General features: G+C 36.4%; 4 protein-coding genes and 3 long non-coding RNA genes across 18 annotated transcripts in view; 4 read left to right on the plus strand and 3 right to left on the minus strand.

The window, feature by feature from the left end:
* LOC110934689 (replication protein A 70 kDa DNA-binding subunit C-like) overlaps positions 1-469 on the minus strand; it is a 4,636-nt gene extending 4,167 nt beyond the window's left edge. The window contains exon 1 of the mRNA XM_035989412.1: positions 215-469. Coding sequence (XP_035845305.1) covers positions 215-469 — 255 coding nt within the window. The remainder of the gene's footprint in view (positions 1-214) is intronic.
* A 3,497-nt stretch (positions 470-3,966) lies between these two features.
* Positions 3,967-8,276, plus strand: LOC110936511 (nuclear transport factor 2). 4 transcript variants are annotated; one of them, XM_022178917.1, is made up of 11 exons: positions 3,967-4,127; positions 4,243-4,295; positions 5,076-5,213; positions 5,301-5,589; positions 5,682-5,908; positions 6,254-6,428; positions 6,790-6,911; positions 6,985-7,044; positions 7,114-7,180; positions 7,291-7,597; positions 8,045-8,276. In XM_022178917.1, exons 2-10 carry the CDS (start codon positions 4,254-4,256, stop codon positions 7,554-7,556), a joined length of 1,386 nt encoding a protein of 461 aa, XP_022034609.1. In that variant the 5' UTR covers positions 3,967-4,127; positions 4,243-4,253; the 3' UTR covers positions 7,557-7,597; positions 8,045-8,276. The 4 variants fall into 4 exon arrangements, with proteins under 4 accessions (XP_022034609.1, XP_022034611.1, XP_022034610.1 ...); XM_022178919.2 differs by having other exon boundaries at positions 7,291-7,593; positions 8,045-8,226; XM_022178918.2 differs by having other exon boundaries at positions 3,969-4,127; positions 4,234-4,295; positions 8,045-8,226.
* A 1,484-nt stretch (positions 8,277-9,760) lies between these two features.
* LOC110934690 lies at positions 9,761-11,341 on the plus strand. The gene is made up of 2 exons (XR_002588553.2): positions 9,761-10,326; positions 10,422-11,341. It is a non-coding gene; the product is annotated as an uncharacterized LOC110934690 (long non-coding RNA).
* Positions 11,342-11,404: 63 nt separating this feature from the next.
* LOC110936513 (galacturonosyltransferase 8) lies at positions 11,405-13,661 on the minus strand. Its single transcript, XM_022178920.2, has 3 exons — positions 13,357-13,661; positions 12,015-13,268; positions 11,405-11,913 (listed from the first exon to the last, which is right to left on the minus strand). Exons 1-3 carry the CDS (start codon positions 13,546-13,548, stop codon positions 11,638-11,640), a joined length of 1,722 nt encoding a protein of 573 aa, XP_022034612.1. The 5' UTR covers positions 13,549-13,661; the 3' UTR covers positions 11,405-11,637.
* A 6,477-nt stretch (positions 13,662-20,138) lies between these two features.
* Positions 20,139-21,280, minus strand: LOC110936514. Of its 2 annotated transcripts, none has more exons than XR_002590086.2 (2): positions 21,197-21,280; positions 20,139-20,379 (listed from the first exon to the last, which is right to left on the minus strand). It is a non-coding gene; the product is annotated as an uncharacterized LOC110936514 (long non-coding RNA). The 2 variants fall into 2 exon arrangements; XR_002590084.2 differs by having other exon boundaries at positions 20,139-20,385; positions 21,197-21,253.
* A 25,649-nt stretch (positions 21,281-46,929) lies between these two features.
* Positions 46,930-51,276, plus strand: LOC110936515 (ethylene-responsive transcription factor-like protein At4g13040). 8 transcript variants are annotated; one of them, XM_022178922.2, is made up of 8 exons: positions 46,930-47,077; positions 48,118-48,178; positions 48,351-48,475; positions 49,020-49,101; positions 49,807-49,981; positions 50,393-50,514; positions 50,629-50,764; positions 50,982-51,245. In XM_022178922.2, the coding sequence occupies exons 2-8, from the start codon at positions 48,139-48,141 to the stop codon at positions 51,016-51,018; spliced, it is 717 nt and encodes a 238-aa protein (XP_022034614.1). In that variant the 5' UTR covers positions 46,930-47,077; positions 48,118-48,138; the 3' UTR covers positions 51,019-51,245. The 8 variants fall into 8 exon arrangements, with proteins under 8 accessions (XP_022034614.1, XP_022034613.1, XP_022034617.1 ...); XM_022178921.2 differs by having other exon boundaries at positions 46,982-47,077; positions 49,017-49,101; positions 50,982-51,276; XM_022178925.2 differs by having other exon boundaries at positions 46,982-47,077; positions 49,017-49,101; positions 50,629-50,663; positions 50,982-51,276.
* A 5,564-nt stretch (positions 51,277-56,840) lies between these two features.
* On the plus strand, positions 56,841-58,117 carry LOC110934694. Its single transcript, XR_002588554.1, has 3 exons — positions 56,841-57,021; positions 57,168-57,313; positions 58,069-58,117. It is a non-coding gene; the product is annotated as an uncharacterized LOC110934694 (long non-coding RNA).
* The last annotated feature ends 2,912 nt before the right edge of the window (positions 58,118-61,029 follow it).

Genomic DNA, 61,029 nt, shown 5'->3' on the forward strand with positions numbered 1-61,029 from the left:
TATGTCTGCAACTGAAGATGTGGTCTGAAGATCTGCAAGCTGAAAATATAAGACTGTTTGTTTTTATAAGTTGATACTGTCTGCATAAACTGAAAATATGTAAACTGTCAAACTTATTTCACTAGATAGAAGTCGTTTAACATACAAATTACATAAAAAAATATAATAATAAAACCAAGTTTAAAAACACAAATAGTGAAAAAACTCAAAGTACATTGTTTTGCATTAATTCTTGTGCTATCTGATCTCGAAGTTGACTCATGAATTCACGGTCCGCTGCACTTCCATGGTAAGCTACTTCTTCTTCACCACCATCTTGTGCATGTTCATCTCCATCTTGAAGGCGTACATTTGGGTGATCATATTCATCAAAAAAGTCATCACTTAAGCCCTCTTTCCGTATAAAATTGTGAAGCGCAAAACATGCAATCGTAACATTTCGTTGTGTAAGCAACGAGAAGGGGGCCATTTTTTAATATTGGAAAACGTGCCTTTAATACCCCATAAGAACGTTCAATAACATTTCTAAGTTTTGTATGTGCGTGGTTGAATTTTTCTTTGTCGGTCAATGCACGATTTCGGCGAAAATCTCCAAGCCAATACCTCACATTTCGATATGGTGCCATAAATCCACGAGTGTGTGCATACGCAGCATCACATAGATAATATTTATCTAAAATAGACAATACACACATCATCTTAAAACTATATATGTAATATAAATAATAAAGTTGAGATCGTAAATATATACCCGAGGAGGAAGTGGAAATGGTGCATTAGCATTTGTTAAAGATTCAGACAATATTCTAGAATCATGTGCTACTCCTTCCCATCCGGCCACGAGAAAAGTAAATACCATGTTGAAGTCACATATGGCCAAAACATTTTGATAACACTCGCCTTTTCCTCTTCCTCTATACAAATGTTGTTTCTGAACAGGGACAATAGCATGTATCAAAGTTCCATCAAGTGCACCAATCGCTCCCTATATAGAATTTAATTGTTAATAATATACATGGAAAGAAATCACAATAGATCAAAAACAGATCAAAAACAGCTTCAATTTGCCAAACTACCAATACAATACACATAACGGTGTCAACTTACATAATTGTTCAAAATACAAAGCAAATAACGGTTCACATAATACGAGTCACATAACATGAATCACACCAAAAAAACAAATACCGATATCTCTCCCTACTTGAACATCCCCAATGTTGTCCTGGTCATCTTAATCCACCCTTTCAACACCTCAGGGTCCGATGGCAATGTCATCCATGCCTGTCTCATTTGTATAGACTGACCAAAAATGTTAAATGCAGCCAAAAACAAGGGATCTATAGGCTCTAACCCAACTAATTTCAACTTCTCATAGCATTCGTCAGTTGATGGTCCTTCCATGCTTTTCACCATATGCTTGAGTGCTTGTTGCATATCTTTAGCCAAATCATCTAGGGTAGTGGTGGTCTTAGTGGTTTTAGCCTTTTTGTTGGGCCTAGTTTCATTATCATTAGATGTTTGAGCCTTGTTATTGGTAGGAACTTCATCACCATTTTGAAAACTTTGTTCATGGGAGTCTCCATCATCATTTTCTAGATTATGAAAGCTACCATCTTGTATTTGAAGTGTTTGGACATGTGGGGATGATGAAACTCCAGATGTTTGAGTAGATGTCCATTGATTACCACCTGTAGCACTAAGCCCTTCAAACACAGCTATGTGAAGGTCAAGATAAGGCAACGGGCGTGTTTTTAATGACATTGCCCTCGGGTGAGCCTGCGCCAAATTAATAGGGACTATAATAAATACTTTTCACTTTAACATGTGACATAATACTGGAAACCTAAACAAATACACACCTTCTTAACATCTTCCCATTCCTGAGGCGTTAAAGTGAACATATTTGTTTCTGGGTTGTATAGATTTCCAGTCTTGTTTCTCAAGTAGCACCATCCTACATATTTTGATTTCATAGTATCAAAAGCATTTCTAATTTGCTTTTGAGTCAAATCTATGTGAAATTGTTCCTTGTGTTTCTTCCCTACTATAACCCAAGACTCCCTGCACAAGCTTTGTCCATTTCTACCTATCCTCCCTATTTCTTCAAGACATGTTTCTAATAAGCATTTAACAGCCTCATCCGTCCATTGTTGTCGACCATCATTAGTTTCCATCTATAATTGAATCACACATAACATACAAGACAATCAAGAATCACAATATGTATATAACATGCTGTCAAAAACTGCATAAAAATTGCAGCAATTTGCTGTCAAAAACAGCTCAAAAACTGCACAAAAACAGCAGCAAAACAACTCTAAAAAACTGCACAATAACTACAGCAAAACAGCTCTAAAATACTGCACAAAAACTGCACAATAACTACAGCAAAACAGCCCTAAAATCAGCACAAAAACAGCTCAAAAAACTGCACAAAAACTGCATAAAAAAAGCACAAAAAACTGCACAAAAAAGCACAAAAACTGCACAATAACATCTACTTTGTGTTCAACATTCAAGAACCTTATGTTCAACAAGTCCAACATTAATGTAATTATCTTCTATGAAGTATAAACACCAATGAAGTATAAACATTCAAGAACTTTAACACCAATTTTTTGTATGTATCAAGAAGCAAAATTAGGTCTAAGAAATTAGGGCTAACAAACTAGAAGCAAAAAAGAAGCTTCAAGAAGCAAAAATTAGGTCTAAGAAATCAAGAAGCAAAAAAGAAGTACCTGGTCGAAGGAGAAGAGGGAGGTCACCGAAAAACTGGTCGGAGTCGGAGTCGGAGTCGGAGGAGGAGGAGGAGGAGCGGTGTCTGAGATGGGAGATGTGGGAGGGGCTGATGTCTGTGTGCGTATATGATATGAGGGAGGAGTAGGGTTTTTGTGAAGATGTTATAAGAATGAGATATGTGTCTTATTTTTTAAGATGAAAGAAGCTGACTTCAGATCTTTAAAAAAAAAAACAAACAGTCTTCAAGGGTAACGTCTGCGCGTCTGCAGACATTAGCTCCCTTGAAGATGTTTGAAGAAAAAACAAACACCCCCTTAGTGAGAGGTCTAGGGTTCAATCCCAAGCAAGGAGTAAATTAGGATTTATTTGGTGTAATTTAAGGATTATGTAAGCGTTGTCATTCAAAAAAAAATTATATTATATACTATCTTAAAGTATAAAGTCGGTGGGTTGCCACCGACCAACTTCTTCATTTGAGCTTCTTGAATCAAAGGCAGCCATTGTTGACTTATCATCTTGCTCTATTTTTATCAAACATAAATAACATTTTTATACAAGTAATTTAATTTTTACCTTTTAATTTTGTGGTAGTGTACTTTATACCCCCAACTTTGTTATAGTTTTCTTTTTACCCCTAACTTTGTCAAATCTTATTATTACCCCCTCCTAGTCCTTAAATATAGAAAATGTAATTTTTAACCCCGTAAATTTTTATGAACTTTGTAAAATGTCGCTTTCACCCTCTAGAGTTTTTGACTTGACGGTATAAATTCAAGTTAGTCGGGTCGCATATAATACGTTATGATTATATGGTATAAATTCAATTTGCGTTATGTTTTGATCCAATCGCAGGGCAGGTATATATTACATCGAATTCAACCGGATACGTCGAAACACGTGTTTCATAATGTTAACGCATCACACAACGCTTAGTCTAATCGGTTCGACGTTTGCAATGTACCCGCGCCGCTTATTACTAGTTTTTCTTATTTTAACCTTGTTTTTTTTTGTAATAAGGGCATGTTTGGGTAAGCTTTTTGAAACAACTTATTGACTTATTGGCTTTTTGAAAAGTCATAAGCTCTAAAATGATGTTTGGCAAAGAGGGTGTATGTGAGGGGGAAAAGCCAATAAGTCAATAAGTCACAAAATCCTGACTTTTCCAAAAAGCCAATAAGTCAATAAGTTGTTTCAATAAGCTTACCCAAACATGACCTAAACCCTATTATACCTTTTAACAAAGACAGTCGTTCCCAAAAGTTCTCGTTCACTGATCAGACAACAAACCCTAAACGAAGAAGGAAGAAGAGAGAGAAAGGAAGAACCCTAGATTCTCTCTTTCTCTCTCAACCTTGATCTCCACTCCACACAGATCCTTTTTTCTGGTACGGATTCTCTTCCCTTCGATTCTACGTTTATTATATTCTCAACAAAAAAGTTATTATTGTTACATTTATACTTTTCTTTTGGATGTTGTAATCACTTGTCAAGTTCAATTAGGGTTTTCACATATGGCGGATCCAGCACCACCGGCACCTGTTTCTGCTCAAGTTGTATGTATCAATTTTCTATATTACTTTTCTTTAGATTTTGTTTTTAGTTGTCTTGTGTTTGAGATTCTACATTATGTTTTCTCAGTTAGACTAGACTAATTATAGTGCATTTTTGGAAGGTATAATAATTGGATAATTTTGCCTAACACTTCTATTGTGTTAGGATTAAATGCATGCCCAACAATTAAGCAGAAAAGCAGTAAAAACACACAAGTGATTTTACTTGATTTATGAGGGGGTTTTCATCATAGTTGTTAATAGCGGCTAGCGACCGCTATAGCGCGCTATGTAGCCATGTGAACAAGTGTTGCTATATGGGTCTTAGCGATCAATAGCGACTTAGCGACAGTTAGGTTTTTTTTTTTTTGATGTTAATATCAATTAGATATAGCTATAAAATAGCTGGATTCATAGGTTTTTTTTTAAATATACATGTAAAATAGCATATATACAAGGGTATTTTGATGTAATATGCATATAAAAATTTTCAAAATTCTTTTTCTAGTGTAATCGCTATTTATAAAATAGCCGTCGCTATTCGCTACGTAGCCTATAGGTGCCTTGTCGCTATTTGCTATCGACAACTATGGTTTTCATCATCTGGCAGTATAAGTGATGAGAGCTAACTGTTCGATAGTGCTGCATTTGATATTGGAAAATGTTGTTTTTTGTAATTCTGATGGATGTTTGAACTTGCTTTACAATGTGCTATTGTCTGATTCGGTCGTTTATAGGTGAATGAATTTGATTTAATGTTGTTAAATTGTTGGCGACAAACAGGTTGGGAATGCTTTTATTCAGCAGTATTATCATATACTGCACCAGTCACCTGGGCTGGTTCATCGTTTTTATCAGGATATCAGCAAACTTGGTCGGCCCGAGGAAGATGGTTCTATGAGCATGACCACTACTATGGATGTACGGTCTCTGTTAAATCTTTTTAGTTGATAATACATGTGACAGTGGTATCTGTTTTTTATTTTTAAAGTTCGTACTGGCATGCAGGCAATCAATGCTAAAATCTTGTCACTTAACTATGGCGACTTCAAGGCTGAGATCAAATCCGTTGATGCTCAAGAATCCCTAAACGGTGGAGTCAGTGTTCTGGTAACTGGATTCATGACTGGAATCGATAATATTCAGCAGCAGTTCACACAATCTTTCTTCCTCGCACCTCAAGACAAAGGCTACTTTGTGTTGAATGACATGTTTCGCTACATGAACATTGACAACCATCATGACGAAGACCATCCTCCTACTGAGGATGTGGTGGCTTCCGCAACTCCCGAGCAAGGTGGCACATTTGATGAACTGATGTTTAGTCATTATATTGGAACTTGTGTTGGTTTATTCCGTATTAATTTTTTGAAATGAAATGAGTTTCAGTGCCCGAGGTTGTCCCGGTGCCGGAGAATAATATTCCCGAGCAAGCTGCTGTATTGACAGAGGAATCTGAAGCGGAACCGGCTGTTCTTGTGGAGAATGGAGAAGTTCCCGTTGTTGAGGAAGACCCGGTTCCCGAGGTTGTTGATGAAGTGCAGGATTCCTCACAGCTGGCAGTTGAATCTCACACTAAAGTTGAGGAAATGCCAAAGAAGTCGTATGCATCTATTGTAAGTTGCATGTTAGCAACATGTTCTATCTGATTTTCTTTTTCAGATAATGTTAGTTAACACTCATGTGGAGACATGTGACATGTTGTTTTATGGAATTGTGGAGAAAGATTAGAGGTGGCAAGATGGCGGGTTGTCTAACGGGTCAAATGGGATGGGTTGGTTTTGAAGGCTTGAAACACTTTCCTGTTCGTGTTGTCAGCTCTAATCTGTCTACAAAATTCTAGAAAAAAACACATGTTACATATGGTGTTTTGCTTGCATGTGCTACATCTGAACCAGGATCATAGACGAATAGGCTTTTGTAAAGTCATTTAATGACATGCTTTGTTGTTGTTGTTTAAGGTAATGGATATGAAACAGAATGGTGTGCCGTTTTCATCTCCAGCACCAGCACCCAGAAAACCACAACCAAGGAAACAAGAACAACATTTGAATATCGCTCTCCCAACTACTGTAGCTGCCGAGCCAGTGGCTTCCAATGCGGATGCTGTTGAAAACACTCTTCACGAGGAAGAAGGTATTCTTACATTAGCTGTTGAAGTTGGGCATTTTAGTAATTACTATATCATATTTGGAATCATTTTCGGAGTAAATGTCATTTTCGTCCAGTGGTTTGGCCAGTTTTGCGACTTCCGTCCAAAAAAGACAAGTTAACAAAAAAGACGGAAATACCCCTGACTTAACAGAGAAAAATAGACGAGTTAATGATCCGGATGAAAATGGCAAGCTTAGATTTCAAACCTTTGGACGAAAGTCGCAAAACTGGTCAAACCTCAGGGACGAAAATGGCATTTTACTCTAATTTTTATAAATGTTACTTTTTTTGAGATGTCTTACAATATTTATTATATGTTTGATTTGTATTTTTTATTGGACAGTTGAAGGTTACTCTGTGTATATCAAGGGTCTTCCAATGAATGCTACACATGCATTGTTAGAAGAGGAATTCAAGAAGTTTGGACCTATCAGGCCCAATGGTATTCAAATTCGAAACAACAGGGTATGTTTCGACGCATTTGTCATTTGTTTTTCATTATTTTTATACACCCCCGAAACTCATTTAGCAGCAACAGGGATTCTATTTTGGTTTCGTTGAATTTGAGGTGCCAGATGCGGTTCAAAAGGCGATCGAGGTATGTACAAGTTAACAACATGGTTTTGTTTATTTAGTTGAATGTGACATTGTATTGTTTAATGTTCAGGCTTCACCGATCACGATCAATGGAAAAAATGCTGTTGTTGAAGAGAAGCGATCTACAATCTCTAAAGGTGTTGCTCTGAATATGCAAAAGCACAATAAGATTTAACCTAGATAATATTTTAACTATGAAATATCTTATGCGATTATGTTATTTCTTAATGACTTGACTTTTATTTAGGAGGAAACCGAGGAAGATTCGTAGGTGGAAGGGGACCCGGATTTAGGAATGATGTCATGAGAGGTCGTGGAAGCTTTGGTGGCGGCAGGGGTTACAATCGAGGCGGTGATTTTGGCGGCAGCCGGAATGATTACATGTACAGAGGTAGCAGCCGTGGAGGACCTTCTTCAAACCGTGGTGGTGATGGATATCAAAGAGACAACAATGGTGGCCGTGCGAATCGTGGGGCGGATGTTAATGGCTCAGCTAGAGTTACAACAGAGTGAGATCCTGCTTGTGACTTCTTCACATTTCAAATTTACGGTGGGTAAGTAAACATAAATATTAATTACAGTTGATTTGTTTATTTTGGGTATGGGTGTAAACGAGCGAGAGCAGGGCCCGAGCTTGTTTAAGCTTGAGCTTGGCTTGTTAGTTTACAAGAGCTCGAGCTCTATGTCTAAAACTTTAAGCTCGGCTCATTCATAGTTTAATACCTATTCAAGCTCAAGCTTGTTCAGCCCAAATATAAATATATCTTATTACATTACACACACACACATATATGTATATCATATCACTAATCTATCCGTATTTAGTTATTATAAATAGTATGCTCTTTTATTAAATTGACATTAATTTAGGCCCGAGCTCGTTTAAGCTTGGTTCGTTTCAAGCTTTTTGCGAGCCGATCTCGAGTAGCTCACGAGCGCTCGACTCGTTGACACTAAGTTTAAGTTATTCTAACAGCTTGTTTGGCATTTGCTCTTTTTAGGTGATAATAGAGACAGGTAGAAAGAGCTTTTTATTTCTTCTAAACATTCTTGGACGTGAGGATTCGGTTAAGTTTTAATTTACCAACAATTGTGATTGGTAGGAATTAGATCATGTTTATTTTGTTACGGTCATTAACTGACAGTTGGGTAATACTGAGAAGGTAATTATGTTTTGGTACCAGTGTACTTTTGGTTATGTTACCTGAATGGGATGTAGCCTTTTATGGGTAATCCGGTTCTGGGTTAGGCTGGTTTTGCGGGTCCGGCTAATTGATGGTTGTTGTAGGACTGATTGCGGTGGGTTTTGGAATCCAGATGATGCTCCCCATCGTACGAAACGTGAGAACCATATATAGTTAAAACACTTGACACACACCTTAAAACAACATTGCACAACCGTATTTAGTTATTATATACTTGTATATCCCCAAAATTTTTTTTTCTCATTGTTTGGTGTCATTTGGGTACTTCTCTATGTGCCCCTAGTACCCTTATGCAAAGATAAATGACAACTCTACCTACCAAAATGCTTTGACAATCAAACCCGATTCACATATTGCTATGTTTTCCTAATCAAGTCCTCATGTTACTGAAGATTAAACGGTCTCAATTTCAGCTTTGGTGACAGTTAAGGCCTCAAGTGAGGATAAACTATAAAGGGATCTCAATTTAATTTTATAAGAGCCACGTCGGTGCTTGAAATTTTGCTTATAACAAGTCCTCAAGTTTGTGTAGAACAAATGCCCTCTATTGAACCTTAGCACATAATATCTACCATATATAGGAACTAGAATAGTATACAACACTCAGAATTGGTGCTTAGCAGTTCTTTTTTTTTTTTTTTTTTTTTTTGGGACAACCAAACCAAACATTTTATTCCACCACCAAGCCTCCAAACAGCAAGAAGCTATGAGAGAAAGATACAGATGTTTAGTAGTTAGTATACCAAAATGGTCTATGATAAATTGTATCATCTACATGGCTAACTCAACTTTAATGATTCATATACATGCATTTTGGTCATGATTTAATCTAATCCCCTAAAGTGGATTTAAGCTTGAATTGTTCATTTTCAACCAAAATAGACCCTTCTATTATAAGAAATCAAAGTGATTATGATTCCTCTTCACGCCAATTTATAACTTGAAATGTGAAAGCATATTAGGCCATTTAAAACCATTTATGTTTCGTCAATTTTAGTTAGAATCATCCTTTTGACAAAATTAACATTTTGCATTTAAAGGTTGGACTTGCATTGTAATTAAATTAATTTCAATCAATTACGGATGCTTATAACTTCCCTAAAATTGACTATGTTAAATGAATTTTACCAAACAATAATGTCTATATTGTTGTGAAACTAGCCTAATAGCGAATAATAAAGAAGAAAATAATAATAAGGAGAAGAAGAACTAATATTTTATTGATTAGATGTGTTATACAATAAGATACAATGTATCCTCTATATATGAGAGAGAAACTTGGTGAACAAGATACTCTATATATAGAGTTGATAATCATAATAATATATATTTATAACACTTCCCATTAGTTATCAACCTAATATGCTTGAAAATGCTGTCTCGTTAAAATCCTTGCAAGGAAAACCCATTGGGATAAAATCTCAGCTAAAGGAAAAAGAGTGCAGCGCGTATTTTCTTATTCTCATACTTCTGAATTATGTATGTTGTCTCATTAAAAACCTTACTAAGAATACTCAATGTAATAAAACTTAGTTAAGAGAAAAAGAGTGCAACTTGAACAAATCTCCCCCTTAACATGTAACCTTTATGTGTGACAATCTTTAACATGTAACCTTTATGTGTCCATCTTCCTTCCTTGAAAGTTTATCATAGCTTTTGTAGCTAATGATTTGTCGTTTGATCATTTAATGTGCAATCCTCTATGTTGAGCAATATTGTACAATCTTCTAATGAGACTTTGGTCTCTCCTTTCAAAACATATCATATGTCCACGATTGTGTTTTGTTACATTTCTCCAACTCTCCGACTCTATCGCAGCTCCGTTTTTCGAGGACCGTCGATCCCTTCGAAACCAGATAAATACTCTCACAGCTCTCTCTCAGCTCCTTCAAATCCACTACTGTTGACGAACGTAGTTGTGAACTACCACATGCGACAACAATATACTTCAACACCATTGTGGTCGTTAATTCTATGTTTCATTTGTTACAATCTTTAGCTATGCAATATTAGACTTCATAAAGCGCGAGCTGAGTTGAAGGTTTCAACACCCCAATAAATCGTTTCCACCATATGAGGTAACTGATATGCTCTGTATTTTATTGAACATTTAGTCATGAGTTTGAGAGTAATTATGCTTTATGAGTTCTCTTATTGTATTGATTCATTTTAGCTTCATGGGTTTTCTTGAGGCATCTTGAGAGTGGAATAAAGCTTAGAGACCATTAGATCAGGGGTGAATTCACACAAGGGTTTGTTTTCCTAAATTTATTGGATAGACATTATTGCCTAGTGGAGATTGATATGATCGGATAGTTGCGCTGGCGGCACGATGATACTCCAGTGACCCGTCAGTGATCCAAATATGCCGTTCTATGGTTGACTGATAATAATGTGTATTATATCCAAAAATCATGATTTATGAAGTTATGCTCTCAGTGACAAGGTGTTTCTCTAATTAGACCATGTGTAGTGGTGAACAAACATAATGCCCCTACCATGGGGCATTATCCGACACGTGGCATCCTAGTCATCGTTGGGCATTATAGCAAAAGTGGCGTAGTGGGGCATTATGCCAATAACCCCCATTCAATCAATAAACAATTATTTTTTATAGAGAAAAGAAAAAAAATGGCACCTTTACACTTGGTTAACTCCCATTGGCCACCTTTACACTTGCATTTGACCACTTTAGCGTTATTTTAAAAACGCCGGCCACATCCAAATTCAATTATAACGCCGGATAACGCCCCATGTAATGGGGGTGGCGGCGTTTTGGGGCCTTTTTTCCAATTTTTTTTTAAAAATCACGCCCCACTACGGGTGGTCTTATAAAGCTCTAAGTGACAAGGTGTTTCTCTAATTATAGACAGAAAAAAAGTAAACTTTTCACCATCTGGATGTTACAAAGTAGTTCAATTTGATCTCAAAAGTCAATACTGGAAGCATGAATACAATGGAAATGTAACTGACTTCACAATTTCAAGTTGCATTTCAAAGAAATTAGACTCATAGTCATGTTAGCAACTTGGTCACCTACAGACTTTATTCATCATTTTTCTAAGACCAATCAAACCCTTTTTCTTCCCTTTTCCTAAACTATTCATGCAATTTTTCCTTTAACATAATCATAAAGAGTAGTGCATAAATAACTGAAACAATGTAATATAGATGATAATATATTTAATTGAAAAAATAACAGGGTATATATTGTTCCAATGTTATTAGTTAAAAAAATAACAAGATAAATTAACTATGGAATTATCAACATTTCAAAACTTATATGGGAAACGGATGATAGCATACTTCGTATTGGAAGAACCTCCAAGCAGGGACTAACATTGTTGAGTGGTAGCTGGTAGGGGTAAAATCGCCATTGCATCATAAACTCAACGACCAAAATTGCAGGCTTGAACGAACTCCATATCGTAGTCAACATACTTGGTCCAAAGTGGGCGAAACTGGTTCATTGCAATGTCCAGCCATGGTTTCATGTTTCCATTAAAATGAACAACTGCAGCATTATGGATCTCTTCCATGCTTATGCTTGGATTATACCCGAGCCCTAGAACATGCCAAGATTTCTCTAAAGGTTTCGTTGTGGAGTAAAATGTGATCAGACCAGGCGGTAATGTCCCCAATTTCCATAAAGTCCTGTTTTCATTCTGCAAGAAACGAAATCACCATTATTAGTTACTTTTCGAAACAATAAGATGCGTATTACAAAACAAATGTGTATTTAACTATTTACTACATATATCGTTACCAGATTTTGCCAGTAATGATACTCCTCAGTACACTTTTCCCTCCTCCAAGCATCCAAATCGAAGAAGTTCATCCCATAAGCCCAAGCACAGGCTTTGGGGTTAAACTTTTCCTTAATTAGAGGGTGAGAAAAGTTCATGTATTGTGAATACCGATGGAACGATCCAAAACACGTCTCGACAGCTCCATTCACCTTCCCATCCATGTCTATCTTCCAAAGGCCAGTCAAATCCTTCTGAACGATGATGTCATCGTCCAAAAACAGAACCCTGTGCAGCGTTGGGTACATCTCCGGCAAGTAGAACCTCAGATGATTCAATATGGACAGATACTTAGGGTTCCTAAACTTCATATTGGTTGTATCCTTTGTCGCATTCTCAAGCTTGTTCTCAAAGTAAAACCTTTGCAAATTTGCAGATTCAAGCTGTCGCAACACCGGAACATACGAGGAGTTCAAAAACTTATAATCCTCAACCGCTTTAATTTCAATATGCGCACCGTTATATTCTTTCATCTTGAACATAACTTGCATTGCTCCTAGATTCATCTTATCCGTCACAACATGAAAAACATGCTTCCACGGCTCCTTCGTGTTCTTAACAGCTGAATTGACCACAACAGAAGCAGCTATCACATTATCTGAAAATATAGCGTAGTGATAAAGCTTCGGATCATCAAACTCAACCGGACGCGGCTTTCCTTCATCCGAATACTTATCCGGATGCGCAATCCTCTCTTCCATCAACCTCATCGTAAGGCAATGCAAGCTTTTCGGTATCGATTTCGCAGCAATTAAACTCGAAAACGCACCTTGCTTCTTCGCTTTAGTTAACTGTTCATTAACCGAGAAAATCGAATCCTTCAGCTTCTGAATCTTAAGCTGATTATCAAACGACTCTTTCGCTTCAGCAATCACTTGTCTAGTCACCTTAATCCGCTCCTTAACCTCCTTCTCAAACAACCGCAGCGTTGGTTCGTCAATTAAACTTGCATCAGATTCAGATAACGCTTTGTAACTAGGTTTTGACAACAGATCTGTGTAATTTCGTGACAGATCAGCGAAAATCCTAACGAGTTTCGAGTTCTCGAGCTTCAATTTACGCGCGTAAGCAGCATAAGCTAAAGCAAGCGATCTGTGATCGTCTGCTTGCTTCCGGATCTGATCAAATCTAGGTCTTAACGGATCGGATTTCAAAGCAAGTATAGACCTACGTGACGATCTAGCTACGTTCATACTGAATGAAAAACCTTCATTCTACAATAAACACAATCGATTAACACATTATCAGTGACAACACTACCAGTAACTAAAAAGTAAATGCATAAAAGAAAAATATACTAACTGTTTCAGATGATGAAGTGAACAGGAAGGAGAGTGTGAAGATGATGACGGCAGCAACGGAGAGAGTGGATGCGAACCGCCGGAATGTAACGACGGAGACTGTAAGCGGCGGTCGTGGTGGTGGAGCGTTGAATCTGTTGTTCCGTTCGGGAATGGTGGTGCGAGATCTCCGAAAGCTACCGGAGATCGCCATTTGTTGCGGAAAATGAGTAACCGACAAAATATAGGGCGAAGAGTGTTGGTAAATTTGCACACTGAAATGTGAGTGGAAGAAGGACGACCGGGTGTGGTTATTGGAAAACAAGATGCGACGGTGGAGAATAGCGAGCGTGTGGGGCCCATACACCTTCTTTCTTTATATATATTTTTGAGTAAACTGCCATTTTGGTTCCTATGGTTTGGTCAATTTTGCCACTTTAGTCCAAAACTTAAACTTTTTACATCTGGGTCCCTGTGGTTTCAGCTTTATTGCCATTTTGGTCCAAAAATGAAATCAGATCATATTTGTGTTATAAAATCCTGTTATTTTGTCATTTTCCGCAGGGGCAAAATGATCATTTCTTTTTTATAAATAAATACCATATTTTATAAGACAAATATGATCTGATTTGCCCCTAAGGAAAATGACAAAATTGCAGGATTTTATAAGACAAGTATGACCTGATTTCATTTTTGGACCAAAATGGCAATAAAACTGAAACCACAGGGACCCAGATGCAAAAGGTTTGAGTTTGGACTAAAGTGACAAAAGTAACCAAACCTCAGGGACCAAAATGGCAGTTTACTCTATATTTTTACTAGTGAATTAAATTTTGATTGGTATTAGTTTAGTTATTAGGTGTAGAGTGTAGACTATGTAGTGATCATATTATTTTTGAGCGTTTTGCGTAATGTGACATCACAGTCAATAATGGGGTATTATGGGAAGTTTTCTAAAATGGATGTAATGGAGATGTGAGCATTGTGGTGTGTAATAGAATTAAATAAAAAGAAAACCATAAAAAATGTTATTCGACAAATGGAGCGTGGAAACAAGTGATTGACCAAAATAATTGAAGCAGTGCGTTGAAAAAAAAAAACGCCAAAACCAATTTTTTGTTCAAAAACGCCCCGGGGGCAGTTGGGTGGGCGTGCTTTTATAAAAAACGCCCCAAATTTCATCGACTACGGGTGGTCTTATTTGTTTCAAATAAAAACTATTACGAGTTGTGATAACTATGGAAGCTTTTTTTTCGCGCAAGTTTGATTACAATTTTTTTGCACAAACGTAGAAATAAATGTTACTAACACATCTGTAAAAAAATTCGAGCCGGAAGTTACTCCTGATGTAAATCTTTTTACAGAACGATGACATCACCATTAAAGACTTTTTACATCGATGTAAATTTTTGTATGCGACATTTTTTTTTTTTTGCTGAACATGTGACTTTTTGAAGATTTTTGAGAAAATTATTTTTTTTTTGAAAAAAAAAACATTTTGTAAGGCCTGATTCTCATTCTCATTTTACCCTTTCCCTGGCTAGAATCCGGTTCCATTATATATCACCTGCAAACTAATTGTTTTTCATATAATCCTTCCATAAATTTTCGTTTGAGTTTCAGGAAATGAAAATGTTGTTACAATTTTGTAATCTTCGTTGTTAGAAGTTTTCATCTTGTAGAAATTTAAGTGATGTTGGTTGTGCTAAATTGATGTTATTAGATTATTGTTATTTAACTTTTAAGTATGGTATTAATGTTATGCAAATAAACAATTGTTATTATTCATTCTTGTAATACATAGGATTATAACCTAGTAATAACTTAATTTAGGTAAAATGTAATTTGCCATGTAGTTTATTCCAAATTTCACTTTGAAACCCTATTTTTTAATTTCTACTTAATGGCACTCTGTGGTGGAATTCTTATTTTACTTTGACCCCCTGCCACCACTAACCATTAAATACTATGTGAAAAAACAATCATATCCATTTATAGTTGTAGTATGTTGGTTTATAACTATAAGAGCATTCACATCCCTTCCTTTATATTTATGTGTGGATTCTGCGTATTATAAAAAGTGGTTATGATGGGTTGTTACTGAAGGAGAGAGAAAATGCTACAGTTGATCTGTATATTTGAGGGGACATTATTCACCCCATTAATATTTTTATATTTTTTGAAAATAATTGTGAGTGGATGAGAGAGAAAAAGTAATGATAAAGGTATAAAAAAGATTATTTAATTAAAAGTATAGAGAAAAAAATAGTGATTTTCAGACCACACTGTGTGGGGTGGCTTGAATAAGGGCACATTATGCGACACGTAGACAACACGTCAGAAAGGGATGTGGTCTTAAAACGGGCGGTATGGCCGAAGGCGTGGAAACATGGCTTTTTTTGACACGTGTCACACACCTTTTGTCTTAATTTATAATTAATACTAGGTTATTACCCGGGATTGTTTCCCGGGCTCAAGAATGTTAGTTATAATACTTATTGTTTACTAGGTTAGAACCCTGTGTATTACACAGGTTGAATAAATATAATTTTATTTAAACAATATACATCTTTAAAACCCCGTTTATTACACGGGTTGAATAAATGTTATTTTATATACTAAATAATAAAAAAATTATATTTTTAAGAACCCCGTGTATTGTATGGGTCGAATAAGTGTAATTTTATATATTAAATAATAAAAAAAGTTATATCTTTAAGAACCACGCGCATTGCATGGGTTGAATAAATGTAATTTTACACATTAAATAATAAAAAAAAGTTATATCTTTAAAAAACCTCGTATATTGTATGGGTTGAATAAATGTTCTTTTGTATGGTAAATAATAAAAAAAAAGCTATATCTTTAGAAAACCCGTGAATTACACCGGTTGAATAAATCTAATTTTATCTACGAAATACTAAAAAAAGTGTTATATGATTGAAAAAAAACTAACGATTATACTATACTGGATACGCAATGAGTAGAGTTAGTGCAAAGATGATTTTTTAAAAGAAAATACATTGTTGAATAAGCAAATTAGCAACCATTTGAGTGATAAAATGCGGGTACCAATTCTGACAATCTGATTTATGAATTATGTAACAAAATTGATATAATATTTTTTAGTAACAAAAATAAAATTATATTAATACAAAGTTTGATTTTTGTGGTAAATAATTTGATTTACTTAAAAATATCTTAAATTAATAATTTTTTTATTCATATTTAGCTTATCTTTTAACCAAGTTGGTGTTTGTGTAATATCCATATAACATATCAAAATTTCGACTAATCAAACCTTCTAGTTATTTACTTCATTTTTAATTGCTGGCAACCTTGTAGTTATTTACTTATTGTTGCCAAAATAGATGATGGTTGAGCAAAAAGAATATGTTTAATAAAATGGATAGGGGTAATATTGTTATTAATTAAAACCCATAATATAATAATTATATTTATTTAAAAACAACTCATAATATAATAATTATCTTTATTTGAAACAAATTATATCCATAATAAGTTGGAGAGAGAGTCGGGACCGTCAAATTTGCTTAGAATTACCTCTAAATGATTGAGATATTATTAAAATTAATTTGATGCAGACACATTTCAAATAAAGTTTTAAAATATTAGCATTCTAATCGTTGTGAAATATATATAATTTTAATAAGAGAAAAATGCCCGGATAGTCCCTGTGGTTTCGTCTTTTTTCACCTATAGTCCCCAACTTTCTAAAATTACCTGAATAGTCCCCAAGTTTTCATTTTTTGTTCCCGGATAGTCCCTGGGTCTAACTTCATATTGTTTTCTCTGTTAAGAGGGTGTGAAATGACAAAAATACCCTTTCCTTAAAAGGCCAAACCATAGGGACTATCCAGGCATCTTCTTCATATTTATTTATAAAACCCCACCACCACACTTCATCTTCAACCTCCACCCACCATCACCCTCCTCCACCCTCCACCATCACTGCCACCCACCCGCAGACGGCGGCGCCGCTGTCCCCGTCGTTCCTCTTTCCCCGATGCGCTCTCTCTCTCTCTATATATCTCTCCTCACAACACAACCAAACATCATCACTTTCACTCTCCTCCCTCTCGATTACTACATACAGACAACCAAAAACATAAAATCCTCACTTGCCTTCTCCTTCCTCTCGACTGATACCCTCAAAACCATTGGAGCCAGACACCGGCCGATGACCGGTAGCTCCCCACTCCGATGAAAGAAAAGGGAGCGTCGCACGCAGCGGTGGTGCGGCGACAGAACCGGAACAGGAAGAAAGGGAGACGAGAAAGAGACTGGAGATCGGAGACGCAGAAGGAACGGTGGAGACGCCGGCTTGCCGGCACTGCTCATCGAAGGCGGGTTACTGGTCTCCTCCGACGAGCTTCCGAGTGGTTGAAGATGATGTGATATTGAAGATGGGCGGGTAAACTATTTATCGTAGTGATGCTGCGACGAGCTTCCAAGTGGGTCTCATTTTCCACCCCTATATCCTCTGTTCTTCAACCGTAGGAGTTTAATTTGAGAAATTTGCATAAATTGGTCTTGTAAATGTTAAAAAGTTTGAATTATAGTTTGTATTTTTGAAGAAAATTAATTAAACTGATTCCATTTCAGAAAGTTTTCACATGAAATTTCATGAACATTCCAATAACCCAGAATCCCCTCCTATCTTTTACCCAAATTCCAATTCGGCAAACATATAAAAAAGTGAATAGCTTTTTTACAAATTTCAACAAATAGAGGAACAGGGGATTAGAATTTCAACTTAATTTCAATAAAGTGGAATCTTTTTGAAGAAATTGCAGTTAATGTACACTGTGACGGCTTAATAAAGTGAGCTTTTGGTTGTGGATTCAGCATTTTGATTTGAATTCAGAGTAGTGGTGTTTTTGTTGGAGTCGCAGGGTCATTTGGATTTTGGAACCTGGGTTCATTAATGCATGAAGATGAAGGTAAAGGTCGGTTCGGGACCGAGCCCAACTTTTATCGCAGTTGGCCTTTAGACGGGCGGGTTTTCTCTGAAACTGTGGCGGTGATGGTGGAGGGTGGAGGAGGGTGATGGTGGGTGGATGTTGAAGATGAAGTGTGGTGGTGGGGTTTTATAAATAAAAATGAAGAAGATGCCCGGATAGTCCCTATGGTTTGGCCTTTTAAGGAAAGGGTATTTTTGTCATTTCACACCCTCTTAACAGAGAAAACAAACTGAAGTTAGACCCAGGGACTATCCGGGAACAAAAAATGAAAACTTGGGGACTATTCAGGTAATTTTAGAAAGTTGGGGACTATAGGTAAAAAAAGGCGAAACCACAGGGACTATCCGGGCATTTTTCTCTTTTAATAATATAAATTAAATAACAATTATCTACAATGGTCTAAAATAATGACAAGTGTCATTTTATTGGTTTCTTTTATTATATGTATAGATGATTAATACAAAAAATTGACATATTAACATCTTCGCAATAAAGAAGGGGCACAAACTTTTGAAAAACTTAATCACGAGTCAGAAAGTTGTACACAAACTTAAACACTTATTGACTGCTTATGACTTGTGGTTATAATTTACTTTGAATTAAATTTGTATTAGATGTTTGTTGATTAATATAACAATTGGACATCAAATGGAAATTATATTCACCACCGAGACCACAACAACTTGCTTGAAGCCAACAAAGTATTATACATATTCAATTAAATTAAGACCAGAACATAAAAACCACCAAAAATGTTACATACTCAAATTAAATAGTCTACAAGCACTCCAAAAATCCTAAATCCTGCTTCTTAATCTGTTGATAAGCCATCGGAATGACAACTCTTTCACATTATCCACAACTTTTTTCCAAGGCTTAATCTTCCCATTAAACTGCCTTTGAGTTTCTCGCAAGCCACAAAGCCCATAATGTTACCGTAACCACCAGTAACATAATCTTTTTCCCTTTTTTTTTTGAAGAGTAGCGACCCAAAAAGTAAGGGAAATCTCAACTAAATGTGTTCATACCTTACACGTACTTATACCCATTGCTATGATTTGAAATAACCGCAACAGACATATGGCCATACAGTTGAACCCAACACCCGCTGACTCCGAATTCAAAGCCGAAACAGTGACCACAAAACAGCCCAACCCAAATGAAACCGACAACTATTCGAAGTTTGAAGGTACCAACAGCAACACAGTTGACCCTTTGCATATCAACAATTTAATTCCTTTCAAAAAGAAAAACAAAATTTGAATGACATCATGTAATAAAGATGCGATATTTCTTCTTTTATAATCCTTCATTTTAATTGTAAAAGGGACCGGGGCTCATTATGGAACCAGGTCGAGCCAGCTCCCTCAACTCATTGGCTCATTCTTAGGGTCGTTTAACTTCAAGATCGAGCTTGAGCAGAGCCGAGCTGCCTCCCACCCTGGCTTGACTCATGTGGTGATTTTTTATAGTCTAATATTGATTTTCCAGTTTTTTTTTTTTTTTTATCAAAAGTAAGAATAAATTTGTTTCCATTGTATATTATTATGTGACTGTTAATTTGACCTCAAATATCAGACCATAACATTTACATTGAAAAGCTACATCTTCAGCCTGATAAAAAAAAAAAAAACCAAAATAAAGTTGCAACATGAGTTCTTTTGTCAAACCATTGCATATTCAAGTCGAAATTTTTTAAAGATATGGTTACAAATTAAAATAGTATTAAAGCAAAAATATTTAATCAAACTTTTATTTGGTTTCTCTAGGCGTTACCTATGTTGGTGTTTCTTCTCCTTCCTTCGATTCTTACCTCATCTACATGTAAATAAAAACAATAATATTACAAAATCACCTTTGCATTCCATCATGATTTACAGTTGATGCCTCTTTATGTTGAGACACGAACCTCCGTCAGAGAAGGTTTCCAACAACACCATCGCTCACTATCGTCTTCACCAGCCTTCTAAAACCATCCCCAAGCACACCACCACCTACAACTCATCCGCTACCAGATCTCCCCGCCCAAACCATTGCCTTCATCTTCATCTCCGTTCAACCTGTTTCTAACCGGTTCCCAAAATGCAGTTCTTATTTATTTAAACTTGATTAAGTGGGAAATAAACATAAAGACCATTAACTATTATTGCTGACAAAAAATGGGGATTAAGAGTTCATGGTTGTTACATGTGGGCAATACTACTGAGCGCTTCTATGGCTGGTTTAGTGGTAATAGTTACGGTGGTTGTAGATCCCAGCCATAATGACCCATGTGGCCCAAAAAACTTTCATTTATTATATATAATAGATTAGTAAAAATAACTCAACAATGGTAAAAATAACTCAACAGTGGCTTCAAACATTGTTTTATGGTAAAAATAACAGTTATATTACTGATAATAATCTCGCGACGCATATTGTCGACTCCATTTTATGGTAAAAATAACTCAACAATGGCTTGAAACACTGTTTTAACCCAACAGTGGTTTCAAACACTATTTTAACCCAACAGTGGTTTAAAACTCTGTTTTAACCCAAGAGTGGTTTCAAACCGCTGTTTTAACAACAGTGTTTTCAAACACTGTTTTTATCCCAACAGTGGCTTGAAACACTGTTTTAACACAACAATGGTTTCAAACACTGGTTTAACCCAACATTGATTTAAAACTCTGTTTTAACCCAAAAGTGGTTTCAAACCACTGTTTTGACTCAACAATGTTTTCATACACTGTTTTTAACCCAACAGTGGTTTCAAACACTGTTTTTAACCAAACAGTGATCGCGACAGTCGTTTACCCAAGGTATAACTACATCAAATCTGTTATATTTTATATTCCAATTCGTAAACAAATTTGATAAAAGAGAGATATGGCTGACCTTGGTGGTTGAAGGGTTTCTCACACTAATTGTTCATAAGGAACTTCTGGACAGCCCACCCATTTTGTTCTACACCAAAAAATACTTCTTTTGACCTATTTCTTGACCCACCCAACCAACTATTTGTGGACCTACAGGATGCATGTTAGCGGTCCATATACAGTATTTTTTTATCATGTGCATAACTCAGAAACAACTACCCCATAATCCCATATTTATATATAATAATACAAGGGTAAAGATGAACTTCTTATAATAACTAAGGCCAGAGGGAGTAATTCGGTGAATGTTTGGTAACTTTTAGTTTGTGGATCTAATTCCATTTGAAGATTTGAGAGTACAGCTGCAAGAGTGAGTACTGATAGACCAAAACCGAGGAGTAGAACTTCTTTAAAGCCCAATTCTGTGCTTGGCTTAAATCCAAATATAAATGAGTAATTAACACGATAGCGTGCCCAAAAGTATACATTTCCACCATACATCAGTATATGTAACACCAGAAATCCAAACATGCTGTACAACGGAAAGATTGTGTTCATGTACTGAGTTCGACCTTGACTCTTAAGAAGATCTCTAGCACGTACGCTTACAATAATCGCCACCGTAAGTGCTAATGACAGTCCAAAGAAGCAACCTGAAACCGAAAAATACATTAGTGAAAGTTGTACTTGTACTATACAAGCCAATAATAGGTCCTTGTGGCCTGCATTTATCATGTAGGGTGCCAGTAGCTACTTACCGACAAAAAATGTTATCTGGTGCTTATCTCTTTTAGCTTTGGGCCTTAAGGTGTCCATTCCTTGATGCCGATTACCATTATAAAAATGCTTTATAAATACTGCTTCGAATCTCTCTATGATCTTAGAAACCTGAAGGCAATTTTATTTGTTAAATGTCAGTAACTTAACCGTTTTTCAAATGGAACATCAGCTAAAATCTGTAAAATGGTTAAAGTTACAGACATGTCATAAACATCACAGTAACATACCTCATCAGATTGGCTCAAGTATGATTCTTCAACAATCTTCATGGAAGCATCCGGCGCATTTCTTGATGTTATCTGCAATAATGATTTAGGCCAGCAGTTGAACACCTGGACGTACACGCCTACGACAAAAACCAAACATCCCAAACCTTCTCATACTTCTTCATTATCTTGGAGAAGGCCAACTGATTCAGGAACCTGGTTTGATCAAAAGTAAGATACAGTTCAATTATGTTTTGGATTCAAATGTTTATGTCAGTATATAAAGTGGTTGATTAATTCTTACGCGTAGTTCTTTAGAAACCGAAGCTTCTCATGGAACTCAATAAATGCTTGCTTCAACTTTTCTTCTGCAACTTTAACTTCACTTTTGTTGAAATGCAGGTTTGGATTTAAACTTTTGAAAACATTTTTCATGGTGGTTATCGGTGTTTCAGGGGCGACGTTGACTGTTACGTGATTTAAAACTTCTAAAGAAGCCATCTGGTACCCCTTGGCAACTTTCGTTCTCTTTGGTTGTTGGTCTTCATGAATCACCTCCAATGGAATTGAACCTAAAATTCATCCAAACTTAGTATACATATTTTTGTTTAACTACCTGTCATGTTTTTAACTAAATTAACTACCTGTGTTTTTAACTAATATATACCCATCTTCAACAAAAGACACAGTGGCTTGTAGAGTTGCTGAAAACCCACCTGCACTAAAAATGATCATAAAAACATTCTTCATCTTAATATTGTATTATATTCGATCGATATAAATATAGGATCACCGATATACTAAAGCTTAAACCTTTCTCTTATCACACATATTCTTGAAAGGAAGGCATATCTCACTTGACAAATAAGAACAGAACCTAGTTCTCATAACACAAAAGCTTACAACAACACATCTTCAAAAGAATATGGAAACGAAAATAATAAGCCCTAAAACCCTAAAATCGACTGGTTATATAACAGAGACACACGAATTGAAAAATAAAGTACAAAATATGAAGCATAGTTGTGTAGATCTGAAAGCAGAGAGACAATACCGAGTAAATCCGGCGATAAATCCAGATTAGATTTTGGAATCCGGCGATTGATCTGATAATTTTTCAACATGTAACAACCTGTTTAGATCGAAGAACACAACTGGAAGTGAATCAATATCGACTAAAGGAAAGTAATCATAATCGCTACAAAAGTTTAATAAATTCGACGGAAGGGGTTGCATACCTGATGGAATTGTTGCATTAAGATTGACGGTTATTCATGTCAACGTATGAAAAAGAAACATTAAACACATGAACAAAAAATGAAAATAAGTGAAGTAGAAACAAAATATTGAAGTTATAAATCTACATTAGAAATACAGATGTGAAACCTGGAACTTGTTAGGTGTGATGTTGTGAATTCTGGATGAAGCGATCAAGAAGAGGAAAGTGTTTTAGGGTTTTGCATCAGATCTAAAAAGGGGGAAAAGAAAGTTGTGGTTATAAATGGATCCATATATAACTGATATGAAGGAGCAGATACATCGAAGAAAACCTTAATCGAGATGTGTGGTATTTTGAATTTGAAGGGAGAGAGAAGAGGAGTACAGGAGAAGAAAAGGAGAAATGAAGATTTAGGGTTTTTTAGGAGAGTATAAAGAAGGGAGTGGTACTGTTGGGCGGGAAAAGTGAATTGAGGATGCCCTAATCAACTGACACGTGGCCCAAATCACTTTCAATTATTATATATAATAGATTATATAAAATGTATTAAAAACTTACAAATATAAACATGGCCACGGTTCAAGGCATCACAATATACCACGAAATCATCATTCTCATTAGGGAGAGCAAATACAGGAGCATTACAAAGCAGGTTCTTAAGAGTCTGAAAGGATTCTTCTTGCTCAGGACCTCAAGCAAAAGGTTTCTCTTTCTAAGTCAACGAAGTGAGTGGGACGGCGATTTTTGAAAAGTCCGAGATGAATTGACGGTAATAACCCACCAATCCCAAGAAAGAACGAATCTCAGATGCAGATTTAGGCGTACTCCAATTCTTCACTGCTTCGATTTTGGAAGGTTCAACATGGATTCCTTGTTTACTAACAACGTGCCCGAGAAATTGTACTTCATTAATCCAAACCTCACACTTAGAAAACTTTGCGTATAAACGTTCACCACGTAAAAGTTATAACATAAGGCGTAAATGTCATTCATGATCAGCTCGGGTTTTCGGTAAGAATATCCTCAATAAAGACTATCACAAAACGATCCAAATAAGGTTTACAAACACAATTTATAAGATACATGAACACGGCGGGTGCGTTGGTCAAACCAAAAGGCATAACCACGAACTCGTAGTGCCCATAACGAGTGCGAAAGGCAGTTTTGGGGATATCTTCTTCGAGAACACGGAGCTGATGATAACCGGATCGAAGGTCGATTTTCGAGAAACAGCTTGCGCCTTGTAATTGGTCAAAGAGGTCGTCGATACGAGGGAGAGGATAGCGGTTCTTAATGGTGAGTTTATTAAGTTGCGGTAGTCGATGCACATGCGATACGAACCATCTTTCTTCTTGACGATTAACACCGGAGAACCCCATGGTGAGGTACTTGGACGTATGAAGCCTTTGTCGAGTAGTTCTTCCAGTTGGCTAGTTAATTCTTGCATCTCAGAGGGTGCAAGTCCATAAGGAGCTTTGGCAACAGGAGTTGCACCAGGTATGAGATTGATACGAAAATCAACGGATCGAGGAGGTGGAAGACCAGGAAGATCTTCAGGAAAGATGTAGGATCATTGTTTGACCCAACTGAGTCGTTCAGAAGAGCTTTATATCTGATTCAAAGGCGGAATCAGTGAAACGGACGTGGAAACAGCTTGATACTATTAAATCTGTCACTTATATTGATTATAACATCAATTACAACCTGAACAGATTTTGGCAGCACTTTGTTACAAATCCAGAAGCCGTACCAAATGAAAATGACAAGTGCCCTTTATATAGTGTTGAGATTCCGCTCGAAATGATCAAGGCTATTTCAAGCGGAATCAGATAGTTCTGATTTCGCTTGAAATGGTCTTGTTCTGTTTCAAGCGGAATCACTTCCTATAACCAGAAAATCTGATTCTTGCACCTCGGGCACTGATTATCCTATCCTATCCTATTACATGATACAAGACGAAGTCAATAGACGTAATGCACTAACAGACTCCTCCTCAGATATTGACGAAGTCTTCAGCATGACACATCTTCGGTCTTGATCATTCTGCCTTCTCATCCAAATTGTAACATTGTAAGCATCCATCAATCCTTATCTTCTTCCATCAGCTTCAGGCTCCCCCTTTCGTCAAGCTTCCGTGCTTTGGGATCGACACCTAGCTTTCCATCTACAAGCTCCCCCTAGCTTCAAGCTTGTCTTCAGACTCCCCCTTAGACTCTGCTCTCGGGATCGTAGTCTGGACTATCTGCAATCACTCAAACATTCATAAATACAATATTTTTCAAATCTAACCTTCTAAACCACTCCCCCTATCAACAAACTTCATTGATTTAGCAGCATTAAAAAATCCAACTCCCTCACAGTTAATCACCCAAGTCCAACTTAATGACCTTGGAGATATTACAAACTTGTTTTTGAATTTTTGATTTTTGATATTTCAAGTTTCAATTTAATGAACTTGTTTTATTTTTCAGAAACACAATCAGCTTACTTAGATTTTGAAACTCAACATCTCAGACATCGGTTGTCGAAAATAAAGCAGAAATCAAAATCTTTTTGAATTTTTCTGAAAATATAAAGCAGTAAAGAAAATATGTACAAACATATTTATAGACAATATTTTTGTTTGAGTATGCATCAGAGGATCATATCAGTTTTTGACAAGTCACAAGTACCGTTGAGCTTAGTTACACATTAAGAATTAAACAATTCACTTAGATTGTCGATATACTGACCCACTTAAATTTTCACACAAACTTCAACTGATTCAGGATACGAATTAGGTGTTTTAAGAACTTAAACTCATTCATGTGTCCCACCTCTTGAATATACTCCCGTATCTAGATCCCAATATTCAGTCTTCCAGGTGAGTTTACCACAGATGATATCTGTAAGGGGTTAGATGCGAAACCGTGAGAGCTCAGGTCAGAACTTCCGTTCAGCAGAGAGATGACGGTTCGACTTTAGGTGTGTCCCCTTTAGAGGATCTTTTGTTTCAACAACAATGACTATCAATTTTATTGTTTCATCAATTTGCTGAGGGCGATGCTATATTTCAAGCAATGTGAAAAATATTATTCGGGGACTAGGTCAGAACTTCCATTCAGCAGAAGTCCCAGAATAATACCCCAGATATCACCGAGTATAAAGACCTAGTATCTCAGAAAGAGGGATCCTTCAAACAAGATTTCAGGGGTTACCTATATATCCAAGTAGTGTTCCCCACGAAATAAGCAAGTTTGAATTTAGGTTTATATCCCGAAAAAGTTTACTAAATGTATAAAAACCTATCGGCATATCATCAGTGAGACTGTTTAACGCTATTTAATCATTACATTTCTTTAGCATACTGTAACTGTCTACTGATGTACTATCATTTCCTCTTTTTACACAAAAACTCAATTTTTGAATTTTATCATGTTTTTGGCTTTTTCAAATTTTCTAATGTTTTTGGATTTTCTGACAATTTTTCTCCCCCTAAAATGCAAAACCATTAAAAGAAAATTTGACAACCTGATGCTGATAGATTTGTCTCGCCATCCATTTTCTGCTAACTATGCTCTATTTTGCAGAAAAACTAATATAAAGTACCCCCATGATTTACAACCCATTGATTTTCGACAATTTGAAAACCGTTTTTCAATCTGGTGAAAGTAATCATGTTTGTTCAACCGTGAGGGTTTCGGCGTATTCAATCAACACATAATTTTGTAATTTTCTATTTTTGACAAAAAATTAAAAACAAACATATTTTTGGTTTTTTAAAATTTTTAACAAAACTAAAAACATATTTTTGGTTTTTAATTTGGTCAAATTTTTAGGGTTTTAAAATGTTGTTTATTTATGTATAGAAAAACAAATAATCTCCCTATTTCAACCAACACAGGGTCTAGCAGCCTCTGCCTCCTCTTCATGTGCCAGGCTGCTCTAACTTTCAATTTCACAATCTTCAGTATTCTTGAGCACCTGCACATTCAACTAACTCAATTACTTGAACAATTTAGCCCAGGTCTGTTGGACCTTAGGCATTTCAACACAATAATTTTCATTCAATGCCGGAAAATCTTTGTCATCTTTCAGAAAGATCTTTTCAACTTTTACTTCAACTTTTTCATCTTTTTCAAGAATCGCCTGTTTCTTTGCACTCCATTTTTGACCTTTTGGTGTTCCTCGTTTGTAAAAATGTGAATCTTTTTGAACACTTTGTTTTTAAACAACATTCGGTTTCCAGAATTGTTGTGGTTTTGTCATATCAACAGGTGTTTTCCAGCTTTGTGTTGTTCTAAATCTGGGTGTGTGAGAATTCCAGGTCTGTCTAGGATCAAACCTATACGGGTTTGATTTCCAATTTTGATTTGAAGCAAACTTGTTTGTATTGTATCTCCAAGTTTGTTTCGAATCAAATCTGGTTGACCTTTGTCTCACATTCTCAGATTTTTGTTTCTCAGCATCAATCTTCTTTTTATCAACATCCACAGGTTTTAGATTTGGACACTTGCGTGCAAGATGTCCTTTTTTATCACATTTGAAACATGTTCTCATGGACACATCTTTGACCTGTGGTTGTTACTTTTTCTTTTTAGTGAAGAACTCATCAATGGACTGTCTCAATTTGAGTTCTTTTTCTTCTGCTAAACTGTTTCCTTGAACAAAACTCATTTTTGCCTGATAATTTGGCATTTCATTTTTCTTCCAATTCTGTTTCTTCTTATAACCCAACCCAGCCTTCATGTTTTTCTTCTTAAAACCAGGTTTGTTATACGAACCTTTACGACTCTTACCAACAAACTTTAAAATCTCAGACTTCTCAATCTCAACCATTTTGAAAACTTTATCAACTTTTTCTGAAATCACATTCTGAAAAGGGAATACAACATCTAAGAACAATTTGTCCGATCCAATCATGGTATACACTAATCCTTTTGAATCATCATTCAATTTTTTCTCGGATTTTGTGTTTTTCAGATATCCATTATGAAGATTTCCTTCATCTTCATCCTGTGATTCAGATTTACATGTATCAACCGACTCTTCTTTCAACACACTTTCAACGACTTTACCTACCACCTCTAAATCATGAGAATCATCAGATTTGGAATAGGTTATGTCAATGTTGTCTGGCAATTGATCTACCATGTTGAAAGCTTTTTCGACCTTTTCCTCATCATAAAATGCAAACTTTTCCGGTGGTGGAACTTGATGAAACTCGGAGCCAATGCCTTTCTTGTTTTGCTCAGACTCACCATCTCCCGGTTTTATATTGAAAATTTGTTCAAGCACATATGACGACACGTGATAACTTTTTAACTTGTTGTTATCCTGTTCTAGATCAGCAATCTGTCGCTTTAGCTTAGCAACATCCTCAATATAGGAGTTAACAACATCTTGTTTTATTGAATACATTCGTTTAAGTTCTTTAGTTGTTTCAGAAAGATAATTCATTCTTGATTGAGCAAATTTCATTTCATCTTTCACTTTTTCGTATGACTCTTTCGTAATATGATATGCTAATTTCATTGAGTCATATTCTTTCTTCATTTCTTGACAAGCAATTTCTTTTTGTGAACATTCTTCTATCATTTTAGAAACATTTTCTTTCAAAACTTCATTTTCTGTTTCTAACTTTTTACATTTTTCTGAAAGTTTTTCATCATTTTCTTTTAAAACTTTTTCTTTTTTCTAGCATTTCTTTGCATTTTTCTTTAAAAATGTTTTCAATATTAGTAAATTCAAGATCTCTTCTTCTGAATTGCTCATCTTTTTCAGTACAAGCTCTGCACGGTTCCATGCATTTCTTGCACTGATCAATCGTTTTTAAGATTTCAGAATCAGAATGTACCTCGGTGATTGGTACTTCGGTGTTTGATGCAGTTGCCTCAGTTTGCTTCTGATCAGCATCATCTTGCTTTTCTTCAACACTGACTTTATCACCAACATCACCAGCTTCCAAATTCTCATTCTTAACTTCTTCTTCTTCTTTCCTCACCTCTTCTCCAATCTGCTGTTCTTCAGTAACAGCTTTCTTAACCTCTTCATTCACCTCAACTTCTTCACTTTTGATTTCCTTCACAACCTCAACTACAACAGCTTCTGTGTTAACCTCTTCAGCAACCTTCTTCAGATTGTTCACCATCTCTTCAACATTTTTCTTGAGTATCTCTTCATCTCTCTTCCTCAAACACGAGGTCATGGCATATTTGATTTCCTTTTCATGCCTTTTTGCATACGTGTCATCTTTCATCACATTTCTGTAATAGTCGGCTCTCAACAGAATTATGAGAAGAACATCATCAAAGATTATATCTTTCTTTGGAACAACCGGTTCTCCTTCTCTGTTGACGTAGCACTCTCTGTTTTTATCCCATCTTCTGTTGCTAACTACATTCTCATACTCTTCCTGCATCTCATCCATTCTGTTGAAGCAATGTTTCTTTCTCGATAAGTTTTCTCACTCAAAATCTCTTCTCAAGTTTTCTCCTTAATTTCAGCCATGATGTTTTCTTGAATCACCTTGAATCAAACAAACACAATCAGTACAATCAATATCAAATATCCTGAAATAGACTAACACTCGATTGACGTGAAATGATCTCGACACGAATATCCACTTTTCAAGCGGAATAAGAACTCAAGCGAAATCACAAGTTGACCAGTTGAAGCGAAATCAGAACTGCAAACTTCAAGCGAAATCACTTGAATGAGAAGTTCAAGCGGAATCAAAAAATTAATTCTCAAGCGGAATCTCTTGGATGATACTTCAAGCGAAATCAAATGTCTTTTGAAGCGGAATCTCTTTTTCGATCGGAATCAAACACAAATTCCAAGCGGAATCAACATTTCAAGCGAAAACAAGTTGATTTTTCAAGCGGAATCTCGATGTCCGTTCAAGCGAAATCAGGTTTTCTGTCCAAATTTGTCACTTTTAATCAGTATTTTGGTCTCAAACTCTCAAGGCTTTGTTATTATACTGTTATGCACGTTCGGTGAAAAATTCATTCCATTTTGACCATGAAATCTTGTCCAGTTTGAAAAAGAAGGTGTAGAAGTCAGAAAATGGATGATATCAAGCTAAACTCTTCTTCCTGAGCTCTGATACCACTTGTAGGATTGTTGTTTGACCCAACTGAGTCGTTCAGAAGAGCTTTATATCCGATTCAAAGGCGAAATCAGTGAAACAGACGTGGAAACAGCTTGATACTATTAAATCTGTCACTTATATTGATTATAACATAAATTACAACCTTAACAGATTTTGGCAGCACTTCGTTACAAATCCAGAAGCCGTACCAAATGAAAATGACAAGTGCCCTTTATATAGTGTTGAGATTCCGCTCGAAATGATCAAGGCTATTTCAAGCGGAATCAGATAGTTCTGATTTCACTTGAAATGGTCTTGTGCTGTTTCAAGCGGAATCACTTCCTATAACCTGAAAATCTGATTCTTGCACCTCGGGCACTGATTATCCTATCCTATCCTATTACATGATACAAGACGAAGTCAATAGACGTAATGCACTAACAAAAGACATCGGGGAAATCACACACTACTGGAACGTCACTTACGCTCTTTCCCTTGCCATTTTGTTCCACTACGTGGGCCAAGAAGGCAAAGTACTATTTACGTAAGCATCTATTCGCTTGGGTGCACGACATCAACTTCAGTCCTTTAGAAGGTCAGTCTCCATAGACGTACAAAGTATCACCAAACCGGAGAGGTAAACGAACGTACTTCTCGTGACAAGCGATTTCAGCATGGTTCTTACGCAACCAGTCCATGCCTACTATGATATCAAAGCTACCTAGTTGCATGGGTATGAGATCAATAGTGAACACATGATGGTTAAGAGTCAGGGAACAATCACGGAGAATAGAGTCAACTAGAATGGACATACCATCGGCAATCTCAACAGAGAACGACTTAGGTAGTTTAGAGCGTGCACAGTTTAACAAAGATTCAAATTCTACGGATACAAAGCTTTTTTCGGCACCAGTATCAAATAGTATTGAAGCGTAAAGATTATTAACGAGAAACGTACCATTAACGACGCCATTGTCATTACGAGCCTGATTTGCGTTGATGTTGAACGCTCGCCCTCGAGCGGCTTGCTATTGCTCCTGATTTAGCTGGGACATTGGGGATGGAGATGAGTGGTGTCTCCACACTTATAGCATGCTTGCACGTTGTTTGCTGGTTTGGGGTTCTGAGGAGCTGGTAAAGCTGGCTGAGCTGGTTATGCTGGTTGTACCTGATTGGCTTGACCGCAGTAAGGGGCTGTGTGACCATAGCGATGGCAGTTGGTACACATACGGCAAGCAGCGCCGGCAGGATGGTGATAGTTGCAAGTGGCACACTTGGGATGAACCCCTGTGTACGACTTCTTGGTGTTTTCTGGAGCAGGAGGGTTTGGGGTAGCAGCAGGCACAAGAGCATTGCCAACAGGGTTTGAATTTGCAGCAGGGACAATTGCATTGCAGCCAGAACCTTGAGACTTTCGTTTCTTGTTCTTATAGCCACTTGGCTGCTGGGTAATCTGGTTAGCAGGTTTCGAGGGAGCATGTGTAGCGAACTGTTTATCACGTACGCGGTTGTTGTACAAACTTGCTGCAAGACGGTAAACTTCTTCAATAGAGCTGAGTTGAGCTGCCTCAGTAGTGTCACGCATAGTAGGAGGTAACCCATGAATGTACTTGGTGATCATGCACTTAGGAGTAGACACCAAGTGAGGCACAATGATGCTGAGTTTCTTGAAATGGGTAGTATAAGCCAGATTGTCATGTCCAACTTATTTCAGATGCCAGAATTCATCCTCAAGTTTCTGCTGCTCATGCGGAGGGCAGAATTTGAGCATCATCATCTCCCTAACTTCGGCCCATGGTAAAGCATAAGCTTCATCATTAGAGCGGATGTTTCTCTCGTTTGTCCACCATTCTAGAGCTCTGCCTTGAAAAACGCCAGTTGCACTCCTAGTCTTTAGATGCTCAGGACTCACTGTTGATGAGGGTAACCTCTATGCTGTCGAACCACTCCACCATTGCAGTCACTCCATAATTGCCCGTGAAAGGCTTAGGATTGCAGGAGATGAAGTGTTTGTAGTTGAAGCTCACATGCTTAGTTTTGTTTGCTTTAGAGTCAACAGAGGAGGGAGGAGTGTTTGATCCCTGGATTTTGGTGACAATCTTAGGAAGAATGCGTGCAATATGGTCGGCCATAAAAGACATCATCTTTTTCTGAGTGTTGGCCTTTGACCTCTTATGTGGGTTGGAAAGACGGCTTGATGACATCTAAAGAATCAGAATGAGGATCAGGTGAGACTCGATTCAAAATGTTTCACGAACACGTAACAGAGCATAAGGTTTCACATGATTTCATAAAAGACTCTTGTTGTTTCACACATCACAAAATGTTCAACAAGTTTCACATTGTTTAATCCAGTTGTCTCACATAGCATAAAACTTTCAACATGGTTCTCATAGTTTAGTCAAGATTTCCACGTAGTACAATCACGTACGAATAAAGCATCGTAAATTTAGTTCGTTCCTGAGATGTTATTAATGTTTTAGATTGCGGAGATAGTGCGATTTGTGTAAAAGTTTCGAAACAAACAAAGTATCAAGTATAAAACCATATGTAAGTCGAGACAACATAAAAGATGGGCTCATAAAACATAGGATCGTTTCGGGTAGAGAAACGTTGACTAACCAAAATAAATCGAGCTCCTTTTTGAATTAGGGTATCGTGCCTTGGCTTACTTAGAAAAATACGTTCATTGATGTTAGGCCTACGATATTTGTCCTTTCGGTCGCTACACATCCTTAATTGGTTAGGAAATTCGGGACTTTGGCGAGATTGAAAATCAAGAGTGGGACTAGTTATCAAGATGTGAGTTTCACCTCTAACTTGACACCATCGTACCCTAATGTCGCCAACTCGCCGGTACTTATCAAAAGATAAGACCTAATAGATTATGAAATGGAAATTTCCCTTCAAGGTTCGGATGTCACTCCTGACTTGAGGGTAAATTTCATGCTAAGATATAAACACTGCTGAACGAAAGTCGTCATCAAAGGCGGGAATCACCCCTGTTTTGATGGGTCGTTCGAGAGTGTTTTTCAAAGCATCCAAGTGTGTATTGTGTTAGCCTTAGGAAAGGCATGTAAGTTTAACAAGGAAGTGTTGCTAGAAAGCATGTACGGTAGAATGCATAAGTTTTAAACAACAAATAAGTCCAAGTTTCCTAGAACTATAGACTAGGCAAAGTATTCCTACTTTTCCTAATTCCCTATAGTTATGGCTCTGATACCAATCTGTCACACCCCAACCGATGGCGGAAACATCGGGGCGCGACACTAAGAGAATCAGATTGCTCAAGAGAATCCACAACACTAATAGTTTCGATAAGGATTAATTAAAGTTTCATAAAAATTGTCTAAAATATCAAACATAACCATCCACAACCACAACAAGTATCAAATAACATCACGATTCAAAAATTGTTCGAATTTGCCTAATTAACTAAGATAAGTTTCTAAGCATCATCCTAGCTCATTTTCTTAAATCCCAGCTACTATCAACCTGCAACATGTATTAAAATAAAATCAACAAAAATGTTGGCGAGCATACAAGTTTGAATACGTAGCATAATAGTTTAAAACTCATATCCAACATGAAAACATATAATAAGTTTCACCATGCTAGTTAACGCAGTCCAAGTGATAGCCCAAGTTTCCAACGCAATAAAGTGCCTTTCCCAAAGACTAACGGGAGGTTAATATGTCTCATCCTAACTGTCACACCCCAACCGACGGCGGAAACATCGGAGTGAGACGAAATAGATTACAAGAGACTGCATAACACTATTTGTGACAAGTATTTAAATGATAAATTTTCATTTCATTTCTAAAGAGTCAATTACAAGGATTTGAAACATATACAACATGAATAATGAAATACAATACAAATAAAATACAAAATTTAAAGTGTGTATCTAAGCATCCTACTAGATTCCATGCATCATCAACATCATCACTGATGGGGTATGGTATTAGACCCAACCCGAGCGGTCAGATATTCCCGTTATTTATTGCTTTTATTATAATATTTATCATTATTATTGTGTACTAACCTACGAAGCCTAGCGCGTTATAGTTTACACTACACTAGGTTGTGGGCTTGTAGAGATAACCCCTAACTGGGCCTGGCCCATTGAGGTTAGGGGAGGCCCATATCCCCTATATAAAGAGGTGTTCACCTCATTATTAGGGCAGAGGATATGGAGCCGCCACACTTTTTGTTACTGGAACCAGGGGGATTCTTTCCCCTACCGGTCATCTCTACAGCTCCACTTTCTTCTCTTCTCCATTGCAGATCTAGGTTCAAGAGGAAGAACAAGGTGTGATTATTCACCCTCTCAGAGAAAGCGGTCAAATCATCCCGGCGGTGAACCCATGTTTCTTGACTTCTTCAATCGCTAAACCTGTAACATGTTTTAAAAGCATAGTTCAATACAAAGGTATTGGCGAGTACACTAGTTTTAGACTCGTGGCATATGTATAAAAAGGTATTTTCAATACAACATAGCAATTGGTATACAAGGTCAATCTATCATGCATAACAATATGTCAACTCTAGTGTCCACTAGTATTTAGCATCCCTCGACACAAAAGTGACGAGACCGTTATAGAATAAAGACTCAACAAAACCCCGTCGGGTGGTGTGCTACTCCTATAGCGTTATAATTGTTAAGCCGAGTTAACAAGTAGTATGTATTCTAGCATGAACCTAAGCATAGCAAAGCATGTATAAGGATTGAACGGATAAAAGCATGTTTGTGAATCGTGCATTTTAACAAGAAAAACATGTTGCACCCAAAGTGTATTAAAAGGAAAATGGGTCAAGTATACTCACAAAGTTGCATATGTTTTCCGATTATCCCATGGGACGAAGTTGTTGAGACTAGGAAGTTGAACGTGTTCGATTTGGAGTTTAAGAGGTGTTTACATATGGTTCTAGGGATTTGGAGTTCAAATAACATGAAAAATAAACATATGAAAATAATCATCTAACACATATGACACTTGTTCTTGACACTATGAAACTCTAAAAGAGTTTAAATGTTTTCATGGAACAAAGTTCCATTAGAATCGTGACAAGTTGTCAAGGCCTAAGATGATATAATCTACTAGCTTGACGAATATCCATTAGTTCATCACCAAGAGTTTGATTATTTGGTTGTTACATAAGTATTACATAGTGTATATTACATCATATAAGTCAAGCATGAGGTAGAAGATTAAAGTCTTCATTAGGCACCTCTAAGTATCATGGAATTCATACATGAGGTAGGAAGAACAAAGCTTCCATTTAGGTACCTCTATTGTTCACCACTACACTTGTTGTTATGAACAATAAGGAGGGTCATAAACTTACAAGAAACAATAGATTATGAACAACTAATCTATGAGAAAACATCAAGCAATGTGTGGATTTTCAAGTAGGTTAGCCCAAGCTAATCCTAAATCACATAATCATCAAGTCTTGAACTTGAGCATCACTTTTGGGTTAAACCCCTTGAACAAAACAGAAAGTTTGTGAGGTTTATACCTCTGATGTTGAATGTCTCAACCTTGTTTTTAAGCCTAACTAACCATAGAAGTGGTTACAAGCATAAGGACATAAGTTTGAGGTGAGTTTCCTCAAGTTTAAACAAGTTTATCAAAGTTTGAAACAAGAACAGAAAAATCAGTCCACTTTGGAGCCCTTTTGGCAACATTCGAGGCTCTGGTTTTCCATGGAAAACCCATGGAAACGCTAAGGTCAATAAAAGTAGTATGAAAAAGAATCGAGTGAATCGGATAAGAATTGAGTGAGTTATGCTCACTTTAGTGAAGTGGTATAAATCTGCTCGAACTTCTGCAATCAGCTACGGTTTGGAGTGTTTGAGAGTTAATGGAGAGTGTTTAGAAAGTGAAAAATGCTTGGAGGAGGCTTGGGTTATATAGGGGATGGATTAGGGTTTCATTGGGTTGGGCTTTGGAAGTGTTTAGTGGGCTAAATAACTCAAAACAAGGAAAGTAAGTGGGCTGATGCAAGGCTGTTAATAGGCCTATAATTTTTATTTTATTTTATTTTTTTGACATTAGAAGGTATATATTTGATGTTTAATAAAGTGTTACATGGTGTCTAGTATGTATGTAACTTGTAACAAGGTCCAAAATGCATAAATGACATGTTTTAACTTAGCAAAAAGTGTGATAACATAGCTGTGTATAACACATAAATTGTAACAAGTATGTATGGTTTATAGTTTGGTGTGATCAAGTGAAAAAAACCATACAACTTAATCTTATAATCGAATAACTAAGTGTTTAAATGTATGAATATTTAAGGATTACTAATACGCGGTCATTGTTTACGAGTTAAGCTTACGTTTATACGAATTACAAACCATGTATCAAACAAGTGCACGTATTAATGTATAAACATGTATAAACGATGTATAAAAGATTCGTTTCATTACAATCAAAGTCTCAGATTTTACAACGACACAACGAAATACGATTACAAGGAATACAAGATTTCCAAAAAAAATAGAATTTCAAGCAATGGTTTCTAAATATGGAAAGTATGAAAACGCAGGGCGTTACAGGTCCCCCTCCTTTAGGAAATTACGCCCCGAAATTTATTCAAGAGGAAGACTTGAAAAAGTTTTGGCAAAAATTGAGACTTGGAAATTTTGAAACGGTTTGAAAAGTACGAAACTTTGGAGAACGACAAAGTAAATTTGCAAGGGAGTTCCTTGTCTAAAATAATTTGAGGTACCAAACATAGTTGAAACCGTGTAGGTGCGTATATAGGTAAAGTGAGTCTAAACAAGTTTGGATAACCTAAATTAGAGATGTATTAAAATGGGACGTATTAAGAAGGAAGATTTTGACAAACGGTTTGTATTTTGTTGGAAAGTGGGGTAGTTTACAGGGGAAGTTTTAAGGATAGTATAAAAATCACACTTTCGTAAAAATTGTTTATTGAGAGGAACGAAAAGGTTTGGTACTTTGAATAAAGCGTTAAAGGTATACTAAGTACATTTACACAAGAATAAAGAATAGGAAGACGGTTTTAAAGGTAATGAGATAAGTTAGGATTTGAATGTTTAAACAAGCTTGATTGTGAACGGGGTTCGTGTGAAAGAAAGGATAATGGAGAATAATAGGGGTATGGGGCCAACGATTGACTCTAAATGAATGCAAGTATATGAATGTTATAAGTATTAGATAGACGAAAGTAGCGTGTTAAAGATGAAGTCTCGTAATGGATAATCAGATATAATGCGTTTGTGAGTTGTTTAAAGTTTGTATTATGTCAAAAGGTCTGCAAAACACTGAATTTCTCATGGCACATTTTACTAAAGTTTGGTAACAAGGTGAAAACACTTATATATAGGAAGTACCAGAGACGTATCCACCATGTTTTGATAATGTTACGTCCGTCTCGTTATTCGGTGTCATGTTACGTTCCGTGTTTTACCATACACAGTAGTACACTCTATGGTTTTCATACGCCTATCACTATAATCCCGTGTGTACCCGAGATTATTTTGATCGTCGCATGATACGAATAGCTTGTACTAGTTGTGTATGAATCAGGGTATACATAATTTAAAACTAAGAACGTGTACGTATAAGAATATAGTATATAAGCAAGTCCATGCTTAAGTATGTATGGGACCCACGTAAGCGAATCACTTGGATTATGCTCGCGTACGGGTACGAATGTATGAATCATGAGCATGAATGAAAGTATGAGCATAAGTATAAGTATAAGTTTAAGTATGAATATGCACGTAAGTATAAGTATAAACATAAAGCGTACGAGTAGTATGAGTATAAGTATAAGCATAAAACGTATGCGTATAAGTGTAGGTACGAATAATAAAATTCACGTATATAGTGTACATTGGGACATAGCGGATTTAAGCGTATAAAAGCATTCAAAAGGTTTAGTAGGCCTGTAAACGAATCGAATGAACACGAACATAGGCATGTTCGTGTTCGTTCATTTAATTTTAAACGAACACGAACATATAATCGAACACATTTTTTTGTTCGTGTTCGTTCATTAAGAAATCGGGCATGTTCGTGTTCGTTTATGTTTGTTTGTTTAAAGCCTAAACGAACAGTTCACGAACACAAATGAACATAAACGAACACAAATGAACATAAACAAAAAAGAATTAACTAAACATATTTGAATAAACATAAACAAACATAAATTAACATGATTGAACAAACATAAACGAACACAAATGAATGTAATTGAACAAATATAAACAAACACAATTTAACGTTAATGAACACAAACAAACAAGTCTAATACAGTAGTTTTTTATATCCGAAAACACATCTAAATTAAGGTTTATAGATACTAAAATTAAGTAGTTTTTTATATGAATATTAAGTAAGTGATTAGTTACGATCTAAGAAAAAATTTTAAATTTCATTTTTTATTACTATAAAACTCAATTACTAATTAGTTATATTTATAAGTAGTTAGAAAACATAATATTTATATAAACATAACTATTTATGTATTTACTAAAATTTAAACGAACATAAACGGACGTAAATAAACGAACATAAACGAACGTTATTGAACATAAATGAATGAACATAACCGAATGTTCACGAACATAAATAAACGAACACAAGGAGTGTTCATGTTCGTTTATTTAATTAAATAAACACAATTTTTTGTTCGTGTTCATTCAGTTATTAAATAAATGAACATAAACGAACTTCCCGCCGAACAAGTTCACGAACAGTTCATGAACGTTCGGTTCATTTACAGGCCTAAGGTTGAGTATGTAAATACGAATGATATGAATGATGTTATCGTGAGATATCGACTAAAATGTGTATGATGATATGCATGTATAGTTGTTTAAATGAAACGTTGAGTTTATCGAATCAAAATTAGATTGAGCTTGATTTGAAGGGTATAATGTAGTTTGTATATGTAAGAGGATATAAAGTACTCATTGGTTAAGCATAATGTATTTTGTAATGAATAGAAATGTTATTTTTGTTTTAAAAGAGTTTACGTAATTCGAAGATGGTCGGTCCCCATGAAGTCTTCTTGCCCACGTGTTTTGTAAATTGGTGTAGGAAAAAGGTTTTCGATAAAAAGTAAGTTCGTTTCATCAAACAAGAAATTATGAATTTAGGAGGTTCTTGTGAAAACGAGGATCCTTAGAAAAGAAATTTAGAAAAAGGACTTAGTGATTGTTAAAAGTGTTAATAAATGATTTGTTGATGTTGAAAAGAGTATTTGGTAAAACGATCATATAACATCTATAAGATCTTATAAGTAATTGAGAAAGGTTGGTTTGATTTCGATTAAGAATGAAAGTCTCTAGTATGATGATATAACGTGTGCGTGTTTTAGTGATTAAGTTGAATATGAAGTTCATGGGGCAGAGATTCATTAGACCGATTAAATTGATAGGTAGCATTTCGTAAGGTTTTGAAATTCGGGAAATAAAACGTTTTAAGGTATGATTAAGAATTTCATGTATGGGAGTTATGTGAAAATAGATTGTAGGATAAGAAGTACGTTTGATAAAACAATATATTTTGGAATTGATATAAGTGGGTATTTCGATAAATGATAAATGATTTAGGTATGAAACATGATTGTGTTTGCTTGATAAAGTATTTTGAAGGAAAGTTTTGGTAACGATCACCTAGGTAAGGGAATTACCCCTAATTCGTTGGTGAGGTCGTTTTAAGAAAAGAAGGAGTGGAGTTAATCGTCAAGGTAAAGAAATCATTCCTAACTCAATGATATATCTCCATTTTGGCGTTATAAAGAACGTAAACAAAATTGAGTGACTTTTTGAAATCATGCATAGGTATAAATGTATGAAAAAGATTTAGTATGATGTGTTTGTGAGAAGAAAATATCAAAAGTAAATTCGAATTTGAAAGATTGGATCGTATAAAATAAATAATAGAAACACATGTTTGATTAAAATTTGGGATGGTTCCAAAACGGAACTTTGACTAACCAAAGTGGTCTAAAAGTCTTTCGAATTTGAGGAGCATGATTTGGCCTAATAGGTGGAATACTCTTGCCGACAAGTCGGTTAACGGTATTTACCCTTCCGGTTACTACATGTCCCAAATCAATCGAAATTTCGAGACTTGGCGGGATTTATGAAAAATTCAAGGAGTGGAACTAGTCGACAAGGTACGCCCCCAAACTTGACGAATTCGTATCCTAAGTGTGGTTGGTACTCGTCGGGTCTAAATTTAATTTCAACACTTTGACGAGGGTCCACTAGAATTTAAAAGCGGAAATTATCCATCAAGGTGAGGATCTCACTCCTAACTTGGTGGTGAATTTCGTGTAAAAAGAATAGGTGGATTGAGAGTCTTTCACCAAATTGTGGGTTTCACGCCTATTTTGGTGAAGTCGTCTCATTTGTGTATTACAAGTGGTTTTGAATTTAGTATAAATGAGTAAAAGACGTATGTTCAAAATAATAATAACAAGTATAAGCACATAAAGCATTTTAAGAAAATAACACGTAAGAGACATTTCAAAAATAACATGTAAAGATATTTCATAAAAGTAGCATGTGAAGCAAGTATGCTCGAATTTTGGTGCTTAACTATAGACTAGGTCAAAAGCATGAAAATTTTCCTAATTCCCTATAGTTATGGCTCTGATACCAATCTGTCAAACCCCAACCGATGGCGGAAACATCGGAGTGAGACGAAATAGATTGCAAGAGACTTCAGAACACTATTTGTGACAAGTATTTAAATGATAAATTTTCATTTCATTTCTAAAGAGTCAATTACAGGGATTTGAAACAAATACAACATGAATAATGAAATACAATACAAATAAAATACAAAATTTAAAGTGTGTATATAAGCATCCTACTAGATTCCATGCTTCATCAACATCATCGCTAAACCTGCAACATGTTTTAAAAGCATAGTTCAATCCAAAGGTATTGGCGAGTATACTAGTTTTAGACTCGTGGCATATGTATAAAAAGGTATTTTCAATCCAACATAGCAATTGGTATACAAGGTCAATCTATCATGCATAACAATATGTCAACTCTAGTGTCCACTAGTATTTAGCATCCCTCGACACAAAAGTGACGAGACCGTTATAGAATAAAGACTCAACGAAACCCCGTCGGGTGGTGTGCTACTCCTGTAGCGCTATAATTGTTAAACCGAGTTAACAAGTAGTATGTATTCTAGCATGAACCTAAGCATAGCAAAGCATGTATAAGGATTGAACGAATAAAAGCATGTTTGTGAATCGTGCATTTTAACAAGTAAAACATGTTGCACCCAAAGTGTATTAAAAGGAAAATGGGTCAGGTGTACTCACAAAGTTGCATATGCTTTCCGATTATCCCATGTGACGAAGTTGTTGAGACTAGGAAGTTGAAAGTGTTCGATTTGGAGTTTAAGAGGTGTTTACATATGGTTCTAGGGATTTGGAGTTTAAATAACATGAAAAATAAACATATGAAAATAATCATCTAACACCTATGACACTTGTTCTTGACACTATGAAACTCTAAAAGAGTTTAAATGTTTTCATGAAACAAAGTTCCATTAGAATCGTGACAAGTTGTCAAGGCCTAAGATGATACAATCTACTAGCTTGACGAATGTCCATTAGTTCATCACCAAGAGTTCGATTATTTGGTTGTTACATAAGTATTACATAGTGTATATTACATCATATAAGTCAATCATGAGGTAAAGATTAAAGTCTTCATTTAGGCACCTCTAAGTATCATGGAATTCATACATGAGATAGGAAGAACAATGCTTCCATTTAGGTACCTCTATTGTTCACCACTACACTTGTTGTTATGAACAACAAGAGGGTCATGAACTTACAAGAAACAATAGAATATGAACAACTAATCTATGAGAAAACATCAAGAAATGTGTGGATTTTCAAGTAGGTTAGCCCAAGCTAATCCTAAATCACACAATCATCAAGTCTTGAACTTGAGCATCACTTATGGGCTAAATCCCTTGAACAAAACAGAAAGTTTGTGAGGTTTATACCTCTGATTTTGAATGTCTCAACCTTGTTTTTAATCCTAACTAACCATAGAAGTGGTTATAAGCATAAGGACATAGGTTTGAGATGAGTTTCCTCAAGTTTAAACAAGTTTATCAAAGTTTGAAACAAGAACAGAAAAATCAGTCCACTTTGGAGCCCTTTTGGCAACATTCCAGGCTCTGGTTTTTCCAGGGAAAACCCATGGAAACGCTAAGGTCAATACAAAGTAGTAGGAAAAATAATCGAGTGAATCGGATAAGAATTGAGTGAGTTATGCTCACTTTAGTGAAGTGGTATAAATCTGCTCGAACTTCCGCAATCAGCTACGGTTTGGAGTGTTTGAGAGTTAATGGAGAGTGTTTAGAAAGTGAAAAATGCTTGGAGGAGGCTTGGGTTATATAGGGGATGGATTAGGGTTTCATTGGGTTGGGCTTTGGAAGTGTTTAGTGAGCTAAATAACTCAAAACAAGGAAATTAAATGGGCTGATGCAAGGCTGTTAACAACCCTATAATTTTTATTTTATTTTTTTTAACATTAGAAGATATATATTTGATGTTTAATAAAGTGTTACATGGTGTCTAGTATGTATGTAACTTGTAACAAGGTCCAAAATGCATAAATGACATGTTTTAATTTAGCAAAAAGTGTGATAACATAGGTGTATATAACACATGAAATGTAACAAGTATGTATGGTGTATAGTTTGGTATGGTCAAGTGAAAAAAAACATACAATTTAATCTTATAATCGAATAACTAAGTGTTTAAATGTTGAAGATTTAAGGATTACGAATACATGATCATTGTTTACGAGTAAAGCTTACGTTTATACGAATTACGAACCATGTATCAAACGAGTGCACGTATCAATGTATAAACGATGTATAAAAGATTCGGTTCATTACGATCAAAGTCTCGGATTTTACAACGAAATACGATTACAAGGAATACAAGATTTCCAAAAAAATAGAATTTCAAGCAATGGTTTCTAAATATGGAAAGTATGAAAATGCAGGGCGTTACACTAACAATACCCCAAGACTCAAGGGGGCGGGCGTTACTCCTATAGCGCTATAATTGTTAAGGCGGAACTACACACAGGGATTAAACGTTTACATAGCATAAAAGTCTCAAGTATCACAAGTATCAAGTTTCATGTTCAATGCGGATATAGTATGTTTCAAATAAGTTTCAAGTGTCAAGTGTCTTGATATAGAATACATGTTGCATCCCAAAAGTGTTTAAAAAAAGGGATCGGGTATCCTCACAGTGGGTGCTTAGAACCAAACACTGTTAGATTGGATCGAAGGGAGCGCTGGATCAGCCTCCGTGCGGGGGAACAGAGCATAAGTCCTCTAAGTGCTGACCCAGTTGGGAACAGAGGGTCGAAGGTGCGAAAAATCGAGTAAAAGTGTCTGACAGAATACCTGAGCGGATGGTCATCCTAACGGATGACCATTCGAACGGATGGCCAGTAGAACAACGGGTGTTTGTGAACTGTTAAAGTTTCAAATGTCGTGATCATAGTGCCCTGTAAAACAAACACGTGTCATCATAATCAAATCATCTGGACGAATGGTCATCCGATCGGATGGCCATTCAGACAGATGGTCAGTGAGAGAAGCTTTGTGAAACTTTCTAAGTTTTGAGTTAACGGGGACGGTGTAACGACGCATCAAACAATGGAAACGTACCAAACCCAGCTCGTCCGGTCGGCTGGGAACCACCCCTTCTCGAACCGATGAACTGTTTATGGTGAGGTTTCATGTTTGGACCTGTCAATCGGCCCGTTTTCCGGTGGAAATCAGTTTTCAAGCCGGCTTTCGACTAAGGATCGAGTCGGAAGTCTGTTTGAGTCCGATTTCACCCATGTTTTGTATAAAAATTGAAGAATAGTTTGAAAATCAATTGTAAAACGTGATATTCTTTAGATCCGGGTCGGAAACAAGTGAAATTCCATCAGATCTGAGGTGAAAAGTGTGAGATTCCTGTAAAAGTTGTGAAAATCTTTTAGATCTGGGGCCGATCTTGATTAAATGATGCTCCACTACAGTCTGTACAAACAACTGAGTGGAAACCACCTTCAGGAGCTCCAAATCAGTTGGTTTTCTCGAAAACGTTGAAGTGTTCGTGTGATTTTGATGAAGAATGTGATGTAGGAGTGATAAATGATGAAAGTTGTACAAGGATTTAGGAGAAATACTTACGGAAATGGCTCGAATCTTGATTAAAGTGCCTGAGAGTGCGTGTGGTCGAATGACAAGGCCAAAGGTGAAAATGAAATGTTAAGGGCCCTATTTATAGGTGATGGTGACAGCTAAGGCGGTGTAGAGTGCAAGGTATCGAATGGCTATTCGGTTGAATGGCCATCCGATTGGATGGTGATCCGATCGGATGTCCATTCGGACAGCCGAGACCCGTTTGCTAGTTTTCCGAATTTGGTTCGTTTTGCGAGCTAGCTTAAGCGTTGCGTTGCGTGTTATTATGAGTAACCATTACATGGGATTGTTATATAACTAACACAAAAGTTTCCGTGTTTCAAGTCTGCGTTTAAGCTAGTTAATCAAGTTTCTCGTTCAACCAAGTATCAAAGTTTCTCGTTCAATAAGTATCAAGTGTCAAGTTTCTAGCAGAGTCAAGATTCAAAGTTTTACAAGAGTCAAGTATCCCAAGAGTCAAGATTCATATTGTTCGTGTATAAAGTATCACAAAAGCATCACATAGAATAAAAGTTTGACATAGATTAACATGATTAAGATTCACATAGTTTCATTAAGCATCACAAGGTACAAAGTATGACGAGACTTGCTAAGATAATTAAAGTATCGAAACACAGGGCGTTACACACGAGTCTCTCTTATAATAATAGTCTCAATTACCCTTTTCACATGAGTACGATCTAGAAACTTAACCCCTTTATAACTCTCACAACATTAGGCGACTCCTTCGTTCTTATATAGCGACACCACAACACCATTCCTCTACTAATCTGGCATTTTCCAGATTTAAAACTAAGATGAACAAAGTAGTTAGCCATTAAACTCCTTAATCTCCCAATTATATTAGCCTTTTCCATCTTCCTAAGTGTTGGTGTCACCTCAATTGATATATTGTCTAAACCAACTGCCTTAGCCCTTCTCATCTCCCTAAGTGTTGACGTCACCTCAGTTGGTATGTTGTCTAGAACAATTGCCTTATCCCTTCCCATCTTCCAAAGTGTTTTCGCCACCTCAGTCGGTATGTTGTTTATACCTGCTACCTTAACCCTTTCCAAACACTTTCACACCTCAAAGAAGTTCGATAAGTATGACAATTGATAAGTGATCAAAGCACAAGCGTACATGCCATCAAAGCTACGTCACGGTTTATTTTTTTCTTTTATAAAATGACTTGTTCACCCTTTCGTTCGGTACCATATTCATTTTTTATGGTTCTCTCGGCATGGTGTATTTTAGTTATAATATAACGTCTTATAGTTCCGAATATACCATTGCGTTGTGCTTATTTTTATCTACAATTCGAAATATAGTTAATTTTTTTCTTACCATGAGAACCGAACCGATATCGTTTGAAGAATACCGATACCAGTATTGTATTTGTTTTTATGGTTGCCTCGATGGGTCATATATAAGCTATAGCAAGTGTAAGTATGGTAACGCTAAATAACAAATCGAGTCGATACCAACCAAACACTATCAGTGTTGGTATTAGTATTCGTTATTGTACTTTTCCATTTTTATAGTTGCTTCGATGTGGCGGTATATAAGCTACAATGAGTGCCAGTACGATAACGATGAATCGAGCCGATATTAGCCAAATACCATTGGTGTCAGTACCAATATTTGTTTTTGTAGTTTCAGAGGCTGTTTGTTTACCTCTTAATGGTTCAGACCTCTTACTGGTTCAACACTTAATGGTTCAGACTGTTTGTTTCGTGAGCAGATGGGTGAATGGTTCAGACATTTGCCTCTGAATGGTTAAGTATTATACAAAGCCTGAATGATTAAGACCTCTAATCCGAATTGATCAGACATTTGCCTCTGAATGGTTAAACATTATATTGACTCTTAATGGTTCAGACCTCTTACTAGTTCAACACTTAATGGTTCAGACCTCTTAATGGTTGAGCACTTAACCATTTAGAAGTTGTCAAACAACCCCTCAATTGATACATAAAAAGTGTCAACATTGCGTCGGGCACATCTTGCTTTACCGAGCAGCGATATCATACATTCATACCGATATGGTAACAAACCAAACGACTTACATAATGAATCAAACTGATATCAATCAAAACCCCGTTACATAACACGTAAAATCACACTAGTTTTCATAAAATAACTATGAAAAACCCCAATACCATAATAGATGATAATGACACGAAAAGGTTTGCAACGAATATGAACAAAACACCCAAAATTATTGGCAACTTAGGGGTACAAAATATTAATAATAAATAATTTATTATATATAGACCTATCTATATCTCTCCAACCCACCACCTTGCCTTTGTAATCCAGTTCAATAGTTTAATCACACGAAAACCAGTTTGGTGGTCGCTCTTGGTTCTTTCGCTCACCGCCACCTTCTCAGGTACCCTTTTACTCTTTTTTGTCTGCAATGGCTTCTTTGGTTGTTGACCCACTGTTCTACTGTACCTTATTCCCCACAAAGGGTTATGTTTTTCCCTACTTTTTTGTGTATTATAGACGCATTCGTTTGTTGTCGATGTGATTCTTGATTGTGAAGTTATATGTCGTTAATATGCGTTGTTTCGTGGGGTTTAGTTGATCGATTGGTGGGTAAAAGATTGGTTTTTATTGTACTCCCACCGTTTTTTGTTTCAAGAAAGGTGGTAGGTTGGTGAGTTGACTTGTTTTTTCCGAACATAATTAGGGTTTTTCTTTGTTATGTTTTGTATGATTTACCTGATTGACATCTTGTCTCTGCTTGTTACAACCTTTTTCTTGATTTCAGTTTTTAATTTTTTTTTTTATTTTTTTTATTTGGGTATATGAGTTATGAACAGATGCAAAGACTCTTGTCACATTGTAAGTCATGATCTTGATGTATTTTGGGGGTTTTGTTTGGAAGTTTGTCAGTCAAGAATTGTCAGATGATTAATGAGTTGACTTTGGGCGTTTTCGCTATGTGGGTCTTTTTCCTTTTGTGTATATTGAATGTGAGCAATGTGTGTTTGATGAACTACTTCGGTGATCTTATCTTTTATCTAGCTAGCGTTTGGCTGGATCCTGAAACCCCCTTTGGCCCTGAAAACGGGTAACAAGCGGTCCATTGGATCGTACTTCGTACATGCCATTCTTTCAGTTGGAACTTGAGGCTCATAGTTATCCTTCTATGTGTTCAGTACCTGTTCGTCTTTTCTGTTTATCATAAGTGATCTTTTTCAGTATAGCTATCATTTATCTGTGTTTTTCTCAGAAACTTGACATATTCGTATCAATGTTGCTTAAGGGAGTAGTTCTTACAATGGAAACCAAATTATTACCTAATGATAATCTTGTTGTGTGCAATGGTATATCAGGAAAATTATTCGGTAACAGATGTTGAGATCATGCTTTTGCTGTATATGAAATTTGTTAAAAATAATAACTTATTGTTTTTGAATGAAGCGAGGTTCGTCTCGAGACATTATGGTGAGCATCCGTAGACAAAGACTCATCAAACTCTATGGTGAGTAACTAGCTAACAATTTATTTTCATTTTCTTGAATTACTTTTCTTTTGCTCTTATTTTTCTTAATTTGACACCTGATATACAATACATTTTTCGTAAGGAACTCTAAATTGTTGATTTTTCTTATACCTTCTTCTTTTATTGATGATATTACAATATTCAAATTTAGGGAGAAGCCCTTTTCTTGATGGTCTTTCGTCATATAACAATGGGCAATATACCGGAAGTTGGGTGCAAAACGCAAGATTTGGCATGCATCCTTCACCTTCAACTGATGTTGAACAGCCTAATGAGGTAAGCATAGCCATTGGCGAAGCATAGTGGGGGCGGCCGACCCCCCGAACTTTTAGCTTAGTAATGGAGAGTGCAGTTTTCGTATAGAAATTTTTGGTTATATACGTTTTCGACCCCCCATTTTATAGAAAATTTTTGGTATATACGTTTCCGACCCCCTGTCGGAAATCTCAAGCTTCGCCACACACACACACATACTTAGGGGTTGCTACTTGGTAGTAAATGCTCAATATTTGTTTTCTGAAGCAAAAGTAAGCGAGTATTATGCAATTTGCCCCATTCCAACAAGCACCATTAGTACATTAGTAATGGTGATAAGGGGTAAATAAGTATCTTCCACTTGGAAACATTCATAATAAGAAAAGTTACTATTTTTATATTCAGAAACTCAGAATGGAATTTGTCGAATTGCTCCAGAAAGGCAGACGTGTTTCTGCCATATAACTCAAGAAATCACAACTCAAATTTGTGGCTTAAGAGTCATATATGGACTATCTTTCATGAGGGGTTTGGGATTTTATTTTTCTAATTATGTTTGTAGCAGGAAAATACAAAATCTGAAGAACCCGAACCCTCAACTGTCAATGAATCCAGCTCATCGAATAAGCAGCCTGTTCCGCATCCAGGTCTGTATCTTCTTAGTATTGATTGCTATCATCTTTTCTTAGTTTAAATTCATAAATTCCAATCTAATATGCTGCAACTAGCCACTTTTCTCGTATATGTTCGGGGCAATTTTGTATGTCCCCCCTCAAAAACGTGCGCAATATCCCCCCCCCCCCCCCCCCCCCCAAACCACAACCAATCAATCGACGATCATGCATACACATTAAAAACTTGTGTCTTGGGTATATATGATATTTCGCAAGTTTTGTGGTTGATATATGATCTCATCCTATACGCTAAAGGAAAAAGAATCGATCGAAAGTTTTTATTTTTCTTTCTAAATATACATAAACCGTGCACGTCGGGGTTTACTGGTCTTCAGGAATAGATGATACGATATATGCTCATGGTCCACTGAAAATTGCAATGTTTGACTTGATGTTTTAAACAAAAAAGATGGCATATTCATAATATTGTTATTTGAATGGCTTTCAATAAAAACAACATATGAGTTATGATGGACAAATAGATAAATTTAACTTGTAAAAAAAAAAAAAAAATGTTACAGTTTCATGAAAAATTTGTTTAAAGGAAAAAGTACCATTTTTTTATGGGATAGAGGGGTTTGATTAAAATCTCTATGCATTAGGCCGTTATGCCAACTTGGTGCATTTTCAAGAAGTCTCTCCTTTGTGTTGCTTTTCTCTTAATTAAATCGTTTTCAGAGTTCAAGAGACGAAAAAGGCATAGAAGAAAGATAATCGAGAACCAAGAAGCGTGTATAATGAGAGGTGTGTATTTCAAAAACATGAAATGGCAAGCTGCCATTAAAGTTGACAAGAAACAAATCCATCTGGGCACAGTCAGCTCCCAAGAAGAAGCTGCTCGCTTGTATGACAGGTACTTCTAGATTTTGGTATCTTAAATCACACATGGTAATAAATTTAGTAAAATATGTATCACTCGTCTGGGTCAGGTAACGGGTCAAAAACGAGTTTGGGTCAAAATGTACCTTTTATAATGCTGGTCAAACACGGTTGCTTCGAGTTGATTTCACCTGCAATCACTTTTGTTTCATGAAATACGTAAAATTATTAATGTGCTAAATATGATTATTATTGCACTCCAAACACATTTTGATGCTTTTTTTTTCCTACAAGTATTATTGCACATGTGTGATTAATTATTCTAGCATCACATCCATTCACCATCATTTTCTTCTTTATGGCCAATAACAACTGTTTTGACGGTTCATACATTAATGACAATTATGTCATTTACACTCGTATGATTTAATGTTGTTTCTTGCAGGGCTGCTTTCATGTGTGGAAGGGAGCCAAACTTTGAGCTTACTGTTAAAGAAAAGGATGAACTCAGTAAACTAAGTTGGGATGACTTTTTAGCCATGACCCGCTCTGCAATTAACAACAAAAGTAATTATATTTTCTTCTTACTTATCAGGGTTAGTTAACAAAAGAAGCATTAATATTATAATTTTAGCCTATTTGATAAATATTTTCATCTCATTTTTTTGCTATTCGTTCCAGTAAAATTTTCGGTTAGGAATCTACAGCGTCAGATGGTACACCTACGCATGAAAGACAAGCATTATGACACTACAATTTCTTCTTTCAAGTTTACGATAAATATCTGGCAAATTGGTGATATTTGTCATGTTCTTCGGTAGCTAACCTGTTTTGAGGATGAAACAAATTCGAAAAAAATCTGTTACAAAAGTTGTCCTACAAGAATATTTGTGTTATTGTTTGACAAAATTTTCAACCAAGAGTTTTACCAGAATTACTACTTGAATAACAGAAACAAATATATTTGACATATTAGCTTAATTCATGCATATATTTAGTCACTTATATTGAAAATGAACATTGGATGTTTTCAGAAAACCAGAGGAGGGTGACTTCAAGAATGAAGTTTGAACATCAGCAACAGAACAGTGAGTCAGAAGCTGAAGCAGATCAAGAGAGAAATGGCTTGTCAGCTTCTGATGATGCGGATACATCACTAGCTTGACGCTTTATTTATTCTTCAACTTTATATCCTATTTTATTGATGAATTATAAATTATAATGTGCCACGTTGATTTTTTTTTTTGTCAGTCGATGAGACGTTAAAATCCTGAACACCGTTCATTGATTTGTGTATAGAAGCAGTGTTTTGTTGATGTCTAGTTTTAATACAATGGTGGCATCTGATGTTTGTAGAGCCTAATGTCACGGGGTTACTTTTCGACCCCCGTGTGGTGTCCCCGGGGACAAGCCAATCCATCCCGCTTCTTTGTGTGGGTCACTGGTTTCGTCCTGCCTTTGACTCATCAGGAGAGCGGTGCCAGCTCTCGACCAGTGGTGCGTTCGTCGTTTGCACGACTAGGCACGTACACCTCTTCATTGACACCGACTCCGTCCCCCGAAAAAGTCCAGGACTAGCCAGTAACCCAAGCGTTCAAGCACAGCCCACAGCATTGCGACCTTCAAATATTTAGCCCGTGAATCTAAGCCACAAGACAGGCATCCTGCATCCACAACCCACTCTTATCATTTATTTTGGTCAGGATATAGCTACGCAATGACAACAAATGGCTGAGGAATAAAAGAATAGCCAGTGACTAATCCATTGTATTTGTTATTCATTTTCTAGTTACCTTTTTAATTTTACTAGTCATCCGCGGGATCTGCTTGCCACATAGGATGCGCCAACGCACAGGAGACAAAAGGGGCGATGTAAAAGCGACATGTAGCCGATGACGGTCCGAACCACCATACCGTAAGATCTCGACTAGCGGTTATCGCAGGAGAGACAAGAAGTACAAGTGATAGCGACATCGAGTCAATCACGAGACGCATATTCACCTCCTCCCTAACTTCCACTAAAGGTTGACACAGAAGAGACAACAAGGACATCCTGAAAGCGACGTGTGGCCAATAGAGACAACAAGGACATCCTGAAAGCAACGTGTGGCCAATGAGAGGTTGCGGACGCGTACCCTCCTTTGTAACCACTAATGGTCAGCAGAAAGGGAACCAAATGGATATCCTGATAGCGACGTCTCACCCAATTATCTCACATCACTCCGGCTATAAATACTACACTCCACCAAGGTGAATCAATTCCATTCACTCTACTCTCCACTCTCATTCTAACTTATAAATTACTCTCTCAAGAGCACATATTTATCTTCATGCCAATGGATGGTTACGTGAAGAACCCCCAACCTCTCTTTCTTGTAACGAGATTCACGATGTTATTAGTTTTGCAGATCAATCAAGATATAAAGCTTGTGAGGATCGAATCTCCAATTACCCTCTACTCGATTCGATAGGTGTTTCTTCAATATTATATGAATTAAATATGGTTAATGTTGTTTGTGTATTGTATTGGTTCATAGCATGTGACATAGGTGTTTACCAGATTGGGTTTTGGATACTCTTGGTTTCTTAGGTTAAGTTTATTTTCCAGGGCAAACCGAACAGATTTTAGTGTGAAGCTTACTTAGAGTGCGGTTGGTTAATGGAATGTTTGAAATTGGAATTGGAATTGGAATTGAAATTTGCATAGGAATTAGAAGGAATTGAATTTGGAATCTAAACAATTGGAGTTTATTGGAATACGAATCTCAATTCTATTCATAATGTGCTGGGTTTGCAAATGAACTGGAATCTATCACCCCGACTCCCACCCCTCGACCCAACCCGACCGCCGATCTTGTCTCAGCCCGCCACCCCTACCCCGGCCACCGCCACTGCCACCTCCACCTCCGACCCGACGACACATTGTCACCCCGACCTAACTGCCTGCCTCAACTGTGACCGTCCCGAACTTCCTATCTCGACCCAAACCAGACCTAAGTCGACCCAACCTGGGTATGTGACTTCAAATCGACCCGCTGACCTGAACTTGGCATTGGCCCGCTAAACCGATCCGACTTGCACCGACCCTAGCCTGCTGACACATCCCGACCTAACCCGCACCGCTGATATAACCCGACCTGACCCGTATTTTTTTTACCCCAATCCGAATTGAAGCTGGCATGCTGACCCGAGTACGACCCGATTCGGGCCTGACCGCACCTGATAAAGAAATAACTTTTCCGTACATCAAAACTCACTGGAGCAACCAATTACAACGCGACTCGGACCTGACCCGCACCTGATAAAGAAATAACGTTTCCGTACATCAAAACTCAATGGAGCAACCAATTAAATTAGTAAAATAGATAGATGTGGTATTGTTATCCAGTATTTTTTTTAAAAATGTTTACTTCATGCCTGTTCCGGTGAACATTTATTATTTTAGCAGACGATTTATTATTTTTAGACCATGCGTACTGGGGTGTTTTTCCCCCAAACACGCCCAACCACACCATCACCTCCGCCCCCGTGGGCGTGTTTTTGCTCAAAATCAGTTCCGGCGTGCTATATTCCACGCCCAACCCTTTTCTTGTGTCCAATCACCTTCATTTTCCTTTTTGTGAAACCAATTTTTTTGATGTTTTTTTGTTTAATTTCATTACAAACATAATGCCCCACAATGCCCACATCCCCACTACACCCATTTTAGAAAACGCCCCATAATGCCCTATTGCTGACTGGGCTGCCACATGGTGTAAAACGCCCAGAGATGGGGTGTTAACCACTACACATGGTCTTAGCAGACCTAGTCGTTTATTGCTATAGCGTTTGCCCCTTGTAAAAGTAATGTGATTTTATAAGTGAAAGGGTACTTGAAATTCAAGTGTATAAAAATGGGTGATTCTATCCCCCGCACCCTCTAAATTTTATTTCTAGATTCTTTTCACTCTATCTCTCTATATGTCTATACTATATATTATAATAATGCATGAGGGATGGCCAATTTAAGATACCCAAAAAATAAGAATTTATTCCCCCTTTATTTATAAATACACCCCTAAAATGAGGGTAACTTGGTCTTTTAAACACTTTTTATATTTTAGTCCCCAATTTTATTACACATAGATCCCTAAGTTTTCACATAATTATAGATAATTAGTTACATTTTTCCTCCTTCATAACAAACTTATATATCTTTTACGTATTCTTGCAACATATTAAAAACTATAATGTTTTAGAAAAATATAAAGGTACCGTGACGAAGTACTTATTTTCGTCGTCGTTTCAATAGTTGTCTTGATCTGTATTGACGTGCATATTAAAATGTACAAATAGACGATACATTAGTGTACAGGTGATTAAAGCAATGCGTGTATTTTTATATCACAAAATGAAATATTATTCATATCTATCTAATTATATAATAATGTATTGGGGCACACGGGGCGGGGACGTTATTTACCGTGATAGGATTCTATCACTCGTGGAACACCGCCGCCTCCACTTCCATAACGAGTTATGGAGTATAACTCGTTATATATATAATGCGTTGAAGATCAATGGTGATGAATGTGTATCTTGTACATTGTGCATTAATACTTGTACATTGGAATCCCATCACTAGTGATACCACCCCCCCTACATTTCTATCACTAGTGATAGAATATTAGGTGATGACATTGCATGATTTGATTGGATAGTGGGAGTGATAAAATTCTATCACTAGTAACCACCCCCCTCCCCTTAGTGAAACTGTGAAAGGCATTTTAAAATACCTAAAAATAAGTTGTTGTTTTTTTTACTTTATGCATAAGTTACAATTAAAATAAGGATAAATTAGTTATTTTATTTAACATATAATTTAAAACTTGTGTACAACCATTTAAAACACATTTGGAAAAAGTCATGAAACCCTTCAAACTCGCAGACTCACGCGGGACAACAAGCAAAAACCCTAATCAAAATTCGAATTTCAAACCTAAAACCCTAATCAAATTAGAATTTATGACCTACATCTCTCTCAGATTGCTTGTGAATCAGGATCAGGATCTGCATTCTCCCTCCCCCTCACCTATCTCTATTCACCCTTAAATCAAAGAAGAAGAACATCAATCCAGATTTCGTCTTGGGTAAACCTTCAAACCCTAATAGAGTTTCTTTAGGTAAACCTTCAAACCCTAATCGAGTTTCGGGTTGTTTAATGTTTAATAACCAACGACCTGTGGTTGTGTGGTCATTTTCAGACATGGATAACCGTCGGTGTTCTGAAAGGAAGCACATACAGTGGCTTTGGGTGGTTCATAGTCGACGGCTGAATCAGGGATTCCAAATATCAAAGTGAAATCTAGTTAGTTGATGTAAGTGCAGTTCCTGCCGGGTAACTGTGCTTTATCAGTTTTGGTCTACGGTCAACTAAGTCCAAGCCAAGTCAAGAATTCGGAAGCTTTATCAGTTCCGAGTTTATGATGTTAAACTCGGAATACGTTGATTATCATTGTTCTCCGAATTATTTGTTTTGTATCCCGGACAATATGTTTATCCGGTTTAGTCCCTAGTATATATATATATATGTGTTGTATAGGGTAGATTAGGGCAACCCAAAAAGATTGGTGCACCTCTCACAAGATCCCATCCATTCTCCATCACTGTGTGTATTTTAGAGAGAGAGGGAGACTATGTGTTAGTGAGAGAAAGCTAGGTTTAGATCTTTGTGATCTAAACCAGCTTCTAGATGATGTATACTCCTTTGGTTTCTGTAATCTGTGATGACTGATTCAATAATAAAGGGTTCATCTTCTACATCTTTCTATCTTTGGTGTTTATGATTGTTCTTCATGTCTTGAATCAAGTGCAATGTTTGATGTTCGTCATCGATCCGGTGCTTTAACAGTGGTATCAGAGCATGGTTACCGATTCAGAATGGTCTAACCGCCTTCCGAATCACCATTGCTCTTGATTTGATGTTTGTTTCCGCCAAACATCTTGAAGACGTGAAGATTCTGCATAAAACATGAAGAAAATGAAGCTGTTTTATGCAGAATCTTCACGTCTTCAAGATGTTTGGCGGAAACAAACATCAAATCAAGAGCAATGGTGATTCGGAAGGCGGTTAGACCATTCTGAATCGGTAACCATGCTCTGATACCACTGTTAAAGCACCGGATCGATGACGAACATCAAACATTGCACTTGATTCAAGACATGAAGAACAATCATAAACACCAAAGATAGAAAGATGTAGAAGATGAACCCTTTATTATTGAATCAGTCATCACAGATTACAGAAACCAAAGGAGTATACATCATCTAGAAGCTGGTTTAGATCACAAAGATCTAAACCTAGCTTTCTCTCACTAACACATAGTCTCCCTCTCTCTCTAAAATACACACAGTGATGGAGAATGGATGGGATCTTGTGAGAGGTGCACCAATCTTTTTGGGTTGCCCTAATCTACCCTATACAACACACACACACACGTATATATATATATATATATATATATATATATATATATATATATATATATATATATATATATATATATACTAGGGACTAAACCGGATAAACATATTGTCCGGGATACAAAACAAATAATTCGGAGAACAATGATAATCAACGTATTCTGAGTTTAACATCATAAACTCGGAACTGATAAAGCTTCTGAATTCTTGACTTGGCTTGGACTTAGTTGACCGTAGACCAGAATTGATAAAGCACAGTTACCCGGCAGGAACTGCACTTACAGACTCCCCCTTAACTGTTGCTATCAGTTCTATCTGACATTGATATCTTCAGTACTACACTTACAGTTGATTATTCATGTTTGAAGATATTGATTAAATAAAAAAAGGTTGGTCTTTAAAATGTTACATGTACCTTAAAACAGGTGTTCCCATTGCAGAAACAACAATTCTTAATCGAGGAACATGGTGCATTTGTTTGGCAATTCATGTGTCCTAAGCTGCTCTTAGAAGACTTCTTTCGGTGGATGAACTCCTTTCTTTCGCCAGAGGAAAGAGAAAATACTGCAATGTATTAAACAAGTTGTACCCGAGGGCTTACTTCTACAAGAGGTATACCCAATCTCCGAATTCAAAAGCAAAAGTTGTTGTTTACACTACTTGTACATGCTGATTGTGAATTTCTGATCCTAATCTTTGTTAGCTATATAAAATTATGGATCTTGATTTTTGTTATCTATGCTTTTACGTGAAACTAGCTAGAGGAATTGCTGATGACGTCGATTTGCTTACGTGGTTGCACCATCGGATCTGACCATATGAATCGAATATAACTGAAGAGGATTCGTACATCTCAACTTTACTTTTTGGAATCGAACTCATTCACTCTGGTATATGATGAAAGGTCACACACTAAATTCATAATTATGTAAAGTTTAATAGTTTGCCTTTAATCCAAATGGTAGAAATGGTGGATGTTTGTGTAATGGTGAAAGAACCATTAGTAGAGGGGCCTTTGGTAGTTGTTCTAAAGTTAATCTTTTTGCATTTTTAGTGGGGATGATTACATTCTTAGGCGAGTTTAATTTCAAACTAAACAAGATTTGATCTTGCATAGAATCTGCTAGAATGGGTCAACAATCCAAAATGGAGTTCTGAAAAAATGGTGTTAAGATACCAATTTATCAGTGTTAGAAGGATTGAACCAAATATTGATATCTAAATATGAAGAATTGAGAAATTAGTGAAAATGTGGAATTTTCACTTCCAGTCTTCCAATAATATTGTTAAATCCCAATATTTCAAAAATGGAGTCCCATTTACAGTTTTTAAAGTATTTATTTTCTATTAGCATTGTGGCATGCTTCGTTTCTATTTTTATGACATTACATTCAGTTTATGTATGCTACTTCAGGAATTGGTGGTATGTTCCCTTTGTAACGTACTTTCGTCATAATCATACTTTAGATGGTTTAGTTAACATGCCCCAACTTCATATTATGGATTCGTTACTTGGGTGTCATGATATTCATTATACTTTGTAATTCTATCATTTAATTGAAGGTTAAAGCCATCACCTTTTTATCTGTTAAACAAATTAAGCTTTAGTTTACTGACCGTTTATTATTGTTGATTTTACCCTTTTTTTGTTTGGTGTAGTCAGCTGCAGTTTAATCGGAGGAAACTGCTATGTGGTATGGGGGTCAAATGCTGGAAAATTAGTTGATAATGCAACTGATGTTCATCTTGCTGGCTTTTGATGTCTGTGTTGCTTCCTTTACAGACATACACGATTGATGGCCTTTGTGAATTAGGTACTCCAAGAACTCTCCTTGGTATGACTTACATATAAAATGTTTTATATTACAGTTTACCAAATAAAATAAAATTGAGTTATAGTGTGATGTTTGGAAAGGTTGATGAGAGGGCAGATTGAAGCACTTTGACTGTCCGAAAGGGAAAGTAGATGCATTGAGAAAAGCAAGCTTTGAACATCAAGACCTGATGCAACTTAATAACAAGTAACCAACTTTGTTGATGATTCCAATCTCTCCTATGAATCTATTTTGAAGAATGTACAAGTTGCTCGAGAAGTATGTATCCAAACACTTGATATTTAGTTTTAATTATCTTTTTTATGACCGTTCTAATCATTAATGTCTACAATTTGGTATTTTTCATAATGGAGAGCATTGTTATGCAACTTCTTGTATGACAATATTAGATGAAACTGTTTTATTATTGAGAAAACATGTAAAACTTCATGTGCATCTACATGCACTTGAGAAGGAGAAGGTAATCTACTTTTTAGCCGTTAGATTTATTATAAACCTTAACGCTGCATGAGCTTGCTTTTAAACGGTTAGAGTGATCGACTTAAGAAGGTTCCGGAGTCTGGACCACATGAGCACCTCAAATTCACCGTGTGTTTGGTGCTTGGAATGGACCAAAATCAAACCGTTCACGAAGTTAATCCTGGGGTTAGGAGATATAACTGACCAACCTCCTTTTTTTTAAAGTGATAGTCTGACTCTTAAAATTTGTATGTTGAATATATTGTTAAGGGTTGAATATATGTTGCATAACTTGTTAGGGCTGCCCTGCAATCAAGTGGACAGAATTATGCTGATACAGAGAGGTTTTATATTGACAAAGACATTTATTCTGCATTTGTAGTTGCCTTCATCAAAACTGTTACATCCGTTACAACTTTAAGTATGCTTTTGCCCACATAACTATATATGTAAAAACAATTAATAAGTTAAGTATCATTATAAGAGCTTAATTATTACAATGATAATTGAACATTTTGAATAAAAAAAATATGTATAGTTATGTCACACCCCAACCAATGGCGGAAACATCGGGATGAGACGAAGTGTGAAGATTGCTAGAGACATCATAACGCTATTTGTGACAATATTTAATAAACCGATTTCATTTCATAATTCATTTGTCAACGTTACAAAGAAATCAAATAACGTCAAGTTCAAAGGAATTAGAATACAACATAATCAAAATTGATACAACGATTAAACCTAAACGTCTATATGTGTATCTAGGCATCAACGCTACTTCATTTCATAGCATCATCATCCTCAACCTGTAACATGTTTAAAATAAAGTTCAATGCAAAAGCAAAGGCGAGTATACAAGTTTAAGCATAAGTATAAGTATAAGTATAAAAGTTTAAAACGAATCCACATGGCAACTTAGTTTATACGAGATCAACCTATCGTGGCATGCAATATTTCTAGCCAACCTCTGTTTACGCAAGTAAGTTTAATTAATTCAACATGACCCAAGTTTAAGGGGGCGGTGCGTTACTCCTATAGCGCTATACATGTCGAAGGGAGGCTCGTGAGAGCTAATGACTAAAACATATCACATAAGTATGGTCCACGTAAGCATCAAGTATCATAACATAGTATTCATGTATAAGGATTGTTTTGTGCATTGCATAAAGAATAAGTTTAAGTGTAGTTTAATAGTAAAACATGTTACACCCCAAAAAGTGGTAAACATAAAAAAGGGGGTTGCGAGTATACTCACAAATTTGCATATGCTTTCCGATTATCCAATGTGACGAAGTTGATGGGGTTAGAAAGTTGAATGTGTAGGGTTAAAGTTCTAGTATGCTTAGAGTCGAGATTCGGTATTTAAAACAACATAAAAGTAAGATATGAGAATAGCATGTGAAAATAATCATCTTCAACACTTAACCCTTGTATGACACTTGGTAACCACAAGGGTTATGATAATGTTTTCATGAGTTGAACACCCATAAGAATCACAACAAGGTTTAGGTCTTAGGTGGTGTTCTACTACTTTAACATATAAACACAAGTTCAACATCAAAGGTTCGAATGAGTGTATATATATACTTAGGTTAGGTACTACATATTATTTAGTCCAATAATTCAAGTAGGAGGTAGAAGATTAGGATCTTCATTTAGGCACCTCGTATTATCATAGATGTCATGTATGGGGTAGGAAGGACATGCTTCCATTTATGAACCCCTTGAATGTTCACCACTTCACTTGGTGTAACAACAACCAAGGAGGGTCACGAATGTGACACTCGAGGTTTTTCCGAACGAACACCTTGTAATATTTCGTGTGTATATAAATATTATTAAATGAAAACGTGACCTTTGTGCTTGATATGTGATGTATGTATGTATTATATATATATATATAAGAGCCGAGACTACGACCCGAGACCATGACTCGCAACCGGGCGGTTGCGAGTGGGCCGCTTGGTCTCGAGTGGGCCTTGGGCCGTAACCGGTTTGGGCCGAAACCCTTGGCTTATGTTGGACCCCCTTGTATATATATCCCACCTTTCCCCCACTTCTTTCATTTTACACACCAACACACCCCTTAAACTCTCTCACTAGAAATCCTCTCCAAACACCACTTCTCTCCTTCTCTTTTCGGTTCAAGCTTGGATCCCGGACAAGAAACTCGGACAAGTTCATCACCACTAAACTCGGACACTTCATCTCCTCGGCTTCTTCCTTTATTTCGGCTCATTCTTCTCCTTTTTAACCGGTTAGTGATTATTATGTGCATAGGGTTTATATTGTTGTATGAACTAGATTTTTTATGCATGTTTGG

The sequence above is a fragment of the Helianthus annuus genome, chromosome 4 (genome assembly GCF_002127325.2).
Source record: "Helianthus annuus cultivar XRQ/B chromosome 4, HanXRQr2.0-SUNRISE, whole genome shotgun sequence".
NCBI classification, from domain to species: domain Eukaryota; kingdom Viridiplantae; phylum Streptophyta; class Magnoliopsida; order Asterales; family Asteraceae; genus Helianthus; species Helianthus annuus.

Coding starts and splice junctions, on each gene's coding strand:
- LOC110936511 (XM_022178917.1), top strand. CDS start 4,254: ATGGCGGATCCAGCACCACCGGCACCTGTTTCTGCTCAAGTT. Junction 5,590..5,681: donor TTCCGCAACTCCCGAGCAAG/GTGGCACATTTG, acceptor AATGAGTTTCAG/TGCCCGAGGTTGTCCCGGTG. Junction 6,429..6,789: donor CACTCTTCACGAGGAAGAAG/GTATTCTTACAT, acceptor TTTATTGGACAG/TTGAAGGTTACTCTGTGTAT.
- LOC110936513 (XM_022178920.2), bottom strand. CDS start 13,548: ATGGCGATCTCCGGTAGCTTTCGGAGATCTCGCACCACCATTCCCGAA. Junction 13,269..13,356: donor TCACTTCATCATCTGAAACA/GTTAGTATATTT, acceptor TGTTTATTGTAG/AATGAAGGTTTTTCATTCAG. Junction 11,914..12,014: donor ATCATTACTGGCAAAATCTG/GTAACGATATAT, acceptor CGTTTCTTGCAG/AATGAAAACAGGACTTTATG.
- LOC110936515 (XM_022178921.2), top strand. CDS start 48,139: ATGGTGAGCATCCGTAGACAAAGACTCATCAAACTCTATG. Junction 48,476..49,016: donor ATGTTGAACAGCCTAATGAG/GTAAGCATAGCC, acceptor TTATGTTTGTAG/CAGGAAAATACAAAATCTGA. Junction 49,102..49,806: donor GCAGCCTGTTCCGCATCCAG/GTCTGTATCTTC, acceptor AATCGTTTTCAG/AGTTCAAGAGACGAAAAAGG.